At 39.5% G+C, this 71,693-nt stretch overlaps 5 protein-coding genes and 1 pseudogene across 6 annotated transcripts; 3 read left to right on the top strand and 3 right to left on the bottom strand.

The window, feature by feature from the left end:
* The first annotated feature begins 292 nt into the window (after positions 1 to 292).
* LOC104424162 (serine/threonine-protein kinase STY13) lies at positions 293 to 4,054 on the top strand. Its single transcript, XM_010036541.3, has 7 exons — positions 293 to 605; positions 1,208 to 1,678; positions 2,247 to 2,368; positions 2,554 to 2,762; positions 2,925 to 3,099; positions 3,207 to 3,341; positions 3,556 to 4,054. The coding sequence occupies exons 2-7, from the start codon at positions 1,369 to 1,371 to the stop codon at positions 3,763 to 3,765; spliced, it is 1,161 nt and encodes a 386-aa protein (XP_010034843.1). The 5' UTR covers positions 293 to 605; positions 1,208 to 1,368; the 3' UTR covers positions 3,766 to 4,054.
* Positions 4,055 to 10,461: 6,407 nt separating this feature from the next.
* Positions 10,462 to 13,694, top strand: LOC104424180 (pentatricopeptide repeat-containing protein At3g22690). Its single transcript, XM_010036552.3, has one exon. It carries the CDS (start codon positions 10,716 to 10,718, stop codon positions 13,263 to 13,265), a length of 2,550 nt encoding a protein of 849 aa, XP_010034854.2. The 5' UTR covers positions 10,462 to 10,715; the 3' UTR covers positions 13,266 to 13,694.
* Positions 13,695 to 14,599: 905 nt separating this feature from the next.
* On the bottom strand, positions 14,600 to 24,644 carry LOC104424191 (DExH-box ATP-dependent RNA helicase DExH16, mitochondrial). The gene is given in 17 exon segments (XM_010036561.3): positions 14,600 to 15,116; positions 15,208 to 15,299; positions 16,261 to 16,377; positions 16,473 to 16,518; positions 16,802 to 16,866; positions 16,987 to 17,052; positions 17,995 to 18,075; positions 18,211 to 18,323; positions 19,359 to 19,527; positions 20,547 to 20,624; positions 20,752 to 20,874; positions 21,447 to 21,587; positions 21,945 to 22,135; positions 22,600 to 22,698; positions 22,701 to 22,720; positions 23,102 to 23,273; positions 24,291 to 24,644. Coding segments are annotated over 17 exon segments (1,728 nt in total). The 5' UTR covers positions 24,352 to 24,644; the 3' UTR covers positions 14,600 to 15,022.
* A 3,682-nt stretch (positions 24,645 to 28,326) lies between these two features.
* On the bottom strand, positions 28,327 to 29,882 carry LOC104424202 (non-specific lipid transfer protein GPI-anchored 19). Of its 2 annotated transcripts, none has more exons than XM_010036580.3 (4): positions 29,439 to 29,882; positions 29,289 to 29,315; positions 28,859 to 28,918; positions 28,327 to 28,750 (listed from the first exon to the last, which is right to left on the bottom strand). In XM_010036580.3, exons 1-4 carry the CDS (start codon positions 29,782 to 29,784, stop codon positions 28,533 to 28,535), a joined length of 651 nt encoding a protein of 216 aa, XP_010034882.2. In that variant the 5' UTR covers positions 29,785 to 29,882; the 3' UTR covers positions 28,327 to 28,532. The 2 variants fall into 2 exon arrangements, with proteins under 2 accessions (XP_010034882.2, XP_010034874.2); XM_010036572.3 differs by having other exon boundaries at positions 28,327 to 28,753.
* Positions 29,883 to 31,462: 1,580 nt separating this feature from the next.
* Positions 31,463 to 33,325, top strand: LOC104424219 (non-specific lipid transfer protein GPI-anchored 19). The gene is made up of 3 exons (XM_010036588.2): positions 31,463 to 31,919; positions 32,027 to 32,086; positions 33,059 to 33,325. Exons 1-3 carry the CDS (start codon positions 31,604 to 31,606, stop codon positions 33,172 to 33,174), a joined length of 492 nt encoding a protein of 163 aa, XP_010034890.2. The 5' UTR covers positions 31,463 to 31,603; the 3' UTR covers positions 33,175 to 33,325.
* Positions 33,326 to 34,094: 769 nt separating this feature from the next.
* LOC120290525 lies at positions 34,095 to 34,748 on the bottom strand (annotated as a pseudogene).
* Positions 34,749 to 71,693: the final 36,945 nt, after the last annotated feature.

Consider the following 71,693-nt stretch of genomic DNA (forward strand, 5'->3'; position numbering starts at 1 on the left):
AAATGTTGGGGGGTCGATGGTTAAATATGGAAAAGCAGCCGCGAGTTATTTCTGCCAGCAAAGGTGAGTTAACAAGTGTTTCTGTTCGTGGGCTGCAAAAGGCAGGTAATTTCGTTGGGGGGGAAGGCCTCGACAGCCGGGAGCCAAACGTTGTCCTGGCCTCCCCAACATTCCCTCGATTTCTTCCTTTCTTGGATTCTCTCGCCATCATTATATTCCCCGAAAGCCAATGAAATTATTAAATAAATAAAAGCGAGAACCACCTTGCTCTAGGAGAGCACTCTCTCTCTCTCTCTCTTTCTTTCTCTCTCTACTGTGTCTTTTCTGTTCTCCTCTTTGGTTCGTCTGCTTAAATTTGGGCATTGCCTGCCACAAATTTCTCCCCCTCTCTCTCTCTCTCTCTCATCTGCCTGCCTTAAATTTTCCATCTTTTGGCCTCCATTTCGTTCTTCTTGTTCTGGTTTCATCTGGGTCTCGGGCTGGTTCAGGAGCTGATGAGAAAATGAAGCCATGACGTGAACGGGTCTGGTCCTCTCGTCGTGGCTTCGAACTCTCGACGGCTTTTCTTGACCCTTTTGCCTTCCCGATTCCTCCTCCGCGGACAGGTTCAAAGTCAACTTTTCCGTCTCCCTCTCTCTCCCACCGCTCGCTCTCTCGTTCGTTGGATTGTTCCATTAGCGGTCGTGCTTGTGATGGGTCCGCACGCGTGTCCGTTCGGGCTTCGATCTCAGCGGTGTTCGGTCGCGTTTAAGGGTCGAATTTTTTTTCCCTTTTGCTGTCGTGGGGGGAAGAATCGTGGGTCTCTGGTCTCGATCGCGTGCGGGTTGGATCGTGGGTCTCTTTCGACGTGTTTACTTTTCATTTCTGGTCGGTTTTTCTTGATAAATATTGTTCGCATTCGATGGAATTCTAGTCCGTGAAAAACTGGTGAGAATCAGAGGCTGTGGACTGCGAAAAGTCAAATTATATTTGCTTTTTCGGTGCTGCGGGGAAGATTCCGAGGAATGTTGTTTTGGATCGTTGCATCGTCAATTTTGGAGGGAGTTAATTAGAAAATTAAGAATCGAGAATCGAGAATCAGAATCACCATACGAATAGGAATACATTTAGGACCCGGAGTTTCTGTCTTTCTGCTATAAGTTGCTGTCTCATTTCGTCCCGGTTCTTTGCTCTTTTTTTAACTCGAGTAATTTTATCTGAAATTCAGCTGGTGTTTGATTTCTGAAAATCTCCGTGTTGGTGAAGATCCTTGGATTTTTGGAGGATCTTGATTTCAAAATTCGATCTTGATAAACGGGTTTCGACTGTTTTTGGTGGAAACACCTTTCCGGGTCAGAGCTTCTGGGTATTGAGAGGCTCATTCAGGCGATGGATTCCGCGAAAACAGCTGATTCTGGAGGAGCGAGAACACCAGAGATGCCGAGTTCAAAGATTAAGGGCTCCGGGAATTTGAGCAGCAAGGACATGTTTTTGAGGGCTGACAAGTTCGATCTGAGGAGTCTGGACATTCAATTGGAGAAGCATCTGAGCAGGGTCTGGTCAAGAAGCGTCATGGAGAACCAGAGGCCTAAAGAAGAGTGGGAGATTGATTTGTCCAAATTGAATATCAGATATGTTGTGGCTCAGGGTACTTATGGCACTGTGTACAGGGGCACGTATGATGATAAAGATGTTGCAGGTAAATCATCATCATAATCAGTTCGTCATCAGTCCATCACCTTCTTTCACTCATTAATCAATGCTTTGATGCACCTATTTCATCGCCACAAAATTTTTCCGGCTGTATAGGATGTGAGATCAAATCATGGACTGTAGAGTCTTATCTCGGCATGGCAGTTGCGTGATTTACAAGTTGCAAATGACAGTATTATAAGTGTGTAATTGCAGTGTCCGTTGTCTATTATGATTTGTGACATCAAATAGTTTCTTGCATTTGGTTAACTGTTCTTCCACATGCCATCTTGATATGGTATCATCTTGTGATCGATTAATGATCTCGTTTTGGGTTTACGGTAATAGATTGACAAGCCAATAAAACTTGATCGATAGGTACTTTGTCAGCACCATATGTGTTTATAGTGATTAAAAGGCAGACCTTCCTATGCTTGAGCTGCTTTCTATACTTTGATGCCTCTTGTGTGTTGTGCTGGAGTGCTGCGTTATTTTGAGCGATGGTGATTGATTTAAGTGTTATATGATCATATGAGTCCTTTTCCCTTACCACTATGCCGTTTTGGGTGTCGTAGTGAAGTTGTTGGACTGGGGCGAGGATGGTCTTAACACAGCAGCTGAAACTGCTGCCTTGCGGGCATCGTTTCAGCAAGAGGTTGCTGTTTGGCACAAGCTTGACCATGCTAATGTGACAAAAGTACATAACTCTTAGCCTTTTACCTTGTATCTTTCGTTTTACAAAATAATTCTGGTGACATCAGACTGAATGAAGATGATGTTGCAAAGGCCTATGTTTCACATACCTGTTTACCATGATACATTTGAAAATCTAATCTGTTCTGTTGCTTTAAATGATTGTAATAATTGCTACATTGGATGCAGTTTGTTGGAGCTTCTATGGGAACTGCGAATCTTAAAATCCCCGCAAAGACCGGTTCTGGTGAAGCTTCTGAATCTCATCCAACTAGAGCATGTTGTGTTGTTGTGGAGTATCTACAAGGAGGGACTCTAAAACAATACCTGATACGGAACAGCCGCAAGAAACTTCCCTTCAAGGATGTCATCCAGCTGGCTTTAGATCTCTCAAGAGGGTGAGTGTTGGCATTCTTTTTCATCCTTCATGCTTCAAAAATATCAAAATAGAGGTCTCTCCAAGGGCTGACTATTAATATTCTTTCCCATCAAACCTTGCTTGGACCATCTTTAAAAAAGGGACTCTTGAGAAATGAGTTTATAAAAATGCTGTTTTGCAGTTTGAACTATCTTCATTCAAAGAAGATCGTGCATCGAGATGTTAAGACAGAAAACATGTTACTAGATTCGAGAAGGAATCTGAAAATCGCTGATTTTGGAGTTGCACGTGTCGAAGCTCAAAATCCAGGAGATATGACCGGTGAAACTGGCACCCTTGGTTATATGGCTCCTGAGGTATTTACTTCATCAAATTTTGTTGAAACTTTACAAGACAACTAACATTGCACTTGGCATTGCTGACATAAAACTTATCAATGAGTGATATGGTATACCTGTTGTAGGTTCTTGATGGCAAGCCATATAATCGAAGTTGTGATGTCTACAGCTTCGGCATATGTTTATGGGAAATTTACTGTTGTGATATGCCATATCCGAATCTAAGTTTTGCCGATGTCTCATCTGCAGTGGTTTTGCAGGTTGGTTCTTTAGAATTTCAACATTTGCACTCTTTCTTCGTGTTCAATATATATATACACAAGTGAAATCTTTTGGATAAGCTGTTTAGCTGTCATTTTATTTTGTGGTTTGAGCTCAGCATCGTACATAAAATGGCAAGTCTTTTAGTTTCTGTGCATTTTAATTCAATCCACAACATATGATTTATTTTGCTTTCGGTTTTGTGTCTAATAGAACTTGCGACCTGAAATTCCTCGATGCTGCCCTGGCGCTCTGGCAAACATCATGCGCAGATGTTGGGATGCAAACCCAGACAAACGTCTGGAAATGGATGAGGTGGTCCATTTGTTGGAGGCCATCGACACCAGCAAAGGCGGAGGGATGATTCCCGAAGATCAGGCTCGCAGCGGTTGCTTCTGTTTCCGTCCAGTTCGTGGTCCTTGATTTTTTTCCCCCCTTCAATTTCAGAAAATTGAAGAAGGTGGAGTTGTGAAAGATGCCATTCTCTTTTTTGTGTTGATTAGGTGATTACTACATTAACTATTTGTAGTTCAGTTGAATTAGGTCGAAAGGGGATTGATCAGTAGTGCTTTTAGAGAGCTAAAACTGGTTTAAGTTTTATTGCTCTTTCCTATTTAGGTTATTTAATGGAGTGAATCATTCTTCTAGTCCCGTGGAAAATGCTTTCTTCTTGCTTAGATTCTAAGCTAAACAACAGGGTTATTCTTGTTCATTTTGTGTCAAATCTTATTTTGTTGTATAAAGATAGCTTGATGTGTTGTATAGAGGCCGACAGGCATATGCAGCCTTGCTGGTAAGGGGATTGGGGATGGGGCCGGAGAGTATCAGATCCAGGGTTTGATCCTCAGGAGCACTACACATATATGTACATAAAAGAGAGGGGTGGGACCAAAAAAATTATTTAGAGGAACTTATCTCGAGGTTAACTCTATAATTTCTATGAAGGGGGCTGCTATAGTGTAGCAGCAATACCAATTAAGTAAAATGGAGTTCAAGCGGCCATGAGGGAAAGAACAGGCGAAACTGGCATACTTATTTAGTGGATGAAGGGCTTGTTTAGGTTTAGTATGCAAATTGATTTAATGTGCTATACAGTGTGAGAGGTGAGTTGTCAAATCTATCGTTGGTACGTTATCGTGTCTGATCCCGATGCTGAATATGACTTACTCGTTCGATCTAGCGATCTTCCGAAACCGAATCCCTCGGCACGGACATCTGACTGTGAGCTAGAATGGCTTAACTTCGTATGTACAAATTTCAATCTCATTGAAATCAATTCGTGTTGTTTGTCCTGTTTGGGGAAATTCTGGAGTGGGCAAATTTGTTCTGCCTCGTCGAATTCCACAGTTTGCGAACAAGTGAGGGGAGGATAAGTAAGGAAGTACCCCAACTGGGTACAAAAGAAACGATTCCTTAATCACAGAATTTCTCTTGAAGTGACAAAAGTGAAAACTAGATATTAGCGGTTCTAGATTTTGAACATATTTTATATGAAATTTAAAACCTCTTACTTGAAACAGGTTTTTCATTTTCTGGAATCTTGAACATATTCTACATATCCTAAAACCTAAAACCCATTTCGTCATAAATTCTAACATTGATTCTAAAGTCTATCAAGATTTTACCTATATTATTAATAGAACGATGGTAATAAATCATCTTTTAATGACCATTTACAATTCACTAATTAAAATTTATATTTAGACACACGAAAAATATAAAATATCAATAAAACAAAAGTTTTGTCATAAAATTAAAGCTTAGATTAGTAGTTCTAGATTATACACTCATCATTGGAGGCTATGAAATATTACAGAATTACATGAAAACATAGATTAAAAAAAAACATAAAAACTTGTTTCAAGATGTAGAATCTCAAACTTATCTATTAAAATGAATTCCAATTTTTGAAATTTGAAATCTATTCTGATTCAGATTCGGACCGGTCCAGTTCTTCAATCTTAGATTTTACTCTAAAACTATACTCGCCCCCAGTAAAACAATGTAATCTCCATCGAAAAATTCATGATTTATTACAAAGCAGCTTTCACTTGCCTTCTCTTGCTTGCCAAAACATTAGGTCAAGGGTCGAACGGAGTGAATGACACGTGCCTAGGACAAGCACTGTTCCCAAGTAGGGAGGAGTTTGGATACCTTGTATATTACGGTGAGTCCCCATCATTTTTTCTCCTCTGAATATCATTAATTAATAATTTTACGAATATTATGTCCAAGTACGAATTCGTAAACTCATAATCTTATTCTAACTCTCACACTTTTTAATACTTAAATTTGGATATTTTCCATCATATTATGACATTATTTCAAAAAAGAAACTGCAAATATCTCGAAGTTTTTTTTTTGTTTCCATAAGTTTTTATATAATTTCTTCATATTGTGTACTTCTATCAATAATAATTTCTTTGCATTATAACTATAGAAAAGTGCTTTACCTAATCTTTTAAACGTGAACTAATAAAACTAGAGACATAATTTATGTCGAACGGGTGATGTGGAACTCGAAACAAACGATATCTTTTTGAGCTTGGTGCTCTGATGTGGCCGTCCAGACTAAATCAATTTTATTTATGATATCTAACAATTTTTTTAAATAGCGTTCTTTGCTTAAGCGAAGATTGTCAGAAATTATCATTAGGGCTATTCTTAGGGGCCCTTTGTTTGTGATTTTTAAAAAGCAATAAACAATTTTATGCTTTCCTTTAAAATTTTAAAATATGACTATACTTCAAAAATTTACGAGAATAATTTAAGGTGAACAACGATACGAATTTTAAGACACTTCGAGCTTCTTCTTCTTCTTTTTTCACAAGAAAAATTCCATTTATTTTTTTTTTAGAATATTACTTCAAACGTAAGCAAATCCAGATAACTGCGAAACAAAGGTAATCAAAAGTAGTTATTCCCTTGCAAGATTTAGATTAAAGAAAAGTAAAAGGTGAAAATTTCTCAATCCATGCCTTTGATTAGAAATACTTATTTCTCGAGGAGGTATAACGATATGTAATCAGGATTAGTTTCAATTTTCATGTTTCATATAAAATGATCTTACATGTTCATGTTTCATATAAAATGATCTTACATGTTAGTGACTAGTTCTATTTAAAATTGGTCATTACTTTTTTGGTCAAAAACATATGACATTTATATATCAAAATAATACTCAAGAGATACATCAAAGCAAACCTAAATAACTGCAAAACAAATCAAAAGCCAAAAGCAAATAACAAAGTAAAGTTTGCAATTAGGAACATACTCTCATCCCTCAAGAAGAAATTTGACATTGTAAATGATTGGTGAATGATCACCAAATTCAATAATGAACATACATTAGGATCTCCAACTCCATTTACAATGGTTTGTGGTATGTGCGTGTGCGTCTAAGTTTAAGGTCCTTATCACCATTGCCATGCAAGAACACTAACATCAAAATGTTGAAACAACATAGATCAAATACATGCAATGAGCTCCCAAATCTATATTAGATTTAGTTCAAGGGAGTGAAGCCCCCAAAACTTGGACTTAAATCTAAAGTCAGGGGAAAAGAGCGGCTTAATTTCAAAAAAAGTTGTGAAGCCACATTATGAACATCCTCTTCGATAACTGTCAATTAAATGTGTTCCGCGAAGCTCAAAATGATAGTCTATTTTAGGCTAGAACTCGTCCGGTTCTTTTTTTTTTTTTAGGAGAAGTTTTGTTTTTCTAAGCTTTGCCTAAAAAATACCTCATTACAACCTCATTATAAGTTAGGATAAGTGTCATCACATATATGGCACTTCACCTCACCACACTCAAGCGATGTGGAATTCCATTCATTTTTGCCTCATCATCATTCTAGAGTCAAAGCCACTTCTTGTCCAAGCCCCTCACTCTCGTCCTTTAGGACTAAGTTGTTACGAGCCCACTAGATTCACTTGATTCGTCCCTAAACCACACATTTCTGACTAGACTATTGGCTGTGATATTACAATGTTAAGCCTAAGTTTCACTCATAATGCTATTGTTTGCTTTGGGTTGGAGCCCACATAGCTTTGTTCTTTTGCGCTTTGCCTAAAAAAATACCTCATTACAAGTTAAGACAAGTGTCATCACATATATAGTACTTCACCTCACCATAATCAGGTAATGTGAGATTCAGTTCATTCTTACCTCATCATCATCCTTGAGTTGGAGCCACTCCATGTCCAAGCCCCCCCTTTAGCTTCGATGATCACTCCTTCCCTCAAGGATTAGGTCGTCATAGAATGAATGCCAGAACTAGTCTCCACTTCACCCAAAATCAATTATGGAAATTTATTCACACACAAACTTCCACAACAAATCAAGAGAGAAAAAAGATAGAAAGCTTCAAAAGAGGGATGAGAGAGAGAGAGAGAGCTCAAAGATGGCACTGTAGAAAGGTGGCGGCTTCAAAAGAAAAGAGAGGAAACCCTTGTTTAGGATTTAGAAAGAGAAAGTTTGAGCGTTGGAGAGAGAGAGAGAGAGAGAGAGAGATGAGAGAGAGCTCAAAGATGGCACTGTAGAAAGGTGGCGGCTTCAAAAGAAAAGAGAGGAAACCCTTGTTTAGGATTTAGAAAGAGAAAGTTTGAGCGTTGGTAGAGAGAGAGAGAGAGAGAGAGAGAGAGAGAGCTCAAAGATGGCACTGTAGAAAGGTGGCGGCTTCAAAAGAAAAGAGAGGAAACCCTTGTTTAGGATTTAGAAAGAGAAAGGTTGAGAGAGAGAGAGAGAGAGAGAGAGAGCTCAAAGATGGCACCGTAGAAAGGTGGCGGCTTCAAAATTAAAGAGAGGAAACCCTCATCTAGGATTAGAAAGAGAAAGGTTGAGCGCTAGCATTGCATCGAGAGAGAGAGAGAGAGAGAGCTAAAAAAATGGCACTGTAGAAAGGTGGCGGCTTCTTGATTTAGAAAGAGAAAGGTTGAGCACTAGCATTGCATAAAGGTGGCGGCTTCAAAATAAAAGACAGGAAACCCTCATCTAGGATTTAGAAAGAGAGAGGTTGAGCGCTAGCACTGCATAAAGGTGGCGGCTTCAAAAGAAAAGAGAGGAAACCCTCATCTAGGATTTAGAAAGAGAGAGGTTCATTGATCATTATTGAAGAACTACTTATTACATTTTTGCATGAACAATATCCAAAGACATTTTTTGGTGAAATCCATTTATAAAATGGTTCATCATTCAACTTATGGACCTTACTATTTGTGGACATAGTCACATCATTCTAGCCGATAATTACAAAATTTTGACTAGGAAGGAGATCCAAAATGGTCGTTATATTTTCTTTTCTTTAAATGTTGGAAAAAGTCCATCTACGTTTTTTCACAAAGCTGCTACCCCATGCCATCACAACCACTTCGGCTCCCCTCTTTTGGTTGTGCATCTACCATCGACAAGAGGCGGTGCCACGACTATCATTAACAATCGAGAGGTTGGGGCGACCATCAACGGCCGTAGATTGTGGTGGTTTGGCATGAAAATTCCAACGATCCCCTTACTAGGATATGAAAACTCTAATCACAATAATGGCGAGTTCACTTCTTGGATCGATTATGGAAGCTACATTTGAAGTTATCTTCCATTCCATAGTCAATACCTCTAAACTCCATAAAGAGTTCCACTCAAAATCACCATAAGAAAAAGTCCAGCACTAAAGGCGTGTTTGGTAATGATTCCGTTCTTGAGAATAATTTTTGATCAAAAATGATTTTTTATGATTCTGTTATTAGAAACAATTACTAAATAAAAAAAAGGCGCTTGGAAAATGTACAAAATTTTTATTCTCGGGATAGAAATGCATTTAGTATGATTTTAATTTTTTAATACTTCTATTATATTTTTCTTTTCTCTCTTCTTCTTCCTCTTTCTTCATGGGCTGGTCACTAGCCAAGGCGATAGGTAGTGACTAGCTGAGTGAGGTGGGGTGAGCTCACCGAAGCCTCACCAGGTTAGGGCGAGGACCAATGAGCTCACTGGAAGCTAACTAGCCACTATGAGGCTCCACCTCACTTAGGAGGTGCAAGGTCAGCCTTGCCTTGGCCTGGTGAGGCTCTGGCTAACGAGCTTGGAGCTTGCCTAGCCAAGGTGAAGTCAAGCCTCACTATGGCCTGGCATCACTGGGGTTGGTGATACTTTGGTGAGGTCGCTGACCAAAAGAAAGAAGAAGAAAGGAAAAGAGAATAAGAGAATAAAAAAGAAAAGAGAAGAGAAAAGAAAAAATTAGACTTGATTATAGAAATAAAATTAGACTCGATTATAGGAATTGTTCCTGAAAACAAGAAATAACTTTTTTCTGCTTCCTAATTCTATTCCAAATCTATTGTCGGAAACAAAAAAAAATTATTAAACAGATTTTTATTCTTTTTTTGTCCTCGAGAACAAAATAACATAATTAATAATTCTCGAGAGTAATACCAAATAGGCTTTAAATTTAGAGGCATGAGACTTTGTTTCTTGAATCGAGTCTACGAGAGAAATGATAGCAAGGGAAAATTATTGAAAAGTTCAATTAAATCTCAAGGCGATATGGATTTATCCTCCGGGATTTCAACCGGTACGGCGATATACGAAACTCCACCTGAGTTGTGCCGAAAATACCAAAGTTGCATAACCAAACTATGGCCATGGTCTCTTAAACTGCGAACCGCTACTATAGGATATAAAGGAAAAGTAAATTCGAAAATTTCGAGAAACTCCTATGATAATTTTAAATCCTTGGGATAATATTAAAATGATTTTTTTTTTTTTTGAGCAAGGGATAATATTAAAATGATTTCGGCAAGTCAACCATATCATCGTTGTGGTTTCTGTTGCAGATTATTATATTAATTATAATGATTATCCCAAGGCCAGTCCATTATTTCTCACTTTCCTTTATTAATTACGGCTTCAGTTTGTCTTATCCCATTCTGGAAAAAAAAGAAGAAGAAGAAGAGTGAATCGGCTAAAATAATGAAGAAAAAAATTATAACTTAAACTTTATTCTTTGGGTCGGATAATTATAAATTAAATTATAATTTAAACCTTGAAAAAAATAAATCAATATGCTAGGTCAAAATGGAAAATAAAAGGAAAAAGTCTTGTGTAACTGTTGAAAGTTCAGTTGCCAGTAAAGAGAGTTCTCGGACTGCTCACTCATCGTCCTCGCCGGCCGCCGCCGCCTCTGCAACCTCGCCGGGACTCGCCGGCCGCCCCCTCGTTCGAGCCTCACCGGAGGAGATAAAGGCCGTCGCGGCGACGTTCCGGCGGCGGGCCGGAGCACGGACCGACCCCGGCAGTTTCCGGCCGCGGCCGCGGCGCCGGGACCTTAAAGTTCGCGTTTTTATACAGTCGTCAGCCGCCGCTTTCGACGTCAGCCGGCCATGGCTCTCTCAAGCCTCGCCACCCTCTGCTCGTCTCCCCCCGTCTCGGCCGTCCGGGACTCGCCGACCGTCTCCAACCTCAATGGGCTCTCCCCCGTCGCGGACGACGCGGCCGCCCCGACCGCCTTCCTCAGGAGCGGCGGCGGCGGGGGGGACCTGAAGGAGATCAAGCAGTTGCACTGCTGCGTCGCCAAGAAAGGCCCGACCCACAATAACGAGCTTATCGCCAAGTGCGCCGAAGTGGGCACGCCCGAGAGCCTGGACTACGCGCTCAAGGTGTTTGAAGGGTGGAAGGAGGACGAGTGCGTCGCCGGGTCGTTGTTCGTGTGCAATTCTTTGATCAGAGCTTGCTCTTTCGCCGGGCTGGGGGAGAGGGCCATCTTGGTGTTCGTTCGGATGTTGGAGATGGGCGTGATGCCGGACAAATACACTTTCCCGTTCCTGTTGAGCGCTTGCACGAAGGTTTCGTGGTTTCGCGAGGGGGTCCAAGTTCACGGGGCGATAGTGAAGATGGGATTCGCGGGGGATATGTTTGTGGCGAACACTTTGATTCATTTTCACTTTGAATGCGGAGATGTTGTCGATGGCCGCAGGTTGTTTGATAAAATGCCTGAGAGGAATGTCGTTTCCTGGACCAGTCTGATTTGTGGTTACTCCCGGAGGGACTGTCCGAAGGAGGCGGTTTCGTTGTTCTTTGATATGGTGGAGGCAGGTGCGGTGCCCAACTCGGTTACGATGGTGTGCGTGATTGCTGCGTGTGCCAAGTTGCAGGATCTTAAATTAGGCGAGCGGGTTCATTCTTATATCGGCAATTTAGATATTGAGCCTAATGGTCATATGGTGAGTGCTCTTGTTGACATGTACATGAAATGTGGAGCTTTTGTTACTGCAAAGCGGATTTTTGACTGTTGTGTTGAGAGGAATTTGGTCTTGTATAACACAATCATGTCGCACTATGTCAAAAGAGGAATGGCAAGGGAAGCATTAGCTGTCCTGGATGAAATGCTGGAACAGGGACCTCAACCAGATAGGGTAACAATGTTGTCCGCAATCTCAGCAAGTGCCGCTTTAAATGAACTCTTCTTTGGGAAGGCTTGCCATGGTTACATTTTGAGAAATGGATTACAAGAAAAAGACGATAACATTAACAATGCAATGATCGACATGTACATGAAATGTGGCGAATCAGGACTAGCCTGCACGATTTTCAATTCTATGTCAAATAAAACTGTTGTGTCGTGGAATTCACTACTTGCAGGTTATGTTAAAATCGGTGATGTGAGATCAACTAGGGAGATCTTTGATGAGATGCCTGAAAGAGATCTGGTATCTTGGAACATCATGATTGGTGGTTTAGTTCAGGAGAGTTTATTTGAGGAAGCAATTGAGTTTTTCCGGATGATGCAGAGGGAGGGAATAAAAGCAGATAAAGTGACAATAGTCAGTGTTGCATCTGCCTGTGGAAATTTAGGTTCTCTAGGTCTTGCAAAGTGGATTTATCATTACACAGAAGAAAATGTTATTGAACGTGATATGCTCCTTGACACAGCCTTTGTAGACATGTTTGGTCGGTGCGGTGATCCAAAGATGGCAGTGCAAATATTTGAGAAGATGGAGAAAAGGGATGTGTCATCTTGGACTGCAATAATCTGTGCGATGGCCACGGAAGGAAACGGCAAACAAGCACTAGAGCTGTTCAAGGAGATGCTTACTCAAGGAGTTGAACCCGATGACGTGACATTTGTCGGACTCCTTACAGCATGCAGCCACAGCGGATTAGTTGAACAAGGCCGCCGACTTTTCCAGTCCATGGAGGAGGTATATGGTATTTCACCTAAGGTGGTTCATTATGGATGCGTGGTTGATTTGCTTGGCCGAGCTGGACTGTTGGAGGAAGCACTAGACTTCATAAAGAGCATGCCAATTGAACCCAATGACATTATCTGGGGTTCACTTCTATCATCATGCCGGACTCACAAGAATGTGGAGATTGCGGCTTATGCTGCCAACAGAATTCCTGAATTAACATCAGATAGGACTGGGATCCCAGTGGTTTTGTCAAACATATATGCGTCCGAGGGAAAATGGTCAGAAGTAGCAAAAGTGAGGCTAAAAATGAAAGAGAGAGGGATGCACAAGGTTCCGGGGTCGAGCTCCACAGAGGTAAATGGAGTAGTTCATCAGTTTTCCTCAGGAGATGAATCTCACCCGGAAATGAGCCGCATTGCCCAGATGCTGGATGAAATAAACTGCAAACTATGGGATGCAGGTCATGTTCCCGATCTGAGAAATGTTCTGCTTGATGTGGATGACCATGAGAAGAAGTTTTTGCTGAGTCGACACAGCGAGAAGCTGGCCATAGCTTACACACTTATTAGCACAGGTCAGAAGATGCCAGTCCGGGTTGTGAAGAATCTGAGAACATGCTCTGATTGCCACACATATGCTAAACTAGTGTCAAAAGTATATGATCGGGAAATCAGCATAAGAGATAATAACCGGTTTCACTTTTTCAAAGAAGGGTTTTGTTCCTGCGGTGATTTTTGGTAGGCCAAAAAATGAAAGATACGATTTTTCAACCACCATGGCATTCTTAGAGAATTTGGTCTGGATAATCGAGTCAGCAGGAATCCACCAAATGAATTACCATAGGAAGTGAAATGGATTGCACTTTCCATGATGATTTTTGGGAAATCTCAATGCAAGACATGGAGCACTGAGAATTCCAGCTCTATCAACGTGATTTGGGATGAGTGGGGTGCCGTAGGACAGTTGGACTACCCGAGTAAGCCGAAGAAGGGCTACAGTTTTGCGAAGATTTATTCTAATTGTGAAGGGTTTTGATCCCTCAACACCCTTTTCTACAGCTTGTTAAATTAAATGTGACATAAATAAGGCAGCTTTTAGATGTGATGATTTAAATGAAATGCGAATAGCCATTGCGAAGAAATTGGTATCACTAATCTGCGTTTTCTGTTACTTATTGGCTGGAGTCTAGATATATGCAGAGTGACACGGATAGCCATTGCGAAAAATGGGTATCTCTAATCTACGTTTTCTGTTATTTATTGGCCGGAGTCTAGATAAATGCGGAGTGACGCGAATAGCCACTGGAAAAATGGGTTCCACAAATCTGCGTTTTCTGTTATTTATTGGCCGGAGTCTAGATGTATGCAGAGTGACGGAATCAGTAACAAGGACCATTATAAACCAATCTGCTTGTTGTCAGACCCAACCAGCTTCTGTTACTATTTGTACCATGCTGTTATAGTCCATGGATCGCTATTATTCTCCACCACGTCTTAATCTCAACCTTTTTTGAGGGTCGTGCAGATCGAAATGCAGAATTGAGGGCTAGTTCAGTTGACACCAGTGCTTAGCAAGAGTATCTTAATATGTTGCTTTCTTTGATGGTTTCTGTTCTTTCTTACTGTAAGTGCTGTTCTATTTGCACTTCCTCAGGTATAATTTGATTATCAGGTATAATTTGATTGACGCATCTCTTTGTACATGCCAAAGCAAGATCATACGGTTTTGAACTTCATTTTAACTACAACATAGGAGTTAAAGAAATACTAATTATCTTCCTGTCCTTATGCGTCTTCCGTGCCTCCATCAACAAGGGGTCGTCACTTCGGTATAGTGAGGATGGTCTCCTGACTACCAAGGCAACAGCTATTTCGTTGGTCCTGCCTAGTATTTTCTTAACGCAATCATATGCACGCGTGAGTGCCCACAGTCACCTGCGACTTACACTTGTGGATGGCCGGCCACATGCAGGCGCAAGCAAGCCTACACCATCTTGACACTGATACACGGGACGCCTCGGTGCAGCCATGCACAAGCACACAGATAGGAGTTTCTGCGCATGCAATCAAGAACACTTTTCTGACATGAGGAATATCATGTTAATTGAAAGAACCGTTATCAGCAGTAATGTACATTGTAACTCAACTTACAATTAAGGAATGACGCACTGGATTGCAAGAATAGTTCCCAGGAAACAACTATAGAAACACATTGTTGGACTGATGTAATGTCTGAGTGTACAGCGTAATGTTTGATTGCAGTGTGGTCCTAATCTAATCTTTTGTTGTGGTGTGTCTGTGGGGGTGGGGAGGCAGTCAGAGATCTCCAAGGTTCTTTTCATTTTCCTTCGGTCCTCGGCAGGTTTACTCTACCAGGCTGGCGAAATGGGATTAGGGCGTCTTACAGGACACACCGATCTCTTGCCAGTCCACCTTCCATCAGGCATCTATGCCCAAGGCTTGAGCGAACTGCGGTAATGCAATATAGAGTGCGTCGTCTTACTGAAGTATAGAACTAGAGCTCTTGTGCAACGGCAACCTTTTTCCCCTTGGCATCTGCAACCCATATTTCTCCAGGAACTCCTCGATCAACCTACATTTTTGGAGGGGCGATGAAGATTAAAAAAAGTCAAGCCAAACCCAAACCCAAACCCATAAGCCACTTGAAGCCCAGGGCTACTTACAGGCCACAGATAGCCTTCTGGGAAGCTGCCAGCTCAGAGTCAGGGAATGAATCCTCCATTCGGAAACTCAACCATACATACAGCTCCAAGACCTATCATTAATTTCCAAGAAAGGAAGATGAAAGCTTTTAGCTAAAACTAGATAAGTTATAATGCATGGTTTGAAGAAACATGCAGCTTCAAATATCATGGTTCTTCACATAGTTCAATTACGTCCACACCTTCTTTTGTTTGGTGCTTCCACAGAAGCAGTGGGAGTAGTGAAACATAAATAGCTAATTAGACAACCTAAAAGCAAATATCCTTGGTTCCATCTTGAATAAATTAGAGATCCTTTAGTAATTTGTCTTATTTTCTGCTTAGCTCACTTTCTCCAAACATCACAGCAACATCATGTCGTCCTTTCTTTGTCATCTAGGGTCAAAATTCACCTACAACTTCTTTTTATCATCTGATCAAGCAGCCTCTGGAACAAAAGCACAAGCACTAAGCAGCTTGTTTTCTGGATACCCACTGAAGCAAATAATACACAGGTACAATTTTGACTCATCCAGCTTTTTTGTAGTGAAATTCAGTTTGCACATTGTCCTGAAGCTGCTGAGTATGGACACCTTCACCTTACAGGCGCAAATTCTAGAAGGGAATGATTTTTTACACTACTTCCAAAGCTTTATTTAAAATGATAACTTTGCCATCTAGACCTCCCCTTTTGGCGTTCCTTGACCCTCTATATCCACTCACTCTGTTGCTCAAGCCTATGAGTTGGTCTTACTGACTTTCTAGGATTAATTCCTAATTTATCACTTGTAAAAATACCAAAAAAAAAAAAAAAAGGACAATTAAATTGATAACCTTAGATTGAATAGATGTAGTTACAAGTTCACACTAACAGAATTCTCCTATCTGCTCTATTCTCATTTCAGACCCTACAAAAACTTTGATTTATCTAAACAAACTAGAATAGACCTGTTTTCAATCTAAAAGAGATGAAACATCTTAACCAGCAGAAACTCACATCGTATAACATTCAGATGAGCAAGCGAATATTCTAACCTTGTGAATTGATTCAAGTTCCTTCATTGCTGTATGCGTTTTTGGCACCTGAAGTGTCCCCGGAGTAAATATTTCTCGGAGGTGAACCATGCCTCTCTTTGCATAGTTCTGTGCAAACTAGTTTACCAAAATAATGAGCATCTTAGTTCTCTGATTTGGAATAGCCATAAATATTCGCGAAAGATCAACAGGATTTTAACCATTCATCTAACCTGTATAAGACCTTGGGTGGAGATGTCATCGTGAACGTCAACTGGACTGCAAAATACATGTGCTAATGAATTCAAACCTCATGAATTAGCAACATTGAACTACTGCGATACAATTCACATGGCCATGGCCAAAATTTCATGCAGACCAGTTTTTACTGGTAGGTAAATGAAACTTTGATGGAGTAGGTTTTCCCTCTTAATCGTGTGCTTGTGCACTTGCATACATGCATCAGCAAAAAGGAGAGGAAGCATCTCTTTATAGGTAACTCCATTATGACAAAATAGGTCAAAACATGACTAAAGGCAACTCTACTGGTGAACAGTATTACCTGAGACAAAAAAGGTACTTGTCATGCAAAGCGAGGGGCAACTCATCAACAATAGCGGCCACTTTCTGATATGTATTGAAACAAGGTTTAAATCAATCACAGGTCAATCTTAACAGGCTAAGAGAACCAGTTTATCCTGCCAGACCACCTACTTTCCTATAGATGAGGACAAAGGGAAAACATACCAACATATCTTCGCAGTCAGCAATGAAGTAGTTTTCAGATAGCTTGGCATTCTCTAGAAAATGCTCCTGTTGAAAAAGAATAGAAAAGAAAGGGAATGAAAAAGATTTACACCCCATGGATTGCAATGTTAAAGACAAAACAGAAATGTAACAGCGCTGACAGTTTTTCTAAGGATTGACCATCTACCTTTTTTCAAAGCATTAACTGTTACTAGCCCTGCACCGCAGGCTATAACAGGACTAGACTGGTACTAATCATGTGTGCCTGTATTTCGCCACATCTAAGTTAATTTGAAGGGAATTACAATTTGTATCTACCCACTACACAACCAAAATCATGAAGGGGTAAAGTAATCTGTTACTTGGGTAATATCCGCCATGATGCTCATTAGTACCACTCATCTTTCTCTCCGCTCTCTTGATAATTTGATGTCACGCAGTCCAGAGCAGAAGAGATGATTTATTTCAACTTGTGAGCATAATCATTTTCTAATTTCCAGGCAATTTTTTTTTTTTAATTACAATGTATAAGCAGTCCCTGAAGCATTCTATCATTTCAGCTTGTAATACATTTCATATTACTAGATTGTGTACCAAAACAATCATTAGCATCGTTATCCAATCAACTATCAATGATTTCAGTTTATAGGCAAGGGCATCATGATATGTAAATATAGATAAGGATAGCCCCATGTAAATCACTTGATTCTCTTGCCCTTCGTGGGGGTCCGTGCAGCTGAAAATGGACATGGGGGACAGGGAAAAAGGATAAAGTGCCCACAAGGACCCAAGTAGCCTTAAATTAGCTACGACTAGACAGGAGTCGGTTATTCATTGTCTTGCCTTGTCTTGCCTTGCCTTGCCTTTAACCATCCCAGGAGAGAGAAACATTAATGCAAAAGGTTAAAATGAGAAACTTGACATCAGTACCAAAGGAAGGCAATAGAAGGATTTAATTAACTAGCGGGCAGAACATCTAGAACCAAATTTAGCGAAAAATCAACCTACCAATATCTGCCGAAAACCAAATTGTGGGTTTAAATGCGAGTACAACAGTAAAAGATCAAAGGTTGGGAATAATCCTGCACGCTGCAAAATATAACATGAGGGAAAATAAGTAGGTTAGAATATCCATGAATTCTGGTTGGACTATAATTGGCCCTAGAAACCACATGAAGCATGTAGGAATTATAGTTATGATCTCTACAAGCATTGAAAGGTCACCTCTAGAGTAGGAGATGGGGCATTCAGAGCTGTGTGAAGCAAAGGTAAATCCTCTTCGTCAACACAAGTCACTTCACCGACAGGATATTTTGATCCATACCTGCCGGCCCTCCCTACATTAAAGCCAATTTACAGACGGTTTATATAGAGCATCACTCCCAAAATGTTTCAGCGATTAGCAATCAATAACAAAATCACATTAGAGTTTGCACATTGATGTACAGACATGACATATTGAAGCATGCATTTGACAAGCAGCTGTCACCAGGAGAATATACTACAGTTTACAGTGTTATTACCCCCATTCACATGAATAAGTTGACTACTTGAAACTTATAAAGCACACACTCCTTGTGACCAATAGCCCAAGTAAACCATTTCTAGTGACCTTTAAGCAAGAACTGGAGCAAGGTATGGCTTTTGGCGCACCACCCATAAGGCTAAATTTTCAATGACATATTTCTGAAGCCTATTCCTTAGTGGACACTGATATGGCTAAAAGAAGTAGGAGAAGCAACCCATAAATTAACAGTTTCTGAAAATATTAGGCTCATCTGGACGTGGTGAGCCTCAGATTCTAAACCGATCAACCAAAAAACTCCATCTATATGATTCATATAACCCTGTCCACCGCATGACTTCGTACAATAAATCCAATATCTAGCTAGGCTATTGAAGGATCAAAATTCCATTAGATCCGATGACCTGTTTATCTTTTGATATTTTTTAGGACAGATTTGATGAAACCCTCATGCAAATAATGTTATGTTGATGAGTACTGGCAGCTTTGCGCTTTGTAGATGAACTTTTGCTAATTGGTTAAAAATTAAACATCTGCAGTGCACAGGCTTTTTCAGTGAACTTATCAAACATCTAGGTTTGGCTTGTGCATTGGGGTGTGTTTTCCCAGTGAAATAACATTCAGCCATCACAACCCATCTAAATAGCAACATATCAACACCTGATCATTGAAAACCATTTCATAAATAGACTTCATACAAGGGAAAAAAGTAGAAACAAAAGCAAGCAGAATTTTGGCATACGATAAGGGTGAAAAAAATTGCACATATATGAAACCTCAAGTAGATGCAAAGCATACAACGCTAACAGATGATGTCGTTATTTTGCTGACATGAAAACATACATACCTGCAATTTGCTTAATCTCTGGTACAGTTAGCTCACGAAACTCGACACCATCGAATTTTGTCATCGATGAAAATATCAGCCTGGAAATTTGCAGATTGAGACCCATTCCAATGGCATCACTAGCAACAAGAACATCAAATTCGCTATTTGCGTCATTGAACATGGTCGCCTGCAGTCCTAATAAAAATGCTTCAGAACATCTCAATTATCCAATGCTTTCAAAGCACATGAATATGCATTCTCTAATAGAGATCAGAATTATAAAGCCACAAAATGCAACTTAGAGCTCTGGCAAAAAGAAAAAGAGAAAAGATTTTCATGTAACAAAAAGATGCTTACATAATCATTAAGAGCATTCTTGTGCAGGTTCTATTTCTCCAACAAAACATTAGTTACATTTACTGGAATAAATTTTCAGGAACAGTCCTCAGGGAATATTAATACAAGGCCTCATCATAGCCATTTCTGACAACACTGCAATTGACAAAGTGCATCAATTGCCGCAGATGCATTTATTTCATCATCTTCTTGTTTGTGGCTTTTGGAATGACATGCTCCTGAACCTCGATATGTGAACCTCTAAGGAAGCATGAGCTTGAACTTCAAATTGAAACCCCAATAGTTTTACTAGTAAAAAGAGCTAATTGATATATTTATTCGACTGATTATGAAATTTGATGAGAGATTTTGTGGTGAGGAAAACTTCACAAAGATTTTGTGGAGAGGAAAACTTCAGATTGACATGAGTTACTCTATATCAATAGGAAAGTGTTAAAGAGTGCCTCAAGGGACTTGTTAAGAGTCATTAATTGTGCTTTGAAAACAAAAATATTTCTGTTTGAAGTAGATGACTTTGTTGAAATGTGTTATTGCTCAATTACCAAAGTGAGTAGGTACGTGTTATAACATTTTTTGAAGTATTCTTAACTAGTACCCTTGAAGCACTTGTTAAGAAAACCCTATCAATAAATATATAAATATTAGAATAGCAAAATCGGCATTTCAATAAAATAACAAATACAGCTCATTTATGCTTTTAAGGAAAAGGAAAAAATAAATAGGACTACCAATCATTCAATTTGCTCAAGCGATAAATGAGCTTTTCATTTCATTTTAACGTTTAATGGACTCCAGTTGCCTAGTTGGGCCACTCAAAGCAGGCAAAAGTTCACAGGAGTGAAATACTACCTGTCTTGTTCGAGTCTGAGGTGGCAATGAACCATAAACAACAGCACAACGACGCTCTCCCCCTCTTTCAATTTGCTTCTACATTGCAAAAGATATGCTTACACTTTAAAGGTAGGTTATGGGAATGAATTGATATTTCAGTTTAATGAAAATTACAGCCAGATGAACAGGAGCTGAAAACATACAAAGGGAAGAGATTCACAACCTTTAATCGGTAAATTCCACGACGGGAAAAGGTGACCATGCAATCGCCTTTTCGTATTTCAGAAAAAGATTGCAAAGGGACTTTCAGGGGGACCAGAGGTGAAAGTCTCTCATAATGGTGAATCTAACAGACAGCAGAAAGCAGAAAAAAGCAATTAAGCAATATGCTCAAGCAGGGCAAAGCCAGATGACATCAACATATTGGTAGGTCATATATTGCTACAAATGGAGATTTATGTTACCAGGACATTTCTTTGCATAAGAAATTATTTTTAAGCAAAAGTCATTGAGATGTATGATTTCTAGATTCTACACCAACTACCAGCTATATGGAATGTCCATGACATTATTTCCTGAGCAACAAAGGTAATTGTGTTTCTTGGAATCATATGATGATGAAATTCCAAGAGATGTCATGCACAAACTCTCATTAAGTCGTACATCCAGTTTATTGGCATATGTTAGTTAGGGAGTTGAAACACAGTAAAAGGCAAGTCAGCTTTTCTTGAAGCCATTGACACCATGAATGCTTTTCTTGAAGCCATTGACACTGACAATCAAATATTACGAAGTCTCCCATTCTTCATACTGACTAGACAATTTCGCATCACTAATATGAAATATATTTCTTCAGTTGCCATTAAAAGCTAGAGCAGAAAAGGTCCCATTTAAATATAAAAGAAAAGGTGTAAGTACCTCAAGATCATCGCCTGTCACTTTCACTATATCTTCAACAAGAGCAACTGCCGCTGAATCTCCACAAAGATGGAGCTCATCAGCAGCAAGTCCCAGTAGTGCTCGTGTAAACGCATATCCCCTCGTCTTACATCCCACCATCTGAAAATGAGTTCCTAGAGTTAGAATTCTAGACAAAAGCTCATAAGGTGAAAAAGAAGCAAAGCCTACATATCTGTGGATTTGGTATGAATTTATACCGAGGCAAAAGGTGAAAAGATCGAAAGACGTTTAGCAACCGCAAAACGCATGATGGTTCCAATGTCTAGTCATATTTGAGTTAAATTAGCTCTCTTATGTTATTGATAGCCACAGGTATGAGATACTAAATTGATTTTATGTATTATCCATTAAATCGACATTCCACCGTGTGCACGATCTATTGCACTTTTAGTGAATTTACTTCAGGAGTCACACATTTCACGGCAAAACTGTCTCATGAACCAGTCAACAACATGCCTGAATTTCGTCAATAACGGCACATTGATAGTTTGCCGTAACATCAGCCATCTCAACTGTCATAGACTTGTGCTTTGCGCCTTCAACTTCCTCTCTCTCTTGTCCCGTAATCAAATCACAAGGAACTTTAGCTTTATTCATTCGTGTAGCCACTTCCCAGGCCAACAACCTCAAGGGACCACAGTATACACCTAAAGATTGTAAAATTATTCAGAAAAACAATAAATCTGGAGCAAATTTGCAAGTAATGCCTACATATCAATCTTGTAAATCAACAAATTCCCTACCCACAGAGAGGGCTATAAACACATTGCCTATGCAAATCTAAGAATTTAATTGAAAAGCCTCCCTCAACTCCCTGCATACAAGTCAACAATCACATTTCCAATTCTAACAAAATAAAGTCTCACATGCTTTAGACGTAGACTGGTTATCCACATATGTACTTGCAGCAAATGGCTTTTGCATGAGAACCACATGATAACCTCTGTTAAAATTGGCTGAAAGAGTGAAACTTACTATATACAAAGTGGTGCCAACTTGTTTTAAAAATTCGGAAAGTTAGGTAGGTACTTTGAAAACCTGCCTTTCTATAGCGGGCAATTTGTGATTATTCCACTAATCAAAGTACTCTGAAACATATAGAAAAGCTTGCCTGACAAACTCAGCTCCAGTTGCTTCAGTGCAGAATGAGTTTTGCCACTGTTAGTAGGACCTACATGGAGAATGACCTTGCGCCTTTTCTTCCGTGCCACGGGTACCATGTATGAGGACGACTGGAAAATTGCACTTCTTCATAATGATGGAAATTAAAAAATTGCGAATGCATATTGAGGGAATTAGTTGAACAGCAAAGTTGAAGATCAACTTTTCAGTCAATGTTGCTTGACATACCATACACATATAAATGGACTAATTATTAGATATATCAATAAACATAACTTTCTGTAGCCCCAAAAAGCCATCGACCAAAAAAAGATTTATCCCATTACAAAAGTAGCTTCCTCACCTATTAAAATATATTATAGAACAATATGAAGACAGTGATGCATGGGACTGACAAAAGGAAAGGCAACATGAAACAAAGCACTGAATACCACTAAAACCACTAAGGAGAGTGAACTCGTGCATGAAGAAAGATGCACATGAAATCGTACGTTAGGTCCGTGAGATCCAACTTGTTGGAATTGTTGCTACTTCCACCTTTCAGGTCTGTGAAATCAAACTTTCTGGAGCTGCCGCAGCTTCCATAGTGCCTTTTCGTCTTAAATACCCCAGTTCCACACCCGCCCTTCAACTCCAGCCACAGCCAAAGCGACTCCACATTATCTACCAACAGAAACACCATACCAAAGTTGCAAGGACAATCAAATTCAAGTGTCTTCATAAAGTTTGATGCAAGGACAACGTTTTTTTTTCCTTCTTGGAAGTGAATACAGAACAAAATCTGTAATGTATCGATGTTGACAATGACAGCCTATGGTCTCCTGTTGTACAGTGCTCACATAACCTCATTTCACAGGAAATGGCACTAGAATACCTTGTGATTCTTGCATTTCTATGATATTCGTGTACAATAGTTTTTTACAATCGTCCACAAGTAATGTTTACAATGCTAATTGTCATCTAAAACCATAATGATCCATAAATATCTACTCACGAATGTGACAATCAGCAATATCTTTGAATGCCCGAAACAAGTATTGACACACATATACTTCAGTTATATTGAATAACAAAAATCTCAGTCGATGGAGTTTTGGAAAGAACATAGTTAGCCCATACCAGCAAACTAAAATACTGAAACAGGATATCAGCAATGCCAAGACATTGAGCAAAGTACCGGACTTCGAAGACTGGTCTACCCAATCATCTACCCAATTATAAGAACTACATATATTTTGGTGGAAATCCATATGCATTTAAAATTGGTCACCTCTCTCGTCACAATACCCAAAAAAAAAAAATGTACGTTTGGTAAACAAGATCCTTCTTCTCCCAAGTCACCTGAAGTTACTGAGAAGCTAGAAATCCAGCATAGAATTAATACATTACCCATTTCTCGACAGATGACCAAACAATTCAATACCATATGGATAAAACAGAAACTCACTGGCCCAAAAAAAAAAAAAAAAATAGTCCCTCGGTTGAAGTCCTCTGCCTCAACAGATGCATCCTCAGCTCAGCAATCCCAACCAGAAAATCCCACAAAAAATAAAAATAAAAACAAAAACAAAGAGAGAGCAAAAGCACTTTAATCTGAGCCTCAATCCATTAACCAATGAAGCAACAACAGAGACACAAAACAATGAAGAATTGGGTTAGAACACGGGCTCAAGGTCAGACCTTTGACAAATGGAGAGACACCAAGAGCCGAGACTCGCCGCCGGAGCAACGCAGCAGCCATGGAAGGTCGCGGGAATCGCAGTTGGTGGCAATACAACTCGTGGGCTCGCGAGCTTACTCCATTTCACGGACGGGACGTCACGGAAACGAAACGGGTGTCGCCGATTCTTGAGGTTCGCACGGAATTTCAGCGTCGGAGAATGCGTGCGGAGAACTACTAAGAAGCGGTGGAAGAAGAAGAAGAAGAAGAAGAAGAAGAAGAAGAAGAAGAAGACGTGCGCTTTACGCTCGCCGAAGTCGGCGGCAGCCCAAGCATGTGGGAGATCGCCGGACGATCAGCCGATTCGGGTGTAAACAATAATACAAGCCATCGAATATTGCCCCCAAGTTCTCTATTTATTTACGCAATATTTTTTAACTTTTTTTTTTTTTGTGACCAAGAAGCCGCGTACCCTACCAACACGGAGAGGCTCGAAAACTTGGGAACGGGTGAAACGGGGCAACATGTACTAACCATCATATACGTGCTATCGGGTAAGTCGCGACGTCCGGAAATCGAATTCCTCCCCTTGCGCTAGGGGGAGAAGCTCGTCGCCAACAGCGCCACTCAGTGGTGATTTATTTACGCAATATTGAGTCATTTGAATTATCGATATTTTTATTCATGTTCGCCCACCATTAGACAATGTGAGAATTAGGTAACGTGGTTGGTGAATGATCGTTAAATAATTCCACATTAGCACCTAAATGGTAGCCATGTGAAGTCTTAAAGAATTTGAATTCTTTTTGAAAAAGGTTAATGTCATGAAAAGCCTTAAACGGATACAAACTTACCGAAAATAATTTTTTTTTACCATTTAAAACTCTGAATTGATAAATTTCTAATAAATTAACATTCTATTAATTTTCATTAAATTTTTTATTTTAATTGTTAAGTTTAATGATACGTAATAATTTTTTTTTTATACAGCCCAACAGGCCCGGGTAATGGGGTAAACCACAGGGCGACGCTAGCGGAGGACCTCCCATCCCGACGTCGCACTTAATCCCGTGCTATCAACGGGATTCGAACTCTCTCTTCGAAAAGAATCATGAGAAAGACTTATTCATTACCCAGCTTCTGCACGGTGGTCATGACACGTAACGGTTGGCATATGTATCAATTCAAAATTCTTTTCCTCTATTTGTTATGAATATATCAATTTGCCAGGAAGGCTGGTGGGCCATTTGGTGACATACCCAGTTGGCATATGTATCAATTCAAAAAGTTTGCGAATTTTTGTGTTATTTATCTAATTTATTGAAAATTTTCGTGAATTTTTGTGATATTTATCTAATTTATTGAAAATTAATGGAAGGTAAATTTTTCAAAAAATTTGTCATAGGTGTTGGGTCAAAAACTTAATCTTGAGTAAAATTGTTTTGAGTTTTTCATGACATTAACTCCTTATAATTATTTTTTTGGAATGAAGTTAGGAAAAAGAAATTAAAAATTCATCGTTTCGGGCCTCTGGTGAAGGATAGAACAACCCACGAGAATTCGTACGGCGGAAGAAAAGGCGCAATGACTTTCAAAATTCTCCTTCGCTGGTCCGTCGACATACTATAAAACTTAGAATTAGGTCGTTAGGGTGTAATAATAACTAGTAAATGATGAAATTCAGACCAATCGCACCAGACATCAACTTCAGAAACTGCAATAACACGAAAAAGAAGAAGAAGAAGAAGAAGTTACCTGTCTAATTCCAATTCAAAACTTTTTATCTCATAAAAAGTTAAATTTAGGTTAGATTTTAGTTTTGGTCAACAAAAAAAAATGGTCTTATTAAAAGCACAAAATTTACTTCAAATCTAAATTCTAGCCTAAACTCTTTTTTGTGACATAAGTTTGGGCCCGATTTAGGTATTGATAGAAAGTAGTGCTTTTTGAGGAGACCAAATAAAGTTTTGGTTAGTTTTAACACCCGGAGCTAAAGTTGGTGCTTTTTCATTACACAAAAGAAAATTATCACTAAAATCACCATATAATCTAAAGTTTGCTTTTTAAGTAGAGCAAAAAAAAAAAAAAATGTTTAGGTAAAAAATGGAGATTCAAACTAAAGTTAGGATATCTCTTTTTTTTTTTTTTTTTTTTTTTTTTTCGATATTCTGGTTCACAGAAAACATGAGTCACCACCACCATTTCTGCTCCAGTGGGTTCCTTTCCAAAAGGCATGACGATGCAAATGATTCGAACTCCAAACCTCTCTGAAAAAAACAAGCTCAACCACTACATCGCCACCACGGGTGATTAAAGTTAGGATATGTTTGTTTGGGAAAAAGTGAGAATTAATTTTCGGACTTTCATCTATTTGGCTCAAAAAAATGAATAGTCTACCAAAAATGCTTTCCAATCAATGAAAATATTCATTGATAAATTTAAGAAAATGATATGAAAACACTTGTTGGAATTGCTCATCTCGAATATTTTAATATTTTAATTTATGTCCTCATAAATGGACGTAGTTGATGTCATGGCATGGACAGAGCAGAAACATACACTAGGATGATGTCAATAGCATAACACCATGAATAGCAAGAGAAGAAACAGAGCATTGTGCAGCAGCTCTGCGGGCTTGTCTTCTCCATCTGATGTCTCACCACTTGGCTCTTCGAATGCGTCGAATTTCTCCGCACTGTTTTGATCTGCGGTCGAATTTTGGCACAGTGTGACATTTGCAGAGTTGGCTTCCCCAGAAGCAGGAGGTAGTTCGCCGATGTTCGGTGTGATCGGTGGAAACACCGGTGGCAGAGCACGATCTGCGATTGGAAGGAAAAAGGAGTGAAATTTCTGTAGCCTTTGCTAGAAAGAAGGGAAGAAATTAGACATTTCCTTTTCTCTGTAGAACTGTAGTTTATTTAGTAAGTTGTATTATTGTTTTAGGGAATGAGAAAGATTTCAAAGCAGAACATTGCTTCTGCATCACTAGCAATTCTCATGCTTGACTGGTTTAATTCAATCCATGGTGTCGCGTTGCCAGCTTTCGTACAAGAATCATATCATACATGAACGTTACATCAGTTTTAGCTAGGCAGCAGCGTGAAGAAGTTTACCTTGACAAAGGGCCAGAGGAGGTATCGATACATAGCAGTTCGATGACAGCAACAGGAATGCATTCCCGTGGAGCGGTTCGGAGGATTTGAACAGGGAGCAGAAGCAGTCAAATCCTTCCCGAATCACTGCATTAAGGGCGATGCAGCATGTTTCTATGGAGCCCTCGTCTTGCTTCAAGCATTGCTTGAGGCTTATTTCCTCCACATGACAGCCTTGAAATGGCGCTATACATTGCGTCGAACACAGCATAAGAGCTAGACAAAGAGGCAACTTGAAGAAACTTAGGCAGCTCGAGACCATGACGTTCGTCGTTTTCTTCAATTCAAGTTGCTGTAAATTTTCATTACCTTCACAAGTTTATGAACATAGGCAATGCAAGTTCTCTGATCAGGAGGGGCGATTCGCATGCTCGGGCAGGCGCTTGTGCTATTCCCATAATGCCCCGGTCATATTCACAATGGCATGATCTAAATGGAACAATTAATGGTGACTTCTTCGTCTATAATCGTCGAATATTATCTTGAAGGGTGGGGAGGGAAAACCGGCATATACCACAATGATCTCGCAATGATCAGAGCGTGAAGTCGTGAAGGCATGATCAACTTTTCTCCCTCAACTGCTAGGGAGGTTGAGTTTTGTGACAGGAGCATGCTGCATTCGTGAAAGCGTGAACCTCAAATGGCTGCAGAACTCTCAGTTGTTTCACACTTAGGGATCTCATCCTTCTAACAGAAAACAGGTCTAGACCACATCGAACTCTTTTTTCTGCTAAACAAGATACATTCGCAAGTTTTGGAACGAATTCGTGAATGTACTCTTTGTACGAAACCATTTGTAAATTTCTAGCAATCAGATTCAGGCCGTTGCTTTTGGGCAAGGATCAGCATCTTCTTTGCTTCTATGATTAATATCCTCCAGCTTAAGCCTGAGCTCTTCAAGCAGTATAAAAGAAACTATAATTTTATTCCCACTCTCATCACAGCATTACAAAGCAAGTATAGTCTTATCCCATAAAAAATAGCCAAACGAGACTCTCGCCCGGTATCCTGAAAAGCCCTACCACAATAGTCACACCCCAAAGAATCACCACAGATAATTCTAAAAAAAGAAATTTTAATACAGTATCAAGTAGACAATCCGATCTTTAATCAGTAGTACTTCAAGAAAGCGGATGCCAATGTGACTAGCAGCAGAGCCGGTGAGAAAACACTGGATGGGCTAGCAGCCGATGGATTTACACCGGAGCGGCTCCCAGTGGTTGTCGTCGGAGTCACTGAAGTGACACCTGGAGATGGCGGAGTCAAGAGTGGCGGCGTGTTGGATTCTGGGGCCAGAGCTGGCGAGTCGGGTTGAGGATCTGTGGACCCTGGTGCACAAAATCAAGAAAACTAAGACATGCAGCCGAAAGCTACAAAATCTGATACCATTTGTTCATTGATTTCAGACAGGTGTGGCTGGTTTGAGTATTGGTTACCTAGAGGACTGCCTGCTGGAGAGGATGAGGGAGAGAGAATCGGTCCAAGCGTAGCGGGACCTGAAAATCGATGAGAAGAGTTAATTAGGCAACGATTCAATTGATTGCTTTTGCAAGTTCTCTTCTCTTGTGATAATTGATGACAAATCCTTAAAAAGAGTTTGCTTTTGGCTTCCTGAAAATTCAATCTACTATTCCATATCGCTTATACTGGGTTTACATGCTCTTTAACATTCTTCCATTCCTGAAATGTCTCGTGTTAACATCCTTGTGAACGGTTTCATTTGGCGGTCGAGATGGTGCAGCAATTCATAGTCGAAAAGAAATAGCAAGATATCATGTCAAATTCATGCTTTAAGGTTAACGAATCAATCTTCTAACGACTATGAAAACTGCAGAAGCACAAGGACTAAAGGCGAAAGGCCGGTACCTGGAGCAGGAAGAGGCGCACCCGTAGCTGCAAGTTACAATGAAATGAAGAACATTAAATGGATTAAGTCTAGTACAACACTAAGGAAGATCCGATCATATGAGTAGACAATAAGTGTAAGTGACACCAAAATTAGTAGGACTAGCATACCTTTGCACTGGAGAGGCACACTGGGCATGTTGCAGGCGCGGGGGAGCGAGATGGCGAGGGTCCGGTTGATGGGCATCTGGAATGGAATGCCACCGCCCACGATGAGGCACAGGCAGCCCATCCCGCCGCTCGTGAGCGACTTGAGCGAGCTACAACATGACGAGGTCGGCGATGTGCCATTGAGGCTGCTGTTGGTGACGAAATTCAGGCATGGCGTGAAGCTCGAGATCATGGAGGGAGTGCATGGGGTGGTGATCTGGCCACGCACCGGGATGGTGGTGATCGAGAGCGCGATGGCCATGGCGAGGAGGGGAAGAGAGAGCGAGAGAGGCCTGAAATGCTTCATTTTCGTCAAATCTTGGAGACAGAGGAGTGTAGGGAAAACCGTGCTTGTTGGAGAAGAAAGCTGAGAAGATTTTGTAGGAGTTGAGAATGGGATGTTCCTTGGTGATGAGGGAAGGGAAAGATGGTGAATGGTATTTATAGGTATTGAGAAGTGGAGAAAAGTATGGCAGGAACATAAGAGAATCATTAAAAAAGAAAAAAAAAAAGATTGGGTTGAGTATGTTGGGAAAATGAAGTTGGTGTTGGAGTTAAACTACCTTAACTAACTTTTAGCTTGCAGAGTACAGGTGTAAGAACTCGTGACAAGATTGGTGGATTGGCATGTCTCCCTGTGGACCCCATTTTGACCTATCTTTTGTTGGTAAGAGGGGCCCTTGCTTGCGTGTCACTTGCTTATTGGCTACCTTTCAAGGATTAGAGATTGTAGTTGTGCTAACAAGGGACCATGGGAGGGCGTTGACCTAGTGTTACCGTCCTTAACGAACTTGATTTAGAAAAGGAAGAATTTAAGGATTGAAGTTTTGAATGATCTAGAGCACATAGAGGTTTTGTGCGTGATACTCTTGAAGATTATTGGACCAGCGAGATTCATGCCACGTCACAATCCTTATGTTAGATGACTTCACGTATAAAGGCTTAAGGCTAATCTAATTCAATAATTTCTGGATCTAAGTATACGGCTCTAAGAAGGGACATATTCAAAATCTTGAATCGGGAATGAGGAAAACCTTATGTTAGGACTATAGAGCACGATGAATTAATTTTGCATTATAACTCACAAGGATAAATAGTTTTCCAAAATTTTTACATAAAGATTGTGCAAAACGAGGCTTTTGCCAATCATGTAAGGTATCAAGTCAAATGAAGGGGCTCATGCAAGTGCCATTAGCTATGGTCGCTACTTAATTGGAGCACATATTAGTATGGTGGTCTAGGCAAACGTTTCTCTTCTTGAACCTACATCCATCCAAGCAAGATCCCTTTTAGCAAGAAATCCAACATTTTTTAATCATGGATGGGCTAGGGTAAGGATTTTTAAGTCAAATACCTAATCCGACCCGTCTATTGATCACATCCAACGAGTGACTAGTACTTTGCTTGTGACTCGTAATTTCTCCTAGCCAAAAAGACTACTTGAATTGGCAATCAAATTTGTTATGATAAACCAAATTGATTCTCTTGCTTGCATGAGCCACTCTTCAATATGTCACAGCTCACCAATCAGGAGTTCCTAGTCATCTGGAGAGATAAATCAAAGCACGGTGGCAATACAAATTTTCATATCTGAACGATTAATTCTTTTAAAACAACTTCATCCCTTGACCACGCAGGTCCAGCTCATCCTGCTCATTACTTCTTGGTGCAAGTTTCCTCAGCTTTGAACTCGTTTCCATTACAAATAAAAAGTACACCAAATCGGTTGAAACCAATTGGTTAGTAGTTGGCCACCTGAAGAACCAAATAGATTCCCATTCGCAAAAGGAACCAAACACATGGACTTGCTCCTGCGTATGCCCAAAAAACATGGTCCTGTCCCTAACATACTATGTTTATGACCAAAATCATGAAAGCAAACAGGTTTCTGATAACCAGAAAAGATCCCATGGAAGTAGTAGGAGCAGTTGGTGACCCAAATCAATAATACCTGTAACTCTCCCCTCTCTCAAATTTCCCCTACATAAAGCCAAACCAGTTGCTCTCTTTCTCCTCACACCACTGAACTCAACTCACAATCCAGGACTTGCAAGTTACATCCAAAATTTCCCTATACACACATCTTTTGGCATCAGCCCATAATTGGAAGCAGGGAAGATCATCCTATGGCGCAGACTAGGATGCAAATTGTGGCTCTGGTCTTGGCCATGGTGGCTGCAGGTGCGGTGGCTCAGTCGTCAAGCTGCACAAATGCGCTGATCAGCATGTCGCCATGCCTCAACTACATCACGGGCAACTCCTCGGCCCCGTCCTCGAGCTGCTGCTCGCAGCTCGCCAACGTGGTCCGCTCAGAGCCGCAGTGCCTGTGCCAGGTCCTCAACGGGGGCGGCTCTTCCCTTGGCATCAGCATCAACCAGACCCGCGCCCTGTCCGTGCCCAGCGCTTGCAACATTCAGACTCAATCGACCAGCCGTTGCAACGGTGAGTGTGCGTGCGCATGGAAAAACATCGAAACTGATATTTCTCATTTCCGGCTCCAATTTTTTGATCTAGCTCTTACCTTTTGTACTAATTGAATTTATTTGCAGTTGCTTCGCCCGCCGGATCTCCTGCCGGAACTCCTGATACCCCAAATGCAGTTCCTGCAGGTACACTCATCATTCTTTGTCGTTGAACAATTTATCAATTCAAGTGTTTCGGTTAGTTAGGCACGACTTCTATACACAAGCTAGGAGTGAGCATATAGAACCACCCAAACCTGACCGAATGGGCCAGTTTTGGGCAGTTTTAGGGGACATCGGTCCTGATCCAAGTGATTTTTGATCCAATTCCTGGTCTTTAGATAGAGATTGGACTATCTAGACCAGGCCGATTAATTTTTTCTATATATTTAGTTTCTTAAAGAAGTAAAATGTAAACCTAAACCTTTATCTCCTCTCACGTCTCGCTTATTCTAGATGATGAAGCACATCTTTGTTTCTTTCATATTGTTGCATCGATTCATCCAACTTGCTCCTTTTGTCTCTTGCTTCTTTCCTTATTTTACTTTCTTTCCTTTTCGGCAAAGATTCACCAAATTTACCTCCCTCGCTTACTTGCATCTTCCTTAAATCTGTGAGTCCATCATTTATGGAAAAGAATCCACAAATCCTCCTCTCTTTTTTAAGCGTGCCCCTACAATCACCACCCCATCATCTCTCAGTCTTCCTCTCAGTCTTCTTCACAAATTTTGGACGAAATCCCAATTTCAAATTGCGACATGAATTGGCAGTTCAATTAATTCAAAACTTTTGGCTCAGATATGTGAATACTTTGGTTTTATTGGATCACCTAGGAACCAGACTGGTCAGTCTAGTCCGGTCCCAGGACCAAGTGATTCGGTTCCAAAAACAAGGAACCGGTCCTCTTGGTCCAAATCCCATTTCCTAGTCGGGAACTGATCACCCCGACACAAGCAATAGAACTCAGCTTGGTAGGTTACGAAGAAATGAATAATAAAATGTTACTTTACTTGCTAATCACCCCGACCCTCATGATTTTCTCTTCTATCAATTTCGATCACAATTTGGCTGTGGATGTTCGTCTTGTTGATTAGAGACATTCCCCATTTATTTTCGCAGATTCTGGAACGAAAGTCACACCATCGACTCAACAAGACGGCACATCAGCAGGAAGCATTGCCGAGTTGTCGATTCCGCTTCTCGTCGTCCTTCTCCTCGCAGCATCATATGCCTGAACAAATACAAGAACAAATATTTCCTGCTTCCTTTCATCATCAGAATGTATACATTCATCTTTGTTTTTTCTCATTTAGCTCGAGTGGCACATGTATTATTACATAATAATTCATGATCTTAGAGGTATAGAATACGTATTTATGTGGTGAATTTCTATCTAATAACAGGAGTTTTTAAGATTACAAATGGGGCTCTTGGCATGATTTTCAGCTTGAGGATGACTTATTTCATCTGAGTGAAAACTCTACTTCTAAACAGATCGATCAGAAGAACATTCAATAGCAAGTGGAGATGGAAGTTGAGATTAACTTGTTTTTCGACGAAATTATATCGTATAAACTCGAGTACTGAATTAAAGGTTTAAAAAAAAAAACAGAAGATGAATTTTGGCATGCTGATTAATTGTGACGGAAAAATTTCACCAATTTTGGACAATTTAGTATCACCTAACTCCGACAAAAGAACTTGGAACACCTTCTTGTCCTTGTGAATGGGGATATATTTCCCCTAGACCAAGTCCATGGGAATCGAATCGAGCCAAGATTTTGCCCCAACAATGGTGATGCTTGACTCTAGCCCCTCAGCATGCAGCAACTTTCGACAGATGAATTATTAGAAAAAAAAAAGGCGGTTCTTCTATCGTATTAGCAATTATATGCTCCCTATCATGATCTAATCCTGATAAATTCATGGACAGAGTGGTTGGTTCAAGGCTACACGCAATTGCAGATTACCTAATCAGCATCTGCCGCAACACATAATTCTCGAATTGAATTGGTAACCTAATCTCTTGCAGACAGCCAAAATTAATCTATACAGATTAGGCAAAACTTAGAATTTTTTAACAGAAGAGTGAATCCAATGAAAAGACTCTGAACAGTATGATCACCATCAGTTTCATCCAGGAGAGACACTAACTTTAATGATCATCACTAGAGAGAAGGCTAAACGTGACCAGGTCTCTGGCTCTTCCCTTCAGGACAATATACTTCCTCAGAACACCCTCCGTCCTAAATCCAGCCTTCTCCTGCACTCTGATTGACCCCACATTCTCAACATCAACAAGTGCCTGAAGCCTCAACAGCTCCGGCCAATCTTGGAAAATCGCTGCCGCCGCCATCTTCACTGCCCACATCATGATTCCCTGTCCCTAGTACGCCGAGGCAAGGACATAGCCGATCTCAGCTGTCGACTCGTGGTCGTCCCCTACTGATGCCACCGGCCTCATGGAAACGGAGCCGACCGGATGGTCATCAAGGCAGATGGCTCTATACCACGGGTGAGGGAGGACGGTGTTCGTGATGTGTCTGATTCCTTCTTCTTTGCTGGTGAAAGTGTCCCAAGTGCAAAATCGGCTCACTCTGTTGTCGGTTGCCCACGCCATGAAGCTGTTGATGTCCGAAAGGTCCATTGGACGAAGAGCGATGTCGGAGAATTCGGCGACAGTCATGGGTAAGGTAAGGAGGAGTGAGGGATGTCCCTTTTACATTGATGTTACTGTAGCATTACTTGGGAAACGCCTTCATCCTTCTACCTTCTTCAGAAGATCTGATGTTTATGGTCAAATTCTCATCGCTAGGAAATTTGCATGTTTGCGTAGAAGGCATGTAACAATATGCTGATTGTGGCCGCCATGGTTGACTCTTCTCTAACGAATCCAGATTCAAAGTATCTTCCTATAGATTTTTAAGAAAAACTGCAATCTATGTCCTAATTGACCTTTCTGTTTTCTGTTTTCGCACCTGTAGCGTTGTTCTATAAAGTGACTTGATCAATGCGCTGGACGTTTCAAAGTAGTACAACGCCCAAGCTTGGAAAATAGTGCAATTGATTCCAAAACTTGTCAAATTAATGTAAACAAAAATTTCTGTTACTAACTTTTTTTCCTATTATATTGTTAGTGTACATGGCGCCGATGTGGCACAGAAAGAAAGGAAGATAAGAATTAGCAAATAAATAAAGAGCTTAATTTTTTTAGAAAAAGACAAGACCATGTCACTGATCTGCATCGCCATGAGCCTCATCAGGGTGTCGGCGAGGCTCGGCGAGGACTTGCAGGCCCTCGTCTGCATCACACGGTATGGGGAGAGCTGCAGCCGCTGCCCAAAGCACGGTGACTACTGCACAAAAAGATGAGGAAGGAAAGGAACATGGGGTTGCAAAATTCCATCCTTTCCCTTCTGATGGGTGCCTTTGCTTTTGTGCTTGGAGCATATTTGGTCAGGTATGATCCAAGGCATTTGCTTACGAACCATAATCCTCAAAATTGTCACTTCAATTACCAACTAGAACAGAGAGGTTGGTGATCCGTACTCTAGGCACATTTTCTTTCTCAAGTTAGTGCCCATGATGATCTTGACTTTCATACTGTTCTATGTATCCCATTCTTTGGCAGGTGGAGAAGTGGGGAGGATCTGCAGGTGAGCACAACCTGTTGGAACGCTGCGAATCATGGAGGAGACAATGGGTGGTACTGATACAAACAACAGCGTAGCAGCAACATGTTTCTGGTCAAGTTGACGTTGTCCTTGTGCCGAAAAGCTGGCGAAAAAGATGTCTAAGGCCACGTTTTTATCCGAAGCGACTTTCGCCCACTCGACTGTGATTCAGCAAGTAGTCGTCTTAACTTCAGAATCCATTTGTGGGACAGAAACATGAAAGGAATGATGCAGCTGAATTAGCATTTTGATAGATTGTTTTGTATTTGATGGCGGTTGTACACCCAGTTTTGTCATTAGACTGGCTTTCTCAATTGGGTTTCAAGTTTCATATGGAATCTCTTTAGAGACTATCAGTTTTTGGGTAATGAGTCGATGTTACAATGTTCGGACGATTAACGACATGATCAGTTCTCACTTCTTGGTGCAATTCTTAGCATATTGCATTGCAGAACATTCTCCTCCATGTCGCCCAAACTGTATATAGCGCGAAATTTGTAAGGAGAGGAAGTGCTTTCTAAGAAAATGGTTGGTTTAGAAGAAAAAGAGTTATTTATATCTTGTTTCTTTTTTGATTTTTTATTAAACTTTTTATTGTTTCGAATTTTGAATTTCACTTAATTGTGGTACGGGGGAAAATAACATTCGGGGAAAGATGTCAAAGATGTCATTTTGGGTATTGGTTCACACTTGAGTTAACAAAACAGTCATATAAGAGGACTTCATTATACAAATTTGATAAGTTTCAGAACTTAATTGTATAATCAGAAAATTTTTATACTCAATTGCACTTTATAATAAATTTTAAAACTTTCGGTGCCCTTATTTACAAGATTATGAGTAATTGTGTTGCGTTGCGACGGATTCTATTATTCACGGAAGTGGATTTTTGTCAAATGATTCAACTTATCTAATCATGTATTCTCACGATTTGCAGTGGATTAGGGATAATTACATCATGCCCCCTAACTTTCTGGAATTGTGGCACTTTGCCCCAATATCTCAGTTTTCGCAATATTCACCCTGACATTTTCTTCTACCTATAACCTCACTCTACGCACACGTCCCCTAACACGGGCAGGTTGCTACCCAAACAGCTACAAGTTTACACCATTGTCCATCGAATTTTTTACGGTGTCCAACACTCGATCATTTAGAAGGTATAGATTGGAGATTTGAGGAGAAGCCGGTGGGGTGCCACTAAAGAGTAAAGAGGCCCTTGCCATACTAGTTACCCCATTTATCATGAAATTGAGATATAAAAGACAAATTGGTTGTCTTAGGTTAGGATCCTCAACATTAGAAAGCCAATTTTTTGTAGGCTAGTCCGACGATTTATTCTAAAGAAACATAAAAAAAATTACTCACTGATTTGAGCATTGGGTTTTAATGTAAAATTACTCACTGAAATGCACCAGTGTCAGGAACCACACACTCTTTTTTTTTTTTTGCTCAAATTGAAATACCTAATTTCTAAAGTCACTAAAAATAAACTAAACCAACTTGTAGATTGACGATGACAACATTGTCACCAAGCACATCTATCGGGGCACAACCACTAAAGTGGCTTTTGAACGAAACCTAATATTGGCTCAAGCATATTTGTAATTCAAGTGGGTATATTCAGAATGGGCTTTCGACCTCAAAGGATTAGTATAGCTACTCTATCTCAATCAAATGACTTTGGATCTTTCTCTACATCTTGAATATCTGTAACAGTGTATAGAACTCAATAACGTTCCATCCTAAACTTGAAGGGATGCTCCATAGCTTCAACTGCTACTACTTCCAACCAGCATCAGCTATGGATCAGGCCCATCATCATAAGGGACTCTTGGTATGGGCCTGGAGCATCGGGCCGGGTTGAACCTCCATGGGCCGTTCAATCCATAGCAGTTGACTGCAAAAAAACTTCTAGGGGGTTTTGGTCACCCTTTGTCCGAGAGAAGCAAACCGAGCCGCAGATTGGGTCCTAAAGGCTCATCGGCATGACTTGGCTACGAATTGGCTGTCTCATATTTCCCATTGTCGTTTAGATATATTTTGTAGTGACTTGGGACCTAATGGGGACTGGAAGAAGGGATGCTATTGGTGCCGGACTTGGTCCTTTCTAGTCTGGTTGGATAAGCCAGACTTTTACTAGACACGAAATCTGGCCTTAGGGACCAGACAACGCCAGACGAAGATGTTTTTGGGCCCAAGAAACCGTAGGTTGATTTGGTTTTGTTTGGACCCATTGAATCTCAACACAGATAGCTAGACAAATTTACAGGTACTCTTTTCTTCATAATTTATATATGTAAATTACAAAATTGTTTATTATACACTTCTGATACACTGATTAACTTAGTGGACACGAAAATTGCATTGCCACACTTAAAAAAAATTTCAGCGATTGGGTGGCCATGAATGACGTCCAATCTGTTCTAGAGATTTGAGAAAAGTCAAGCCTTGGTGGCTACAAAATTTGCTGCTAAAGAGTCAAACCCTCGTCAAATGATCTAGTTTATTTCCTGCGAACGAAATAAATCAAGTCGATATGAGGAATGAATGAAATCCTTACAAAAATTAGGACAAAGGCTTTGACCTGACGTAGTTGCAAGGACGATACAAGGATAATGAGTTAATGACTAGAGAGTGATCATCACTTTGTTCACTTTTGTTCATTGAGTAAGTATTTGTAACCAAAGAAGCGTATCAATTCAATTAATTGCGGGCTTGATGAATTGTCATTTGATGGAAACCGTCGGATGTAAACTTCATTTGAGTCACTAACCCCGTTGTTTCCATTGCCAGTTGGTCTTGGGTGATTGTGGTGCATGTGAGCCCAAGTCACATGCATCATTAGATCATATCGGTCTCGTGAGAGTAATTTCATACTACAGTGAAGGAGGGAATGTCAATCCTAAACTAATTAAAATTTCAAAACAAATCACTACGAAGTTTTTGTTCTTTTCATATAATCTATTGCAAGCACTTAAGTTGTTCATTCAAATCCCATCAACAATGTACAAATTACTTTTAAAAGTTACTTGTATAGATCAACAGTTTGGAGTTAGCTCATTCATAAAACTAATAGGGTTTTTTCATAGACCTCTAGGTATCACAATTTCCACGCCCACTCTCTGGATTATAAAATAAATCAAGTAGAGAATAGTCATCTAATAGTAAAACTCACAATTACGTACTTGCTAAGGGGAAAAGAGAAACATTCTAAGTGGACGATGTTTTTATTCTTCAAGGGCTAATCTTTCCGCGTAATGGAAACCATAAGTATCGTCTTTGCCGCTATTTGTCTCACTTTTTGACCTAGGTTGCACCCCCACTATCTTTTGCTGTCAATCCAATAATAAACCCTTTGAAACTCTATTTCCCCCCACTTTACGCCGGCATAAACGGGAAGCCTTTTAAATTCGACCACTTCGAGTCCCTTTCATAGTCCCTTTCAAGTTATTATGATAAAAGGAACGTGCCCATGTTTTTTCCATTAAGATCTTGATTCGCTCCTCTATCTTTTTGACAAATTATGGCAACTTCACCACAAAAAATATTAAGAAAGATTTATTTTACTTCCATTTTCCCCCTTGGTGATGTTCAAAAAGCACAATAAAACAGGCTTGAAATTTTTCCTTAGCGTGTCCATCCTATATTACCTTTATAAACGTGTCATGGAATAGTACTATCCATTACGAGCTGAAGGCATTATCAAAAGGTTTTCCCGTCGATTTTCTTGACCATCCGTCATGTTCCAAGTGCGGTGCTTGCAATTCATTGGACAATGTATGGGAGTATACTTTAAAAGCAATAACATAACCGATGCTCATTTTTATGTTGACTCTTCAATGTTAAGAAATGAAAGTTATGGGGAGCAAGGATCTTGTCTATTTCACCTGGTCAAGCTAATTCTAAATAATCATATAAGGTGGTAAATAATTGAGGGTGCACTAATTTAAGCATAGCATCACAAGTCCTCAACCATTTGATGGGTGACTTGAGATATGATAAACCCTCCGACTTAAATCAATATCACTCTTGTCAGTGTTGGTCATGTCGGCCAATGACATTCCCCATATTCGATGTGCCATCCTAATAGCTTACAAATCGCCACACCTTATCTAAGCTCTCTTGGTGCAATATCTCTTTTGCGACGATCACTCTCCTCTCTCGTCATATTGGACATCTTGATCTAATAAGTTCACAAATCACACATCTATTGGAGGGGATTTTTCCATGATACATTATGAACACCCAAATTCATTCTACATGGGTCAAGCCCCCCAAAAGAATTGCTCTGAGAGAGATCATAAATGAAATGAAAGAGAACTGCACTTATATTGAGTCAAAAGGAGGGGTTAGAGCCCCTACCTATAGCCAAATTTGTGTATTGAACGGGAATGCTCGAAAGAATATCATTTGCTTTGCCTAGTGCTGCGTAGGGATAATCGCAGGTCTAATTTGGTTCCAAATTGGACCAAGAGGATTGGTTCTCAATTTTGGGACCAGTTACATAGCAATTTTTTTTTTTAAAATTACTAGATTTGTTACTATTTTAGAGTTTATTGCTATTTTTTTTAAAATTAAACAAATACTTAAAAAATAGTCGGTTCGGTCTAACTCTCTCTCGAAACTTGGAATCGGACTGAAAATCACAATGAAACCGGGAACATGACCGATGCCCTAATGAATCGGACTACCAATTGGTTTGGTCCAATTCCCTATTTGGTCCATCGATATGCTCACCCCTAGCGTTACGTATGCCTGTGCTAGCTAGGGTGACCCAAGGTCTATGGCTTGATCGTGTAATGGGCACATGCATCCTAACCCGCAACCGTGCCTTAGCTAGATAGCTGTCATGACTACCATGTGGCAATCCCTATTGGTGGTGTCACCACTATCGACAATCAATAATTTATTTTTAATACAAAAATATAATAAATTAAAAAAAATTGAACCCAAATTTAATCTCTCATAACTTTTTTGTTTGATTTCTGATTGAGCCATTTTTCGCATCCACAAAAAAAGCTTATGACATGAAAATTGTGAAAATAAATTTTGATCTTTAAAAAAATTATCATGATTGTGAAGTTTCAAGTTATGCTCAATTATGAAAACTTAGATAATCATACCTGTGGGGCACTAACATTATGCTAATCATTACACTTTAAATGATTTTTAAAGTAATAAACAATTATGTATAACATATGTACTATTGCATCAATCATTTACTTACAATTCAATATTGCATTGGTTGTTTCAAAATAATGATGATTGGGGTATCATTATATAACAAATATAAGCAGATTAAGTTACAATTAATATACATTTGAAGTCTATTCAATGTAATATATTATTTGCAGAGTGAGTCGGAGGAAAGAGACAGGAGACTTGTAGAATCTATTACAGCTGTAATGAGGATTGCGTTTTAATGATTGTTACTGCAAGCAAATATTAAAACATACAGTCAATTTTTAATGAACTTAAAATATAAGTCATTACTATGGTTAAACTAGCCGCTTTTTGTGTATAAAAAAACTGCCGTTTGATTGATAGGAAAGGGAAGGATAATTCTTGAGCTTAGACAATTAACAAATAGGAGTTCTCTTAATTTTTCAAAGGAATAAATATTTACTCCTTTTATAGTCTCAGCAAACGTGGACCCCCGAAAAGAACTTAAATCTCATAAAACTTTTTCCAATGGACCCCATTTTTTTTTCTGTCAAACGTCTCCCATCACCAAATTAACCTCACCAAAGATGACGTGGACACAAGCAGGTGTCAAGTCAATGTGGGCCCCAGCTATGGGCCCCACAGGTTAGGAATGATTAGGATGTCATGGGTGACGTGGACACAAGCAAGTGGTGCCAAGTCAATATGGGGCCCAAGATCCATTGGGTGGATCTCGATTCGTCGCCAAACTCTCTATTCTTCTGCATGTTTTCTCTGGTCCTTGCTGACCTGCGAGGGGACACCTAAGAGAAGCTAAGCTCGCACAATCAAAGGCATCAATAATGAGCCAAAATAACATTATCAGATCATTAGTGAAGTGCCGACACGGGTGCCGCTTTGTCAATGTCGTAGGAGTTTTGTCCTAAGCATCAGTTATAGGGTCTATTAGTCTTTGTCCTAATAATGTGTGCTTACGTCAGGACAAAACTCTAAGCTATAGATCACACCCTATCTAGGTTAGGAATTTAGGCGCAAATTATTCCTAATATCGAAATTTTGACTTTACATTTGAACCACAGCTCTTCATATACATTTCAATGAATAGCTTATCGAAAGAGCGATCTGACTTAAAGTTTGCTATTAGATTGAATAATTTCGGGTAAAAAGTCAAGCTATGGTTGAGTGGTGTGCAACTGATGTTAAATGATAGACGAACCATGGTAAAAAAAATTCGACTCATTGGCTTGTAGAACGGAAAGAAATTGATCAAATTGATAGCACAATCAAAATTGGTGACTATAGTCACGGTTATTTACATGAAATTATAAAGAACCGAGTGGATGACTATGGATGTTTCTAATATAGGCGATAGAGATTAGTAAATAGGAACTTCATAAAACATCAAGATAGGTGAATGTATGGACACTTGGGTCACCGTAATATAGGGCATGGTTTCAAGACCTCATCATCACCCTTTTTTCAGCTAGATTCCGATAACATGGTAGGTAACCTCAAAGTTGGCCTAACTGATTGTGGCATTGAAAATTTTTAGTTTTGTAATCGAATGTCACATGTCAAATCCAACAAATTGCATGCAAATTGCTCTGTGTCATAGCCACTTACAAAAGATAGAGGTCTAGACTCAACTGGCTTATAGGATTTACAGGGTGCCTACTAGGGTTTTAGGTAGCCAAGTCTGTCTAACTGTGTCTTTAGATTACAAAAGAAAAATATTATTACAACAACAATTTCTAGATATTTACTTTATGAGTTAGCCTTATCTGAACCTATAAAATTGCTTGTCCCGAAAGCCACGGATCTTATATTGCATCGCTAACGAATGAGTCAAAAAGGCTAATCAGGATTATTGCTTGAATTATCATAGGAGCCTTCATCTAGAGAACTATTTTTCAGATGAATTGAATTTTCTGTAAATAACAGAGCATGAAAAAAGTCATAAATAGAAACCCCTTCAAGAGTAAATATATTTTATATATGTTTGCTGCTAACTTTGTTTCATTATTAGTATTATTGTTAAACATTGTAATCAATTAATATCATCGCTCTTTAATAATATGTTACAAGACATTTTTAATCTTTTATTTAATTGATAATATTTTTAGGAAAATAGTTTGTCTAACATGGTTGCAGGTAAGAATCAAGTATGAAGAAGGTATGAATACGCTGGAAGATAGAGCTGCAATGGAGGGAACAGTTTCGCAACCTAATCTAAATATATAACTTTAAGCTGAGTTTAGTCTCATTTTTTGGGCTTTTCATAATTATCCTCTAGCTGATTGATTACGCTTGAGCTCTTCCAAACTCATATATTGCATGACATATCCTTTAATAAAAATCATAAAAGATTAAAAAAAAAAGCGCAAATTAACACATCTCATATAACTTCGGTTTCATCCACTTGCCTTGTGTTACACAGTAATCATCCAATTTCTTCTTTCAATACCCACCTCGCTTCACGTTGGCGTGTAGCACGTCCTCAACACCGGTCGGTTGATAAACTCACAGCTAAAGAAATTTACTCAGTTGACCTTTAAATTTTTACAGTGTCTTAACACTTGATCATTTTGAAGTGGGGGAAATAATGGAAGCAAAAAAAAAAAAAAAAAAAAAGCGAGAGACCAATTTCCATACTTCTCTCTCAAACATTTGAAGGTATAGAGAAGAGATACGAGGAGGAGCAAGTGAAGCCACGAAAGAGTGAAGACGCTCTTGCCATATTAATTACCTATCTTTCATAAAATTGAGGGGAAAAACAAAAGAAGACAAATTGGATGTCTTAGGTTAGGATTCTCAACATTAGTAAGCCAATTTTTGCAAACCAGTCTCACCATTTATTTTAAATAAAACATAAAGATACATACTGATGCCTGATTTAAGCATCGAGTTTTAGTGTCGATTTTTTTTAAAAAAATCTTTATTGACATTTAATTGAGTTTGGCCTAAAAAAATTATATTTGAATTATCCAACGGCTCCAGTATCGATCAATATCACTCAAAGGACGTGTTTTAGATGAACCAGGAGCTTAGCCTAAGCAACGAAGGGGGGAATGGGGAAGGCCGGCGACTACCTGAGAGGGAAGCTGTCTACGAAGCTTTTCCCCTTGACGGAAAAGCACTTAACAAACTCAAATGCACCAAACTTGTCCTTTAAACATGGAAGGGGAGGTGAGGGATTCGAATCTCCACTTTTTCAGAAGGGATTGCGGTGGGGACAATTTAGTTTCAAGTTTGGGTTTCGACTCTCACGCCTTATAAGAAGGCGGGACAAAAGTATGAGAGCAAAAGTTAGAATAGACGTAAAGTAGGATTGACAAAAAAAAAAAAACTCAAATGCACTAATTTTAGAAATCAGATGTTTATTTTTATTTTTATTTTTATTTTTTACTGCTAGTTTCTAAAGACATTGAATATAAACTTTAAACAACTTGCGGGTTAGCGATGATGACATCATCATCGTGCACACTGATTAGAGCACATCAACAAAGCGGCTTTTAAATGAGACCCACTACCAGCTAAGAGGCAATTGCTACTCAAATGGGTGTACCTGGAATGGGCTTACGATCTCTACAAGGATACGCTTGAACTACTCGACCTCGATCAAGTGACTTTTCATATCTCTCTACGTCTTGTGTATCCGTAACAGGATATTAGAATTCAATAGCGATCCTTGTTAAACTTGAACGGCTGCTCATCATCACAAGGGCCCCTCGGTATGGGCTTGGAGCATCGGCCTTGCTGCTGGTGTCAAATTTGGTCCCTTTCGGTCTGGTCGGATGAGCCAGACTTTTACTAGACACAAAATCTGGCTTGAGGGCCGCCGGACATTGATGTTTTGGGCCCAAGAAACATAAGTTAGTTTGATCTTGTTTGGCCCCATTGAATCTCAACACAAATAGCTAGAAAAATTTATAGGTACTCCTTTGTTCATGATTTATATACATACCTAAAAATTTCTTCAGTAATTGGGTGGCCATGAAAGACGTCCAATCTCTTGTCGAGATTTGCGAAAAGTCTTGGTGGCTATTAAACTTGCTGCCAAAGCTTTTAATAATCCTTGCTAATAGTCAAGTCCTCGTCAAATGATTTTAATTTATTTTCATGTCAACGAAGAGAATCTAGTTGATGAAAGAAATGCATAGAATCGTTGTAAGAATTAGGACAAAGGTGTTGATCTATCTAATGGTAGTTGCAATCTGTGACCTTGGCGATGCAAGGATGACAAAGCTGATAACTGGAGAGTGACCATCACTTCGTCCCCCTTTATTGAATGAGTGAGTATTTGTAATCAACGGATTGTACCAATTCAATAAATTGCAGGCCTAACACCTCTTCATTTGATGGAAACCATTTGACATCATTTTCATTGAAGTTACAAGCATTGTCATTCCCATTGAGAGCAAGTATTGGGTGATCGTTGCGCAAGTGAGGCCATATCATTAGATCATATCAGTCTTTTATAAAACTATTCTCACCTGACGGTATAAATATTGTTGTGAAAAGTTTGCGCATTTCAAAACAATGGAGGATAGGGCTAGAGTTATAAACCATCTTATTAAAACTTCAAACTCAAGACAAATCACAAGGAGTTTTGGTATCTATTGCAAGCACTCAATTAGTCTTGGTATATAAAATCTTGGGTTGGCGAGTTGATGGAACTAGTGGGAGAATTCCATTCAAGAACTAAAGTCCATTCATTCCAATTCCACCAATTGCATAAACATTTCTCAAAGTGCTTTGAGTCAAGGCCACCTATACAAGTCAAAGGTATAGACTTAATCAATTTATGAAACTTATTGGGTATTTCATAATCTTCTAAGTAACCGAATCTCCATACCCCTGCCCTTAGTTCATAAAAAAGAAAAACCATAAAACAATAAAGTAGCCATCATCTAGTAAAACTCACATCAAGTACTTGCTAGGAAAAAAAGGAATTTCCTAAGGGGACGATGATTTATGATCTTCGTGATCTAATCTTTGCACATAGTGGAAGACCATAAGATCCATCTTTGCCTCCACCTATCTCTCACTTTTTTTGCCTAGATTGCACACCCACTATCGTTTGTTCCCGATCCAAGTAGAAACTCACATTACGTCGGTATAAACAAGAGGCCCTCAGATTCGACCACTTTGAATCCCTTTCAAGTTGTTATCATGGAAGGAACGTACCCATGTTTTACCATAAAGATCTTGATTCACTCCTCCAGATCTTGATTCACTCCTCCACTATCTTTTGACAAATTTGGGCATCTTCACCACAAAAAATATTAAGAAAAAAGAAATTGTACTTTCTTACTTTTTCCTCTTTAGTGACGTTCAAAAAGCACAATAAAGGAGGGCTTGAAATTTCTCCAAAGTATGTCTATTTTATAATGCCTATGTAACATGTGTCGAGAACAGCAACTTCCACTACGAGCTGAAGGCATTGTCAAAAGGTTTTCCCGTCAATGTTCTTAACCATCCATCTCGTTCCAAAGTGCAATGTCTACAATTCAATGGACTGTATTTGGGAGTATACTTGAAAAAGCAACACGTTAACCAATGCTAACTTTGAATTGACTCTTCTATGTTAAGAAATAACAATTAAGGAGTGTCGAGATCTCATCTGTTTCACCTAGGCCAAGACGACTTTGGATCAATAAGATGATAAATAATTGAGGTCGATCTTCCATAAGCCTAACATCACAAGTTCTCAACGATCTAATGTGAGACTTGAGATGCTCTAAACTCTCCCACTTAAGCCAATAACGTCCTACTTAGTGTTGGCCTTACCGTCCAGCAATACTCTCCATAATCAATGTGTGATCTGAGATCCATTCTTATCCTCTCCACCATCCTAAAAGTCTCGAGGAGATGCATTGTGTCTAAGCTCTCTTGTTGGAACGATCACTCTCCTCTTCATCAAATTAGGCATGGACCTAGTAAGTCCATAAACCGCACAACTACTCGGGGGGTATTGCTTAGATTCCCCTTTCACAAGGGTCAAGCCCCCAAAAGAAATGCTCCGGAAGAGATTATAAATGAAATGAGAGAGAAATTCCCTTACGTTAAGTCAAAATGAGGGGTTAGAGGCCCTATCTATGGCCAAATTTTTGTATCAACTGGGACTGTTTGAAAGCACGTCCCTAATGATGTAAAGCAAAGGGAAAATGATGCAACCAATAAGAAGAATGATAGAAATTTAAAATAACACACCAGGAATCGCAATATGGACCTAGAATTGCATGAACAAATCCTGTGCTTGGCCTGGTGGTGCATAGGGCCCACATTGGTCGGTGCGGCCTAGTACCTATGGTTTGATCATGCAGTGTACACGTGCAACCCGGCCCGCAGACATGCCTCCGCTGGATGGGCGTTGTGACCACCATGTGGTAGTCGCCTGTTGGCAGGCGTTGCTACCATCGATGGTCGAGTATTTACTTTGGAAAAATATGAAATCTTATATATTTTCTAGAAAAATTGACCCTAAATTTTATCTCTCATAACATTTTTTGGGATTTCTGATTGACCCATTTTTTTGCGTCTATGGAAAGCTCATGGCCGGAGCTTTGTGAAAATGAAGTTCGAGCTATGAAAAATTATTGAGATCATGAATTTTCTGGAATCGAATGAAAAGGATGGTCGTGATAATGTCATACTTAATTATGAAATACATATAAGGCACTAATATTATGCTAATCATTAACTTTGAATCACTTTTAAAGTAATAAACAATTATGTACAATATATCTGTTATTAAGTTAAGTTGGGGTGTCATAATATTTCTGACAAAAGTAAATTAAGTTACAATTGATATGAATTTGAAGTATATTCGATGTATTCTAATATTGGCAAAGTAAGTGGGAGGAAAGAGAAATGGACATAAAAATCACTAATTTTTTTTCAAAGGGATAAAGATCACTCCTATTTTAGTCTCATAAAACCTTTTCCAATGGACACCATTTTTTGTCAAACGTCTCCCATCACCAAGTTATCCTCACTAGAGATGACGTGGACAGAAGCAGGTGCCAAGTCAATATGGCCTCCACAGGTTTGAACGATTAGGAGGCCATGGGATCATTCATTGGGTGTGGATCTTGACACACCACCACTATGATCTATTACACCCTGTACATTGCTCAACAGAGATGATGACTTGGACACAAGCAAGTGCCAAGTCAATGTGGGGCCCAAGATCCATTGGGTGGATCTTGATTCACCACCATACTCTATTCTTCTCTATCAATCATCAATGTTTTCTCAGGTCCTTGTGAGATGGCACCTAAGATAAGCTAGGCTCGCACAATCAAGACATGAGTAATGAGCCAAAACAACATCATCAGATCATTAATGAAATGCCAAACATGCAGACCCCACCACCTCCTATAAGAAAAAAAAAAAATTGGGGTTGTTTTGTCCATTTTCGCTGTAGCTTCGCCCTAAATGTGAATTAATAGGGTCTCCATAAGGCTGTCATTGTCCAAATAAGGCCTGCTTACGTCAAGACAAAACTCTAAACCAGACATCACGCCTTGTTCTAAGTTAGGAATTTAGGGCAAATTATTCCTGTGATCGAAATGAATCACATCTCTCTACTTATACTTTAATGAACAGTTTACCGAAGCCACCAACTCACTGAAAATGTACTATTAAAAATTTCAGGAAAAAGTCAAGTTTTAGTTGGGCGGTGTGCGGCCGAAATTAAATGATACATGGACTATGGAAAAAAGTAGTCGACACGTTGGCTTATAGAATGGAAACAAATTGGTCAAATTGATAGCGCAATGGATTTTAGTGACTATAGTCATAGTTATTTACGTGAAGTTATAAAGAACTTAGTGGATGACTAGGGAAATCGCTTTCCTAGGCTATAGAAATCAGCTGATAGGAACTTCATAAAACATTAAGACCAGTAAATTCAGGGAAACTTTGTTCATTATAATATAAGGCATGGTTTTAAGACCTGAGTCATCACCCTTCTTTTTTTAGCTAGAGTCCAATAACATGACAGGTAACCTCAAAGTTAGCGTGGCGTTGGGAATTTTTGGCTTTGTAATCGAAGGTTAAATATAAAATTAGCCAACTATGTCCAAATTACTCTGTCACATCCACCTGCAAAAGATAAATGCCTGAACTTAACCTGGGACTTGCAAGCGTCTCATGGGTTCAAAATACTATTGACTGATTTCCTCTCAAACTCTTGATTTAAAAATGTTCTATTTGGTTTAAATTATTTTCCAGGAGTCAGAAGCTTAGGATCCACCATTTGCGAATAAGTAAGAGAATGATTTGGGGAGTTTCAAGCTTCTAGAGTTTGATTTTGCTGATAAATAGGTTTGAAGCTTCTAGAGTTTGATCCTGCTGATAAATAGGTTTAGATATTTTAGATATGGGGATAAGGACACTACAAGTATTAAAACTTTTGTGCGGTGCTCACTTGAATAACGTAACTTATTTTTTTTCGATAACTAGAAACACGCAAGGAAATTATGGCATTTGTTGTGTCATTTTTCCTTTAGATTTCTTATCAAGATTATTAAGGGTGCATTTGGTTCAGTTTTCCAAATAAGCTTTTGACTTTAAAAAGCCTCTTGAGGAAATTTTTGGATGGTTGGCAAATTTCTTTTGGGGACCTTTGGCCAAGTGCTGGCTTTGGCAAAATTGAAAACCCAAGATAGGTAGAGACCTACCTATTATGTGGATTTAATGACTTTTAGTTTCCAATATCGCCATCATTGATAATTGTGTGTTCCACTTTTGCCCTAAAAAGATATTGTTCAACCATCGTCTTTCATCTTCTTTAACCCATCATCTCTATGCTCCCTAGTTGCTAAGGGTTCATTTGATAACATTTCTATTTCGGGAAATAATTTCTTTTCAAAAATAGTTTTTTTCTATTTCTATTCCTCAAAACAATTTCTCAGTAAAAGAATGCGTTTGGTAACTATACAATATTTCTATTATCATAATGAAAAAAAAATGATAGGAATGTGTTTGGTATGATTTACAATTTTTTTTTTTTTGTAATGTAGAATTTCTTTTACTTTTTTTTTTTTCCTTATTTTTCCTTATTGCCACCAACCGCGTCGTTGTTGACCACCGACCTCCTGCCATTGTCACCAAAGGTTGGCGGTGGTCGGTTGGCCAACTAACGGGCGAAGGCATTGGTGGTCATCGGCGATGGGCAGCAGTGGGCGATGTGACAACGGTTGGCGGTAGTGGCGATTGGCCAGCGGTGACGGCTGGGCGGCGATGGGCGGCAGCATTGGGTCACATGTGGCGATTAGTTGGCCAACGGTGGTAGGCGGTGGCGATGAGTGGCATTAGCGGTCATCGGCGGTGGGTGGCAGCGGCGACGGCAATTGCAATCGATGGTGGTGAACGGCAAATAAGAAGAAAAGAAAAAAAAGAAAGGAGAAAATAACTTATTTCTAGAAATTGTTCTGGGAATAAGAATCTATTTTTTCCTACTTTTTGTTTTTGTTCCAAATCTATTCCCCATCCACTTTTCTATTTCGGGGAATATAAAAAATTTATTGACGTTACCAAATGGATTTCTATTCTTTTTTTGTTATTCGGAACAAAATAATAAAATTTGGATAAATAGAAACGTTACCAAACATGCCCTAAGTGGTTGAGGTCAAGTCATCGGTCACCAAGGTCAATATCCACAAGTTAAAGGTCAACGTTGAAGTCACGTAGGTTATGGTTGATCTATCATAATCTTCAATCCCAACATCATCTATCTTTTGCAATCCTTCAAAGGCGATTGTGTGACCTCGGCATTGCCTCGCCTAGCATCGTGCATCCTTTGTGGCCCCACCTAGGTCATGAGACCTCAACAGTCCATCATCTAGTGTGACGTAATCAATCTTAGATACCGCAAAGTAGCCAATGCAAGAGAGTTAGGATTTTGACGGATTGGGGTTTTTGGATTGAGGATTTACAAGAAATGGCTGAGGGAGAGATGTTGCAAACCCCAGCACTCTCTTCAACAAAGGAGGAGAACAATGCCCTTTATTTTATTTTTTTTGTAAATTTCATATTACTTTGCACCTACACCAAAAGTCACTAATCAAATGCCATTGCTTTGAGGAAAATACGCTTGAGCCAAAGAGCTTAGGGGAAATTACTTAGAATTTTCCCAAAGCTGAACCAAATGTAGTACTAGTAGGAACTTCAAGTTTGGTAATGGGGTTTGGTTGAATATTACAAGTACATCTTTGATTGGAGGGACTACTAGTTGGAAGGTGATTATGGGAGAATATGAGGATGGAGATCAGTTGATCTTCTCGAAGAGATTGAATTAAAAGGTGAATAACTTGATGTTATATCGAATGATTTTTTGAGAAATTGGATGGTAAGGGAATGGATCTATCAGCAATTGTGTAATGATTTGCTTTTATTGGAGAGATAATCATAGACTAAAAAATAGGGATAACAATCAAAGTGCATTGATCGATTATAGAGGCTTGTTTAAACAATTTCAAGGATTCACTCTTCATAATTTAGTGAGCCTGAATCTCTTAGAACTAAGATCATTGAAGTATTTGAGCCTTCTTTAGCAAGTGGTGTAATGCGTACTTGGACAAGTCCTATGTGAATATAATTAAATAGTTGTTTATATTTGTTCATCGATTCCTAACTTAGAAGTTGAATTGTTTCATAAGAATTTGAAAGATAAACTTCTCTTTTTGAGTTGAACTATGGGTATTTCCCTGGTTATTATTGATTTGTTGGAATCTTCAATGTTTATTTCTTCCCTATGGACAGCTCATTGATTTAAAGACACTTGTGATATATAATTAGAGGAAGATATTGATCGACTTAATAAACTCATTTTAACAAAATGTCTAGACTACCAATCAAAGCTTACCAACGGTCCCACTACCCTTCCGCGGGCTTTACTGCCGGGATCACTATAAGGTAAACTGTTCTTATCTAAAGGAATGTTCAAGCAAAGATATTAAAATTCGTAACTTGTCATAAAAGTGTAATTAAATTCTAAAATTTTTAAAAAGTATAATCAAATCCTATATATCAAATTGGTGGAATTAAGTCCATCTAGTAACGCCATCCAACTTGACTAACGGAAAATGCTGACAAGATTTTTTTTTAATTATTTTCTCTCTCCTACATGGTGCTAATGTGGATAAAACATGAAAGACAAAGCTAAAACAACATCATTTTGATCCTAATCTAATTTTTTTTTCACTAATTAGGATCAAAACGACGTCATTTTGGCCTTGTCATTCATTACCCATGTTAGTGCCACATAGGAGAGAGAATGCAACAAAAAAAGCCACATGAGCGTTTTCTATTAACTAAATTGGATAGAATTTACTGAAGGACTTGATTGCACCAACTTGACAAGTTTTGGAATTTCTAGTACACTTATCATGTTCAGTTATTAAAGTGATTAACAATATTCCCTTGGCTTTTATATACACACACCCGCACACACTCTAATACACCGATTAAATTGGTAATTAAGAACATTGTAATTCCACACTTAAAATGTTCTTTCTGTGATTGGTGGCCATGAATGACGTCCAATCTCTTGTGGGGATTCAAGAAAAGTCAAGTCTTGGTGGCTATGCTAAAGCTATTGATAATCCATCCTAATGGTCAAATCCTCGTCAAAGATTTAGTTTATGTCCTGTGGACGAGATGAATGAAGTTGAGGAAAGAAATGAACGAAATCCTTGTAAGAGTGAGAACAAAGGTGATGATCTATCTGACGGTAGTTGCAATCTGTGACCTTGACAATGCGAGGATGACAAAATTAATGATTGGAGAGTGACCGTCACTTCGTCCTCCTCCGTTGATTGAGTGAGTATCCGTAACCAAAGGATTGTACCAATTCAACAAATTGTGGGCTCGATGCCTTGTCATTTGAAGGAAACTGTTTGATTTAAATTCGCAAACACCGTTGCTTCTACTGAGAGCAAGTCTTGGGCAATCGTGGTGCATGTGAGCCCAAGTCACATGCATTATTAGATCATATTGATTTCATATGGGACCAACCTCACCTAACAGTATAGATGTTTTTGTGAAAAGTTTGTGCTTGTCAAAATGATGAAGGAGAGGGCTGGAGTCGTAAACCATATTATTAGAAATTCAAACTCAAAGACAAATCCCCAAGGAGTTTTTGGTTCTGTGCATAATCTATTGGGAGAACTCACTTCTAGTCTTGGTAAATGTCTCGAGGTTGGCGAGTTGATTGAATTAATAAAGGATATCTAGTTCAAGAACTGAACGTCATCCATTCAAATAGCATTAACTGTGTAAAAACTGCTCAAAATGCTTTGAGTCAAAGGCATGGATTTAACCTATAGAGCATTTAAAGAGCTTTCAGGTAACTAAATCTCCATACCCGTTCCTAATTTTATATAAACACTATAAGACAATAAAGTAGCCATCGTCTAGAAAAACTCACAATCAAGTACTTGCAAGGGGTAAGAAAGAAACTTTCTAAGGGGATGATGATTTATGTTCTTCAAGAGCTAATCTTTGCGCATATTGGAAGACCGTAAAATCCATCTTTGCCCCCACCAATCTCTCACTTTTTCCCTAGATTGCACACCCACTATCGTCTGTTCCCAATCCAATTAGAAACCCTACTAACTCTATTTCCACCCACATTACGTCGTTATAAACAAGAGACCTTTAGATTCGACCACTTCGAGTCCCTTTCAAGTTATTATCATGAAAGGAACATACCCATGTTTTTCCATTAAGATCTTGACTCACTCCTCCACTATCTTTTTGACAAATTTAGGCATCTTCACCACATAAAATATTAAGAAAAAAGAAACCGTACTTTCCCACTTTACCTCCTTAGTGACGTTCAAAAAGCACCATAAAGAGGGGCTTGAAATTTTTCCAAAGCGTGTCTATGCTATAATGCCTGTATAACATGTGTCATAGAATAGCGACATCCACTACTAGCTGAAGGCATTATCAAAAGGTTTTCTTAACCATCCGTCTTGTTCCAAGTGCGATGTTTGCAATTCATTGGACAATAGTTGCGAGTATACTTGGAAAAGCAATACATTAACCAATGCCAACTTTGAATCGATTCTTCAATGTTAAGAAACGAAAAGTAAGGAGTCTTAAGGATCTTGTTTGTTTCACTTGGGCCAAGTTGGCTTTGAATACCAGCATAAGAAGGTAAACAATTAAGGGTTGATCTTACTTTAACATAACATCACAACTCCTTAACAATCTCTGATGTAAGACTTAAGATGCTATAGTCAATGTATCCCCTCCACCATCCTAAAAACCCCAAGGAGCTGCACCATGTCTAAGCTCTCTTACTAAGACGATCCCTCTTTTCCCTCATCAGACCGGACATGGAGCCGGTAAGTCCACAAACCACACAGCTAGGGGGTCTTGCTTAGATACATTATGAACAATCCAATCACTTTCACACGGTTCAAGCCCTCGAAAGGAGTGCTCTAAAAAAAGATTATAAATGAAATGAGAAAGAAATTCCCTTTCATTGGGTCAAAATGAGGTGCTAGAGCCCCTATCGATAGCCAAATTTGTGCATCAAAGGGGACTATCTGAAAGCACATCCCTAATAAAGTAAAGCAAAGGGGAAATGATGAAATGACAAGAAGAATAATGGAAATTTATAATAAAACACTGGGAATTACAATATCGACTTAGAATTGCATGAAGCAGCTGGCTTGGTGGTGCATAAGCCCACACCGGTCGGTGCAGCCAGTGCCTGCGGCTTGATCATGCAATGGGCACGTGCAGCCCAACTCGTGGCCATGCCTTGGCTAGATGAGTGTTGTGACTAGACTACCATGCAGTAGTTGTCTATTGGGTAACGTCGCCACTCTCAACGGTTAAAAATTTATTTTTGAAAAATATAAAATCGTATGTAATTTTTTTTTAAATGACCCCAACTTTGATCTCTTATAACCTTTTTGTTCAATTTCTACTTGACCCTCGATCTATGAGAAATGATTGAGATTGTGAATTTTTAGGAATCGGGCGAAAAGGATGGTCGTGACAATGTCAAGCTTAATTATTAAAACTTAGATATATTACCTTTGAGGCAGTAATATTATACTAATCATTACACTCTGAATGATTTTTAAAGTAATATACAGTTATGTACAACATACCTGTTATTACATTAAATACATGTATTATTGCATCAGTCATTAACATAAAATTAATACTTTATTTATTAAACATACAATCCATGGTTATGTCGAATTAATTATAATTGGGGTCTCATGATATAACTTATATAAGTAAATAAGTTACAATTGATATGAATTTGGGCGAGCCAGAGGAAAGAGACAGGAGACTTGTTGGATCATTGCTATAGTTCCGCTGTAATAGGGATTCCACGGTAATAATTTTGCTGCAAGCAAACATTGAAGCATATAGATGATCCGTGATAAACTTAAAGTATAATACCATTGCTATAATCAAACATGCGGTTATCATACATTAAAACATGCAGTTCGATTGGTAGGAAAGGGAAGGATCATTTTCCTGAGCTTAGATGATTAACCTATGAGCGTCCCTAAAATTTCTTCAAGGGAAATTAAATCACTTCTATTATAGTTTCATCAAGCCTTTTCCAATGGACTCCAATTTTGTCAAACGTCTCCTATCACCAAGCTATCCTCAACAGAGATGACGATGTGGGCACAAACAATTCCGAGGTCAATTTGGACCCCACAGACACGGGATGATTACGATGCCAACGGGATCAGTCATGGGGGTGTGGATCTCGATTTGCCACCACCATAATCTATGATAGCCCTATATATTTCTCAGCAGGGATGATGACGTGTGGGATGTACAAATACATTGGTACGAGAGCATTCTGCCTTAGAGGGAAGTACTTGCAAGAGTAGGGGTGAACAAATGTCGGCTTGAATAATGCAAATATTAATGAGAATCCAATGCCTCAAAAACCTAAGGGTTCTTCCGTAAAGGTCATCCATGAACAGTGAGTTAGAGTCTAAGATTAGGCTAGGCATGGCCGACTCCCATAGTGTGACGGGCAATGTATACAAGGCTTGAAAATGAATTCACAGTCATATAGCTGACAGCGATCCTTTCATTTAGCGGCACCTTATAATGGCATAATCTAGAGCAATTGTGTTCTGAAAGGCGAGTCTGGGCAAGTGTTCGGACCTTTTATGACTTAGCCATGAACACAAGCAAGTGCCAAGTTAATGTGGGTCTGATCTGCTGGCCCCACGGCATTGAATGATTAACGGGCCAATGGGTCTTCCTTGAGTGGATCTCGATTTACCACCGTACTCTATTCTTCTCCATCAATCATCCATGTTTTCTCAAGTCCTTGCGAGAGGACACCTAAGAGAAGCTAAGCTCGCACGATCAAGACACTAATAATGAGCCAAAACAACATTATCAGATCATTAATGAAGTGCCAAACATGGAGACCCCACCACCACCTAGAAGCAAAAACAAAAAAATCGGAGTTGTTTTGTCAATCTTCGTAGTAGGTTTGCCTTGAACGTGAGTTAATAGGGTCTACACAAGGCTATTTTTGTCCTATTAATGCGTATTACGTCAAGACAAAACTCGAGGCCAAAGATCACGCCCTGTTCTAAGCTAGGAATTATAGCACAAATTAGTCATGTTATCGAAATTTTGAATTTATTTTGAATCACATCTCTCCATATACATTTTAATGAATAGCTTAGTGAAGTTATGACTGATTGAAAATGTATTATAAGAATGAATAATTTCAGGTCTAAAGTCAAGTTATAGTTGAGTGGTGTGTGGCCAAAGTTAAATGATACAAGGACCATGAAAAAAAAATTGTCCATGCGTTGGCTTGTAGAATGGAAAGAAATTAATCAAATTGATAGCCCAATCAAAATTGGTGATTCTAATTACAATAGTATACATGGAATTATAAATAACCAGGTGGATGATTATGGATATAGCTTTCGTAGGCTATAAATCAGCTAATAGGAATTTCATAAATCATTAAGATAGGAAAATTTATGGGAACTTGGGTCATTGTAATATTAGGCATGGTTTTAAGACTGCTTCATCACCTCATTTTTTAGCTAGATTCCAATAACACGGTAGCTAACCTCAAAGTTGGAGCAGTTGATTGTGGCAATGGGAATTTTCAATTTCCTAATTGAAGTTCACATGTCAAATCCAACCAATTGCGTGTGAATTACTCTATATCATAGCTGTGACATCTTGAATTTCAGGCTTTGTTTTCAATTGAACGAATCGGGCTTTTCATTAATGCGTCTATAGTTCTATTCTCTGAGCTAGTCACTCACGAGATAACTAGTCCATCAAGTGAACTCGTTAACGGATTTTACGCAATAGATTTGAGAATTCGACCAGGAATCGACTACTCGACCGTGCTCATTTGCAGAGATCATTACAACATAGTTAAAAATCGATTAGAGATCAGGGATAGATCGATTTGACTAAGATAGGTGATTAAAGAGTGGGTGATTCCACAAGATTGTAAAATTCTCGTCAATCGGCACTAGACCGATTTTTCTGTCGTTTTGGTACCTTGTATCCATAAATGAAATCTCAAGATTTTCACAATAACCGAGAGTCACCAATGTGTTGGAGACGTACAATATGGCTCTAAAATAATCGACCATGGGTCAATTGCACTAAAAATTTCTAAAAGCTACTTGGTAGGCTAGGTTATGCTAAAATCGCACCAAATTGAAATTGACCACGAATTTAAATCCGATTTCAGAAATTGAAAGTTCTATCATATCACAATTTATTTTAGGAACGTCAACTCATCCTCTGAATATTTTTCTGCAAATCGAGATTTTTGGCGGAAATTCAATAAGGCTATTTTTTTATCGGAAAATTCAGGGGACCGTTTTTTATCGCGTTTTTGGGATGCAAGTTGGTTCTATTGGCAAGGAAAAATGTCAATTTGGTTGAGGGCATCTTAGTTGGATTTTTAATTGATTCAAGAGGGAATTGAAGTGGATTTGGGGGAAAATGCTTCAAAATTCGTAGCCCCATGGTTCTTAACCTTTGGACCACTTCCTTGGCTTCTAAGGGAAGCTTGTTGGTCTGCAAATGACTGATGAAGACAGCCAATCCATGTGGGACCTCTTCAAGGGGACAAAGAGATAGAATGGGGCTTGGAGGGACCTTCCACAAGTGCAGCTAGCCCTTATTCTCCAACTCAGTCAGCTTTCTCCATTTTCAAACACTTTAGAGCTCCTAAGTTGCAGAGAAAATCGAGCAGCTTCCCTCCTCGGCCGTCGCATGCCTCGCTTGCTGTCATCACGCCTTATCGTGCCACCCGCGAGCCCCGCGTGTTGCACTCCGCCCGTCCCACTCGTCCTGCCCGTCTTGCCCCCACCCGTGCGTCGCAGCCATCTCAAGCCCCTGTCTAGCTTCGTCAGCCACCGTGAGTCACCCGTCCCATCGCCGAAAGCCACCGCTTGCTCCGCTTGCTCGCCTAGTTGACCGTCTCGTTGTTTCAGCCAAGCCAGCTCCGGTTAAGCTCTTTTGGCCCAGCAGCCAGAAATCGATAAGCCTTAGCCAACCGTGGGCTTTAAGGCCCATTTAGGACCGCTTCTAGGCCTCGTAAGGTGTCGTCGCTTTGGAGTTTGTCTCTTGTCTCGGTGACGCCGTCGCCGTGAACTCATCGGATTGCAGAACCGGTGAGTTTACTCACTAAACTTTGCTTAGGAAGTTAATTATGCTTAAATATTTATTAGTTTATGCTGAGTATGGTTTAGGTGGTTAGTTAGAATGGATTAGCGATTTAATTACTTGTTATTGCATGATAGGTGGTTAGATCGGCTTAATTAGCAACTAGATATGTTGTATTATTTATCTAGATAGGTTCGAAAATTTTCCGGTCCCGTTTCGTTATTTAATTAGGCTTTTCTGGCCTAAGTTTCCATTTATGGTATTTAATTGTATTTATTTAATTAATTTTGGTATTTATTTAACTATTTATTATTTTCCGGAAATTATACTGAGATAGTCGATGACCGGAATTTCGTGCTGATTGCAATGGTATGCTTGGTTTATTTAATTGAATGCTAGATTGTGCAAATTGAGTGAGAATTATAATTTTGGGTATTTATTCCAAAATTGAGTAATTTCGGTATTTAATTGGAAAATACCAGGCGTCGGTTTACAGCGCCGAAAATGTGTTTATGGACTATTATAATTAGTGGGAATTTCTGAAAGAAAGATATTAAAATTTTGGCTCAAGCCAACCGTGTACCCACACACGATTATTTGATCGAGTATTTTCAATATGGTGATTTGATAGCTTGAGTGAGCACGACATATATCCACTACGATCGTTTTATCAGCTTGAGTGAGCACGATATAAATATATACATACATACATACATATATATATATATATATATATATATATCCACTATGATCGTTTTATTAGCTTGAGTGAGCTAAGATCGTTTAATCAGCTTGAGTGAGCATGATCTATATATTTATTAGCTTGAGTGAGCTATCTATCTATATATATCAATTTAAACAAGCTATGACCATATATTGCAACTGTTTTGAGTAGTGGTAGTATCAAAGGATTAATATATGGTATTGAACTGATAGATAGTACTGTTGGTTTGGAATTGAGTTGATTGACTGGTTGATCGATGGTTCGATTTGAATTGAGTGGATTGGTTGAGATCATGAATTGTACTAACTTGTAAGGAGGAACTGTGGCGAGGTAAGTCTGCTATCTTGTGTGTGTATATGCAGCTTTTAGGTGTATTTCCTTCTTAGTCGAAGTTTATGGGGTGAATTTGCTAAGACATCGTCTCACCTCGTCGTAGGCTAACATTTATAGGTCCTTAGATGGCTGTTCTTCCTGAGTATTTCGGCCAGCCGAAGAATATCACCAAACAGATCTCTCATATTCCCCTCCCTGGGAGCCAAGGAGCCTAGGCCTACGAACCCGTGAGATCCATTGTCTGGGTTGATGCGGTCTATCTCGAAGGGTACCCAATCAATTCAGATCGTGGTATCGTTACGGACAAGATGGACCCAGAGAAAGTCCTCTACCGGAGTCTGAGATTCCTATGTCGGTGCTAGAGATTGCTTTTGGCAAGGGTACGGCTGACCCTCCTGGTGGTTCAGTGTGGTAGACCCAAGTTCCCTAGAACCAGAGACCCCGGAGCTATGCTTAGAGGACTAGTAGTTCTTTTGTTTCTGGTAGACTTGTGAATATAAAATAATATTGTAAATGACTTAGTTTGATGTGTATATAAGTGTGTTGTGGTTTTAAAAATCGTGGCCCTACTTTTCTTTCCCATCTTCGTGTTGTCTGGGGATTTATTTATTCGCTTCCGCATGTGCATTAAAATGAATGGGTTGGCGACGCGTCCTGGGACGTTGCAATTTAATCGACCACTGAAGGATAGGCACGCGCTCGAGAATTGAGGCATGACAATAGCCCCCTACTAAAGATAAAGGCTTGGATTTAATCGGCTTATGGGACTTGCGGACCATGTTTAACAACCTTGCTAACAAAGCAAAGAGCATAGCTTTGTAATGGATTTTGTAACGAGTGTTAAAGGAAGTGGATCTATTAGCAATTTTGTAATTATGTGTTTTCATCAGGAGAGCTAATGATCTAAGAATATTTTTATCTTTGAAGAGAGTGAAAAAATTGCGATAAAAACCAAAGGGTATCGGTCCATTATAAAGATTCACTGCTCATAATTTAATAAGCATGAATCTCTTAAAACTAAGATAATTAAAGTATTTAAGCCTTTTTTAATGAAAGATTTAATGCTGCCTAGACAAGTCATATGTCAATATAATTAATTTTGTTCACATTGAATCTTGCATTAAAAGTTAGCGATAAGCACACTAGAAGTGCCATAACATTTATACAGCGCTCATTTGTGTGTCATAACTTTTTTTTTTTTTCACTTGAGTATGACAAGTTTGAAAAATTGATCACTTGAGTGTTATTGACAATTTTCCTCATTAGAAATTCCGACGTGGCATTAATTATAATATATCATTTGGCGTGGTGTATCGAAAAACTAAAGTCAACACTTGAGAAGGCAAATGATGTCACTTTTGCGTATGATGTTGAGGAATAGCAAACAGTCCAATAATTTCACGAATGATCATTTTGGTGCCTTAAATTTTAAAAAGTGAACACTTAGGTTCATCAAGTTTTTTAAAAAGTGATCACTTAAGTTTCCAAACTTTTTAAAATGTAAGGTGTTAATTTCTTAAACACATATTGTACTATCTTTGTCACGCCTCAATTCTCGAACACGTGCCCATCCCTCACCCAGTCGATTAATAGCGACGTCCCAGGACGCATCGCCGACCCTTTCATTACATATGCGCATGCGGAAGCATAAAATAAAATCTCTAGACAATAAAACAATGGGATAGGAAAGTAGGATTCCAAATTTTTACTTTAAAAGTAACCATACTTATATACATTACCAGATGGTTTATCGAGTGCATAATCATGCTCTTGATCTAAACTTCAACAATGGTAATGAAGATGCTTTGTTTATCTCCATGTAGAATGATCAAGCGTCCTGCATTCATGTTCCAAGACAGATCCCTAATGACACGTTGGCCAAGCTCCTCCCAGAGACTTGGATCACCAACTATAAAAATCTACACTAGCATAACATGCCTTTCTAGTCCACGGACTCTGAGTTCGTCCGGAAAAAAGATGGAACTATTTCCATCAAATTTGGCAAGGAAAAGGAAGAGAGTCCATCTATCTTCCAAATCCTCTTCATGATAGAACCATGTGCTTCTGAATCAATTTCCGAGCCAAATCCCAAAAAGCTTGTTCGACACTTCAACAGTGATGGACATCCTATTCATTACTATAAAGACCAGTATGGTCACTGTTTCTGGGATTCTTTTTGTCAATATTCCTATTGCACAAATTCCCCTGACGAGGTAAATCCTTTTGCAAAACCTCCACCTCAAAGGAAAATGCCAAAGGAAAAGATGTACCAAAGGTACTTAAACAAAGATTCCTCCATTGATACTCTTGGTGAGTGTGATAAATACCAGTTTATGGTTTCCTATGCACCACTACCACCACCAGAGTTCATCACTCCACCCCTAGTCTCACCAACTCCACCACCATCACCTCCTCCAGCACCTCCTCAGAAAAAACCAGCTCTCTCCCCGTTTTATAAGCCAATCTTGAAGTGGGCCAAGAAACGCTCCTACCCACTTGAGGTTCTAGCATAAACACCATCCACTTCTTCCATTGCTATGTTTCATGATACAGACTTTCCTTCTCTTGTCCGAGAAGGTTCCAAACTCTCATTTCTTGCTCCAGAAGAGTTTATAGATCCACAAGGCAAATACCGTCATGTTTCTAAGATACCTACCCCCATTGATGTGGTTGAACATGGGAGACAGAGAAGAACTCCTGCTGTTGAAACTGTCCTAAATTGGCAATCAGAGACTCTATTAGCACAAAACAATGCTTTCAAAGAAATCAATTCCAAAATTGGATATGCGCAACAAGATCTTCGAAAATATGATGATACCACTAAGAAGATGCTCTCTGAATTCCAAAAGAGGCTTCATGCCTTGGAGTCAAGACAACATCTAGGGTACCATTATTTAGAGAGCCCTAAGCCGAAAATAGAAAAACTCAAATGGCAGATCCAGATTCTTGAAGAAGGAAGGTTCAACCAGTTCAATCCATTTCCCATTCCAACGCGGACAGAATATCCGCCTCCACCACCCCAAACGTCCATCTTTGCCAACATCGCACCAGATCCTTATAGAAAGTAAACGAGTGTGGCAGAGATGCGAAATCGTCTCAAAGAATTGGATGGAGCAAGGAAAGAAAGAGGAAAAGAAAAAGAACTGTCAAAATCCAGTGTCATTATAAAGGAAAAACCAAATCAGATGATGCTATCAAATCCATTGGAATCCTTTTTGAAGGATTTAAGTAATTAGGAACAACAACTTGATCCTGTTATCCAGCAGACTGATCCTATCATCCCATATAACCAGATTCTGTTCCCAGCAGAATAGACTTTCCCAAATATCTTTGATACTGAATCAGATTCTGCGTCTCTCTCATCCTCTTCATCTTTCTCAATCCCTGTCAATGATTCCTCTCCTATTGCACCTATAACTTCATCCATATTCATGGCTGATCCTCCAGATCAGGATATGGAATCAAACTCTTCCGAACTTGAACTTGTCCAAATAAATAATTCTGGGCAAAATGTATCCACAGCATCAAAATAGTTTTTCACCCTTGATGATATTCCTTATCACAAGTGGTTAGAACGACTTGAAGAATTTCATACTTGGTTGAATACCCAAGCCATCACCAACCATGATATGAATGAAGTCATTTTCAACTTTGTTGGTAAAAGAACGCTTCAAGTGCCACAAAGGGACACTTAAGTGCCATAACTTATGAAATGTACACTTAAGTGCCACATTCGAAGAAAAACGGATCACTTAAGTACCACTCCGACCAAAGTCCGGCTAAAACGCCGACGTGGCATTTTTTCAGCGAAGCGCACCCAAAACGACGTCGTTTTGCACGCTAACGTGGCCAAATAATGCAAAACAACATCGTTTTGGGCTGATGTGGTAAAAAATAATATAAAAATTAATTTAATTAAATTTAGTTAAAATATTTAAAAATAATAATTTTAAAATTAAATTTATTTAAAATATTAAAAATAATAATTAAAATATTAAAAAATTTTAAAAAAAAAAAAAAGGGGGAGGCGGCTAAGGGATCAGCCCTTAGCCGCCGCCCCGCCGCCGTCGGGAAGAGCTAGCGACGACGGGGAGGGTCAACCGGGGTCGCCGAGCCCTAGCCGGGGCCGGCAACCCCCCGACCAGCGGCGAGAGCCCTCGCCCTACGAGGGCCGCGACCCTCCCCGATCTGTGGCCGGTGGCGAGGGCTACGACCCTCGCCCCGCATTAGGGCAGGGCTGCGACCCTCGCCCCGGATTAAGGCGAGGGCTTGCGAGACCTTGCCGCCGATCGGCCGAGGTCGCCGCCCCTACCCTCCCCCGCGGTTGCCAACCTTTCCTGGTGGCGGCGACGGTGGGCGGGGCGATCCCGGCCGTCTCCCCTTTCTTTTTTAAAAATTTTAAATTATTATTTTTAATATTTTAACTAAAATTTAATTTTTAATTTAATTTAATTATTTTTTATATTATTTGTTTACCACGTCAGCCCAAAACGACGCCGTTTTGCATTATTTGGCCATGTCATCGCGTGCAAAATGGCGTCGTTTGGGCTCGTTCGCCGAAAATGCCACGTCAGTGTTTTTGCCGGATTGGCACTCAAGTGATCCATTTTACTTCGATTTTGGCACTTAAGTGTACCTTTCATAAGTTATGGCACTTAAGTGTCCATTTATGCAAAGTTATGGCACTCTAGGGGTTCGCACGTCCAACTTTGTCACAAGATTCACAGGCAGTCTCAAACTTTGGTGGAAATCAACAGCCGAACAAGACCAAATCCATTTTTTATGCTCACCTGATTTTAGCCATGCCATCACCCTTTTATACCACTTCTTTGTTGGAAAGCCTACTAATCTCATTGAAATAAAAGGCAGAGAATTCTTTGAATGAAAGTGATGCTCCCTCCACAAAAAATACCTTGATAAACTTTATCGAGAAATGCTTAAACTCTTTTACCAGATTGGAGTCGATCCAAATCTAAAGCATGTCTACCTGACTTCTATCCCCAAGGAATTATCTCAAATGGATGAAAGATCTTTCCTTGGAAAGTAAAGAAGAATACAAGAGATTCCATTGGGAGAAATCCAACAAGAAATCCATTTGTGCCTTGAAGAATTGTGCCTAAAACACCAAATGGTCCAAACCTACATCACAGATGATAGAGAACTTGAGACAGCTTGTTCTCGCCAGAAGCTAAAGATCAAATGCTCCAAGCGTGATTGCAATGGTACTTGTGGAAAAGCTTCCCGAAAGAAGAAGCACTTCAAGAAGTTCTGGATCAAGCAATCCAAACATGGCCACAAGAACTTCCGAAGAAAGAAGAAATGGTGTTATCTACGCAAAAGGAAGGATCACACAGGTCACAAGAAAACAAATCGATGCTTCATCTGTGATCAGAATGGACACTTTGCAAAAAATTATCCCTAAGCAAAAAAAGGTCAGAATCGTCTGATACATCATATAGAGAATGAAACAGGTATTTCTCTTGACAATGATGATATCGAATCTTTATTCTCTGCTGATGAAGAATCAACTGAACAAACCCTTTGTGTCATCCCTTGTTACCAAACTTCCAGCGAAACTGAATCAAATTCAGAATCTGAAGATATTTTTCACATACCACCTACATTTTTTGAACCAAGCCCTGACATATTCTCAAGCCAAACTCATTGTCCCCATTTTCCTATAAAAATCTTCATCTCAAAGTTTGCTAAACCAATCACTATCATTGCTCTCATCGATACTAGAGCAAGTTGTTCAATTCTGGATACTAAAGTTCTCCCTGAAGAATATTGGACTCCTTATGTCCAATATTTCAACTCTGCCTCAAGAGACACTTTCTCTACAAATGTCAGGACCACTCCCATAACTGTTCAGTTCTTCCCCCAGTGTTCCTTAACCACAAAAATCTTTGGATCCAGTCTTCCCAATAAAGATTTAATCATTGGTTGGGACATTATGACTTAGATTTCATAACTTCTTATCATTCTTGGAAAAGGTCTCAAGTATAAAGACCATTTTTTTGAATTTGTCAATATTTAGAGACTCTTTTCCATTCAAATGAGTCTATTAGATCCAATCATGCAAAAATTATTGGAATCTTGCTCAGAATCCCATTCTGAATTCGCCCAGAAATGTTCTCATCCTCTATAAGAAAATCCAGAGTTCTTTGTCCACCTTCCATTAAAAAAAAAAAACAAAGGGGAGTCATATGGGAATGAACCTAGAACACTTGACTTTAGCTCAAAGGGAATGCTCAGAATTATTGCAACAATGCCTTGTTGAAATCTCCAACTCTCAATGGGCTCGTGAAGCTTTTTATGTCAATAAGCGTGCTGAGTAGAACAGAGGAAAAATGAGACTGGTAATCAATTACCAACTCCTTAACCTTTTTCCTTCAAGATGATAAATTCTCTTTACCATCCAGAAATTCCCCTTTTACTGGACTATCCAAAGCCCACATCTACTCCAAATTCGACCTCAAAGCTGGATTTTAGCAATTGGGCATTCACCTTGAAGACAGGCCCAAAACAGGGTTATGTATTCCAAACCATCACTTACAATGGAAAGTTCTTCATTTTGGCCTAAAAGTAGCATCATCCATTTTCCAAAAGGCCATGTATCGAATTTTCTAACCAATTCTCTCAAGTGCTGCAATATATATTGATGGTATCCTGCTCTACAGCCCTGATGAGCAGTCGCATTGCCAACTACTTGGGCAGTTTGTAGAAATCATGAAGAAGCATGGCATCATGCTTTCTCAACGAAAGATGAATATTACCCAGACAAAAATTGAATTCCTTGGTATGCACATTAACAAAGGTACATACTATCAAGGGTCACATATTGCTCAAGAATTATTGAAGTTTCATGAAGATAACTTCACAACAAAGCAAGTTCAGCAATTTCTTGGGATAATCAATTATCTCAGGGATTTTGTCCCAAACATTGCAAAACTCCTGATTCCTTTGCAATCTATGCTGAAGAAGAATTCCCCACTTTGGGGAAAATCTCAGACTAAAGCAGTAGCTGAGCTTAAGGAGATTATGCAGGATCTCCCACCATTGCAAATACCATCAACAGAAAAGAGAATTCTTCAAAGTGACGCTAGTAATGAATACTAGGCAGCTATCCTGCTTGAAGAAATTGATGGTAAGAGACATCTTTGTACTTATAAAAGTGGAAAGTTTTCTCAAGCTGAAATGCATTACCATTCCACTTTTAAAGAAGTCTTGGCGGTGAAAAATGGAAAAAAAAAAGTTTGAATTTTATCTCATCAGCCATCACTTCTTGGTAGAATTAGACATGTCATCTTTCCCTTAGATGACCAAGTTTAAACAGAAGCAGATTCCAAATTCTCAACTACTTCAATGGGCTGAATAGTTTTCAAAATACTCTTTTGAAACCAAACATATTCCTAGAAAGAAGAATGTACTTGCTGACATTTGTCAAGACCAAAAGCACCAACTGAAATCAACATGTACATTAAGAGGCCTGTTTTCCATATACTAAATCATGGAGTAAAATACAAGATTGAGAAGATTGAAGATTTGCCAAGCTGGAAATATCCCCAGGAGATTGTGGAACAAATTCAAAATGACAGCCTCACTGAAAACTTGGAAAACCTCATGTGGAGGTGCCACACGATCTATTCAGATTTAATGGAGGTTCGATTCTTTATCCTTTTGGATTAAATTCAGATTACCCGTTCATACATCCTCTTATTTGAAAGGAAGATAATTTCTCTTATCAGCTCAAGATGTTATTATGGTATTTAACCAATAAGTACTTAATAGCTTTTGAAATTCCCACCAGAAGATTCATTGCCAACCTCACGGGATATTCTCACTTGGAAGAAACATCGAAAAAGAGAGTGATAAAAATCTCTTAGACTTTCTCAATTGGTTCATCCTCTTACTCACTAGAAACATCTCTTGGAGAAAGAACTAAGAACCATGACACCAAATCCTGAAGTCCATACTATCTTGTTTTTCCGACGTCCATGGTATTTTTTCAGAAATAATGGCAACATTATCAATGCTCCACAAGATATAGGAACCACATCCTATAAACCTCACTTGGACAGTAGAGAAGCTCAAATTCACAAATCTTATCCAAGACTTGTTGGATGTTGTGAACATCAGTACCGAGAACTCCAAAGAATCCTCTACCAAGAAAACAAAACCATTCCCCAAGATGCTTGGAACTATAATGTACCCACTGCTTGGGATCATTATAACTTAGCACCAGAAGTTGAGGAAGCACTTGAAGAATTCAAGCAAGCTACATCATCCCAGGAACATGAAATAACAGGTGCAAATGATATTGTCCAATCTACTCAAGACCCCTATACACATTGGGGAGGTCCTCTTTCCCAAGATCCCTATGATCAAGGACCTTCGTCCTTATCTCAAAACATGGACACGTCCTTTTATGCATAGCCATCCAATTGGCCTCAGCTAAGCATTCCTGTCGACACTGCAGAAGATGACAATATAGACTAGGCTTAGGAAGAAACATCCCACTGGGCTCACGAAGAAGCATCCACATCACATAAGCTGAATCAAATCCTCTCACTAGAAGACCTTGAAGCTCTTGAACAAAAATATGATGAACATCTTCTAGCAACAGCACATAGCTCGGATGACTCGGACTATGACTATAATGCTCGTGACGGACGAGACCGATAAATAAATCCACAGTCCGTACATGTTCACAGTAGCAGGTCATTGTTCACTTTTATTGTAGCACTAGGTTAGGGAAAGTACTGTTCACAGTCACTATTCATAGTGTGCGAATAATTCCCTCCCGGAAGTTTCTGGCGCCTTTGTTTGTATCTAGACCCATGAGCTTGGTCATTGTTTGTTTGTGATCTCTAATTGTCTATATAAGGCAAGGAGGATGTAATGTGTTGGGCAAAGTCCCCTGAATTAAAGTGAGTGCTTTGTGAAAAAACATCTCTATGGTTTTCTAAACTCCTTTTCTTCTCTAGCCTAGTAGGATCCTACAAGAAATGCAACTCGGGTAAATTAGAAATGTTTCCATCCTGGCATCTTTAAGTGTCTCTAGGCTCTGAATTAAAGGGCTGAGTGGTTTTCTGCTAAGAGGTTGTCCCTGAATGGCTTGAATAGGAGTTGTTTGCCCACTGTGGGAAGGCATACCTATAGGAAATTGACTCTGTCTTCCTAGGTTCTAAGTTTAGGTCCATTCATGGTATCAATATACAGAGTTTGGGGCACCTAAAGTGCCATAACTTGGCATGGGAGGACACTTAAGTGCCATAACTTCAAAAATGTACACTTAAGTGCTAGTTTCGAAGTTAAATTGAACACTTAGGTGCCACTCCAGCGAAAATCCGGCCAAATGGCTGATGTGGCAATTTTCCGACGAGTTTGGTCCAAAACGGTGTCGTTTTGCATGCTGACATGGCGAGAAAATGCAACAACGATGCCGTTTCGTGTCGATGTATAAATAATAATATAAAAATTAATTAAAATAGATTTAAACTTAATTTTATCTAAAATAAAAATAAAAATTAAAAAAAAAGGGGAGGCCTAAGGGGGCGACGAGGGCCGAGCCCTCGCCGCCACCGCCTCGCCATCGCCGGAAAGGGCCGACGATGGAGGGGTAGGGTCGACCGGGGTCGCCGGCCCCCGGTTGACCGGCGGCGAGGGCCGCAACCTCGCCCAGATGTGTGAGGGCTTGCGGGCCCTTGCCGCCTTCTCGCCGCTACCGGAAAGGCCAGCGACGAGGGGGAGGGGTCGACTGGGGTCACGGGGCTCGGCCGGGCCGCGACATTAGGCGATCGGTGGCAGGCTTCCGCAAGCCCTCACCCGATCCGGGGCGAGAGTTGCAATTCTCGCCGCGATTTGGTGAGGGCTCGTGGCCGGCCCCCCGGCCAACCCTTCCCCTCCGTCGCCGGCCCTTCCCGGCGATGGCGGGAGGCGGCGTGGCGAGGGCTCGGCCCTCGGCCTCCCTTTTTTTTTTTTAATTTTAGAATATTTTAAATAAAATTAAGTTTAAATCTAATTTAATTAATTTTTATATTATTATTTACACATCAAACACGAAACGGCGTCGTTTTTGCATTTTCTCGCCACGTCACGTGCAAAACGATGCCGTTTTTTGTGACCAAACTCGCCGAATTGCAATGTCAGCTATTTGGTCGGATTTTCGCTAGAGTAGTACCTAAGTGTTCAATTTAACTTCAAAACTGGCACTTAAGTATATATTTTCGAAGTTATGGCATTTAAGTGTTCTTCCGTGCCAAGTTATGGCACTTGGGCTGTTCTTCTACCCACATATATATAAAGTGGATTACTAAGTTAAATTCAACTTAAACAAGTTCAGAAACAAGGTCTACAAGCAGGGGTGAGGTTCCACAAACTACAGGTCCTCATCCTCCTCTTCATCATCCTCCTTGCTCCAACTAGAGCTTTCAGTAGACTGCACTAGATTTCCAAGGTCTTTAAAATCTAAGTCTACTGCATCTACGACCGGGCCTGGGGGGGATCTGCGTTGCCTTTTCCAAAGGCGGCCTCCAAAATGCATAGAGGTATCTCATACTCCGGTAGGGGACCCTCTCTCTGGCCATCTTGAACATGGCGGTACCACGATCTATATCGATGGGGCACCTTATGAGTGAGACTCGCATCGACCCAAACTATAGACCTCACCAGCTCATAGGTCCAGCCCTTAGGGCACCCATGAAACGGAAAGTAAGAGATCTGCTTTGTGATCTTCTTAGGCCGACCCAAAAACTCAGGAACAGCCATCTAGGGACCTGAAATGGTCATTCAATAACCAGTGAGACTACGTCTCAGCAAGTTCTACCCCTAAGACCCGATTAGTAAACCAATACACTATGGGCTGCCTATGCACACACAGGTCGAAAGACTTACCTTGGCCTCATATTCCACCTGCAAGTTAGTACAATGCAAATAGGCACCCAAACAATCGCAAAATCATGGATCGATACATCAATCAAATCGATCTAGTCAATTACATGTCAGTCAAACCATTTCCCGATCATTTCAGTTCAATCAATTCATGACATCAGATCAAAGTATTGATCAATCAACTTAGTCGATTACATGTCAGTCAGACCATCTCTAGGTCATTTCCATCCATACTATAATTTCCAAATAGTACACCTAGTCACCAAACCACATGTATCCTCTCGGGCACTGTTTTCACCAAATGATATACCGATCACCGACCCCGTGTATTCTCTAAGGCGCCGCTTTTGCCAAGGTGATATATAATCAACATTTTATGTGCATGCTCTCGGGTGTCGTTTTCGCCAAGGTGATATACTTAATCACAGAACCACGTACACTTTCTAAGGTGCCATTTTCGCCAAGGTGATGCATAATCAACATTTTATGTGCATGCTCTTGGGCGTCATTTTCACCGGGGTGATATACTTAATCACAGAGTCACGTACATTTTCTAAGGTGCAGTTTTCACCAAGGTAATATAAACAATTTACATGCATTCTCTTTCAGGCGACGTTTTCGCCATGGTGATATATTGAATCACCGAGCCATATATGTCCATAAGCCACGTGCATTCTCTTTCAAGCGCCATTTTCACCATAGTGATATACTTAATCATCGAGCCATGTGCTACCTAATTCTTTCTTAACTTTAACATATCCGATAACATCCTACTCAATTGGTCTTAACCAAGAGTATATTCAGTTCACTCTCACAATTTTCTCCACTTTATAGCCCATCAACGCATTCTTGGCGCTAAACAATCATACTCGGCCATCTACCAATAAATTACTTAATTTCAATCAATTTAGGAATAATTCCTCAAATTGCACAATCAATTCAATTCAACACAACGTAGAGCTCAAATAAATAACAGACTGCACCACGATAATCAGCATAAAATTTCGGTCGTCGGCTATCTCAACCTAATTTCCAAAAAAAAAAAAAAAAAAAAAAAATTCAAAAATTAATAAATAAATACTAAAAATTCAATTTAGGCCTGTAATGCCTAATTGGAGCCTGAAATTTTAAGTCAGAGGGTTAAAGATTTAGTGATATTTTATCTTTGAGAGATACCGAAAATTAGGAAATCAATCAAATTGGATTGGGTCATTGCAAAGACTAGTTTCTATAGATCCTAAGATGGATTTTTCAAAATTTATGAGTCTCAAATCTCTTAAGACTAGAAGGATAGATG

The sequence above is a fragment of the Eucalyptus grandis genome, chromosome 2, assembly GCF_016545825.1.
Source record: "Eucalyptus grandis isolate ANBG69807.140 chromosome 2, ASM1654582v1, whole genome shotgun sequence".
Taxonomy (NCBI): Eukaryota; Viridiplantae; Streptophyta; class Magnoliopsida; order Myrtales; family Myrtaceae; genus Eucalyptus; species Eucalyptus grandis.

Bases quoted from the DNA above. Each gene is read 5' to 3' on its own strand.
- LOC104424219 (XM_010036588.2), top strand. From the start codon at position 31,604: ATGGCGCAGACTAGGATGCAAATTGTGGCTCTGGTCTTGGCCATGGTG. The intron at 31,920-32,026 runs GTGAGTGTGCGT...ATTTATTTGCAG, and splicing joins ATCGACCAGCCGTTGCAACG to TTGCTTCGCCCGCCGGATCT. The intron at 32,087-33,058 runs GTACACTCATCA...TTATTTTCGCAG, and splicing joins CCCAAATGCAGTTCCTGCAG to ATTCTGGAACGAAAGTCACA.
- LOC104424202 (XM_010036572.3), bottom strand. From the start codon at position 29,784: ATGAAGCATTTCAGGCCTCTCTCGCTCTCTCTTCCCCTCCTCGCCATG. The intron at 29,316-29,438 runs GTATGCTAGTCC...TGTAACTTGCAG, and splicing joins TGTGCCTCTCCAGTGCAAAG to CTACGGGTGCGCCTCTTCCT. The intron at 28,919-29,288 runs GTACCGGCCTTT...ATCGATTTTCAG, and splicing joins TGCGCCTCTTCCTGCTCCAG to GTCCCGCTACGCTTGGACCG.
- LOC104424180 (XM_010036552.3), top strand. From the start codon at position 10,716: ATGGCTCTCTCAAGCCTCGCCACCCTCTGCTCGTCTCCCCCCGTCTCG.
- LOC104424162 (XM_010036541.3), top strand. From the start codon at position 1,369: ATGGATTCCGCGAAAACAGCTGATTCTGGAGGAGCGAGAACACCAGAG. The intron at 2,763-2,924 runs GTGAGTGTTGGC...GCTGTTTTGCAG, and splicing joins GCTTTAGATCTCTCAAGAGG to TTTGAACTATCTTCATTCAA. The intron at 3,100-3,206 runs GTATTTACTTCA...TACCTGTTGTAG, and splicing joins TTGGTTATATGGCTCCTGAG to GTTCTTGATGGCAAGCCATA.